Source organism: Spermophilus citellus (genome assembly GCF_964194105.1).
Source record: "Spermophilus citellus genome assembly, chromosome: 7".
Classification (NCBI taxonomy): domain Eukaryota; kingdom Metazoa; phylum Chordata; class Mammalia; order Rodentia; family Sciuridae; genus Spermophilus; species Spermophilus citellus.
In genome coordinates, this window is record NC_138188.1 from 156,136,484 (window position 1) to 156,208,572 (window position 72,089).

At 44.5% G+C, this 72,089-nt stretch overlaps 2 protein-coding genes across 2 annotated transcripts; both read right to left on the minus strand.

Moving 5' to 3' along the window:
• Window positions 1-411: 411 nt before the first annotated feature.
• SMIM34 (small integral membrane protein 34) lies at window positions 412-3,122 on the minus strand (the record flags this gene model as incomplete). The annotated part of the gene is made up of 1 exon (XM_081301989.1): window positions 412-3,122. Exon 1 carries the CDS (start codon window positions 943-945, stop codon window positions 412-414), a length of 534 nt encoding a protein of 177 aa, XP_081158115.1. The 5' UTR covers window positions 946-3,122.
• A 21,987-nt stretch (window positions 3,123-25,109) lies between these two features.
• On the minus strand, window positions 25,110-34,969 carry KCNE1 (potassium voltage-gated channel subfamily E regulatory subunit 1). Its single transcript, XM_081301853.1, has 2 exons — window positions 34,909-34,969; window positions 25,110-26,218 (listed from the first exon to the last, which is right to left on the minus strand). Exon 2 carries the CDS (start codon window positions 26,166-26,168, stop codon window positions 25,779-25,781), a length of 390 nt encoding a protein of 129 aa, XP_081157979.1. The 5' UTR covers window positions 26,169-26,218; window positions 34,909-34,969; the 3' UTR covers window positions 25,110-25,778.
• Window positions 34,970-72,089: the final 37,120 nt, after the last annotated feature.

Consider the following 72,089-nt stretch of genomic DNA (forward strand, 5'->3'; position numbering starts at 1 on the left):
CTCCCATATATTCCAGGTGTGTAACTAATCACTCAAAGTTTATGTGACTCCACAGAAGGTTAATCCTGCACATTTGTTCCAAATTCAGTCTTTTTCTCGTGACAAGAAACTATTGATTTGCATGTGCCCTGGAGTCTCCTGGATTTCTCTGGGAACACTGAAGCCCACACCCTTCCTTGGAGCACAGAATTTGCTAGCAAAGGGGCAAATGACCTTCTTCTGCCACTGCCTGTTCTCCAATCATCAGAAAGCCCGAGATGGACACAGGCTGCTGGTTTCCAGTCACAGAGCCATCATCCAGCAGGCTCAGCTCAGTGATGCCTTTCTTGGTCCCAAGAACAAGGGTGTGACCTCTCTGTTAAAGTTCCAGGTAAATCCAAAGCTGATGCCTTCAGTCTTCTGCCTTCTCTCTCAGTGGATTCCCTGGGTTCCAATTTGAGGTCCACTCTTTGCACACTTTGACCCTAGGCTGGCCTGGCCGGGCTGCAGGACATCTGTGTTGCTAAGGGTCAGCGAGGAACATTTGGCCACCTTGCTCTCGAATGTTTTCTTTTTGAGCTCATACGTCAAATTTGAATAATAAATATCTTCAAAGGACTTATCATTCTTCTTCAGGATGTTGCTGGCTAACCGGAAGAAGATGATCACTCCATAGATGCCGACGATGGTGAGGATGTACCAGGCAGCACTTGTCCCCTCCGGCAGCCGCAGGAACCTGGTGGAGTTGGTGCCATTCCTCTCCTCCATGGGGTCACTCAGGAGAGAGCTGGCCTGGGTCTGGGGTGTCCTCGTGATCACTGAGAAACAAAGAGGTCCAGATGAGATGCAGCATCCTGGGCTGAGGCCCACCTGGCCGAGCCACACCAGTGAGAGTGCTATTGTCCCCTGCAGCTGCTGAAAGGGGTGTTCTCTACGACATGGACGGGAGCCCAGAAACATGTGCATCAATAAAGTTTTAAAAATCAAGAGTTCTCAACACCAAGATCTTGAAAGGAGACATGAGATCATTTCTACTGTCCCCCAAAAAAGTGCAGTAAAAATATCAGTAGGATTTCTTTGTGAATAGGTAAACTATTTGTATGGAAAAAGTAATTGTCAAAACTAACTAGGAAAAATCTGGGAGAAAAAAGTGATGAGTGAGTTAACCTAACCAGAAACTTAAAACCAGCCAGCCAGAAAGTATAATGTATGTGTATAAGATCATGGCCCAGCTGCGCTTTGCACGGTGCAAAGCGGAGGGATCCAATTCTCCCTGCAAAATCTCCCAGTGAGACTACCATAGCTAAAACAAGGTGTTGTTGATACATAAGCAAAAGACCAATGGAGCAGAGTGAAGGCACCCCCCACAGGCGAGGAACTGGGCTGAGGTAGATAATCAAGGAGAGTTTCTGATCAGGAGGGGGAAAATGGGCTCTTCAATAAGTAGCATTGGTGCAATAAACTTTGGACCCACATCTCTCATCATGGGTACCAGGAAAGTCCAGATAAATCAAAGAATTTCACATAAAAAATGAAACAATGTAAAGTCTTAGGAAAAAAAAAAACACAACAGATTTTTTTTCTCCTTATCATCTCAGACTGGGATATCCTATCTAAGTATAACCGGAAAATGCAGAAGAGAGAAAGAAAAAGTTAAATTCAACTACATTTAAATTTTTTAAAATTATTGCATAACATAAACTAAAAGACAAATGACAAACCAGAGGAACGATGGAATTCATAGCACTAATTTTCTTAATGGTTCTCGGTTTGTAAGGAAAAGTCTGCAACCCTCTAGAAAAATGTGCAAAAGAGCGGACAAGGAGATCCTAGGGGAAAAGGAACCTTCAACACAATGAAAAGCTCGATATCATTCATCTACTAAAACTACAAGTTATTTTGTTAGCGGTCAGGTTTGTAACTAGTGATATTTCAAAATCCACCGTGTGGATGGATACATTGTGGGACAATGAGGCCCCTGTGTAACCGCTGGTCTCAGCATAAAATCATGGAGTATGCAAGGCCCACCAAGGTCTACTGATATTCAAATGCATTTACCTTTGACCCAGCAATTCCACCTCTAGCAATTAATCCTAAAGGTGCTCTGGAACATGGCTGATAGAGCAGAGGAGGCAGCCCACTGTACCCAGGGGTTCTGCATCCGGGGATTCAGAGGGTCACAGATCAAAAATATTCAGAAAGAAAAAACTGCACCAGTACTGAGCATGTATGGACGTTAAAAAAAATTCTCTAAACAATACAATATGACAATGATTTATATAGCATTCACACTGTATTAGGTATTATAATTAATTTAGAGAGGACTTAAATTATACTCAAATATTATGCCGTTAAAGGATTTGAGCATATGCAGATTTTGGTGTCTGTTGGGGCTCTGGAAAATTCCCCCATGGAGAGAGAGCAATGACTAGATGCTTAACATAAATCACTGCAGCCTGGTTTGTGATGACTAATGAATGATTGGGAACAGCCAGATTAGTATCAACTGAGAAATGGTTAAATGCATTTTGGAAACTCCATGCAATGGAACCCAATACATTCATAAAAAGGAAGATTTTAGGTATTAACTATTGATAAGTAAAAAAAATAAGCTAAAGCCCATATAGTAAGCAATCGAGAGGGGGAGGGGATGCTTATTTTTATTTGCCCGCGGTTTATGTGCTGTGTGTTTGCTTTCTGTTGCTGTAACAGATACCTGAGATAAGTAAACTTATAAAGAAGCAAAGTCGATGAAGGAGAAAGATTAGTTTTAGCTCACAGCTTCAGAGGTTTCCAGTCCATGGTCTCTTGGCCCCACTGTTTGGGGCCTGTGGCAAGCCACCACGTCATGATGGGGACGTGTGGAAGAGGAGGCTGCTCACAGCAAAGAAAGACAGGAAAGGCGGGACCCCAAAATCTCCTTTAGGGCTCACTTCCAATGACCCAAAGTCCTTCTGCAAGCCTGCACTTCCTAAATATTCCACACTCCCCAATAATACCACAGGCTGGCGACCAAGACTCTGGGGGTCCCTTACCTAAACCACAGCAGTACAGAGTATCTCATGGAGAAAACTCAAGAAGCCTGTACCTGTGGTTGCCTCCGGGGAAGAGAACTAACTGGAGGAAGAAGATGTACTTTTCACTGTCTGCTCTTCTGTACAGTTTGTACCATGTCCATTTATTTAAAAAAAATAAATAAATCTAAAAACGAGAAAGTACAAGTGGGTGCTTTTCTGGTCTCCTTGGTAAAGTGCCCCTGGGTAAAGACATCATGTGCCCTTGTCAGATGGGAAGATTAAGATCTCAATTGCTGTTTAATTCAAAACTGTGTTCTCTACTTGGGGAGCCAGTAAACAAAAGAGAACAATGAGAACCACAGAAAAAATCACACATGATCCTTGGCTCCCTGGCTCAGACCCCAATTCTTGCCCTCCACGAACACAGACATATTCAGAAATGTCGTAGGCTAAATCTCGACCTCTTGGGAGACCAAAGGTGCTCCATAAGTGCCTCCTAATTGGTATCTGTTGCTCATTCATTTTTCTAACGCAAGACTCAGAGATATCAGTATTTTTATGTATAGCTAGTTGTTGGCATGTGTCCATTTTCTACACAAAAGAAACTCATTATATTAATGATTGCAATATAATGAACGTGACCTTTTTCTTGTTAAAAGCCAGGAGGCATCTCAGGGGATGAACACATCCTGTAGAAGAGCTGTATTATTTTGCATTTGTAATTTAAGGAATTAGGAAGCAGTTCTGGAGCTGCCAGCCTTGCATTGTAACGGGACACTCACCTTCTCACACAGTCCTGCCCTTGACTCTCCCGGAGGTGAGTTCAAATGGCCACCGTGGGAAGCCAGAAGAAAGGCAGTCCTCCCTGCTAACCATCACAGTCCCCCGGGTGGGCAGCACGGGTTCCTGGGCAGGGAGTAGCATGGGGACCCAGGAGGCAGGGCAGTACTGCAGGAAATGAGCAAGGGCGTAGATTTTCTCTCTTTTCAATTAACCGAGGTTCCTGTCCGTCTGTCTTCTGTTGGCCCAGAAGGAAAAGCTCTTCCTGGCTTTGACTCATCAAAGAGGTCTAAGTCAGGATAATTTTCAAAAACTACCACAGAGGTCCTAGGTAGTCCCCGGCACTTCCAGGGCCCGTGGAGGCCTGCGGTGACAGGGAGCTGTCCTTGAGACTGGCTTGCCGCTCAGAGCCAGGGTGTCCCCTGAACCTCCCCGTCTGCACTGGCTGTAGGTGTGGCCTATGGCCTCATCACAGGCAGGAAACTCCAGGGCCCAGTCACCAGCTTTCTCTTGGACAGTCACCCAGTGGGAGGAAGCAGGCCCAGGGGACACGCTGAGGGGACAGAGGGCAGTGGGTTCATGGGCCAGACTGAGAGGCTCGCTGTCCTCTTCCTAGACCCCATAGTCTCAGGCCATGTTGGATTTGGGGTAGACTTGACTGGAAAGTGCTAGAACAGGAGTCCAGGGCGGAAGTTCCCAGGAAAGGGGGAGGTGACCTCAGAAGGCACAGTTGCAATGCAGCCATGGTGTCAGCCCCCTGTCCCCGAATCCTCACTTGAGGACCGTGCCCTGTCATAGCTGTGAGATTGTTGATTTTCTAAGATGTTATTTGATTAAATGAAAATTTAATCATCTTAAAGGTAATCCAAATGTCTATCAACTATAAACAGATAAATAAAATGTGGCATTTCCAACGCTATTATTCAGCAATTAAAAAGGGGCAGGTACTAACGCACACTACAAAGTGAACATACCTTGGCCACATGGGGAAAGAAGCTCATCAGGAAGGACCACATGTTATGTGATACCATTTATATATGAAATGTCCAGAATTGTCAAATCTACGCAGCAGAAAACACATCCATGGCTGCCTGGGGTATAGGGTTTAGGGAGTAATAACAACGGGGGACAGGATTTCTTTTGAGAGCTATGAAACTTCTAAAATTGTGATACTAGTTGCACAATTTTCATTATACTAAACACTTTTCAATCTTTATTTTAAATGTGTGAATATTACAGTATGTGAATTGTATCTCAATAAAACTGTTAAAAGTTATCATATAGTTATACAGTAGAATACTATGCAATTGTGGAAAAGAGTGGGACGCTGTTTGTGCACTGATGAGTAAAGACCTCCAGGGTAGATGGTTAAAAGAATAAGAGCAGAGAGGGATGTTGCCCCGTATGTTCAACACATGGAGAGAAAAGCACATATATCTAATTTTGCTTGTGTGGGCATTGAAAAACCATGGAGAGAAAGCCTAAGAAATGAAGTTCAGAGTTACCTGGGGGAGGAGAGAACAGTGGACAGACAGCAGGGGTGGGAGACAGTTCTCACTGTATATTCTTTATGCTTCAAAGAATTTTAAATGTGCTTGTGCATGCAAGCTCGTGTGTGTGTGTGTGTGTGTGTGTGTGTGTGTGTGTCCTATTCAATAGCAAATACACCCATTAACCAGATGTAAACTTTTCTTTCGCCTCCTGCTGTCTCTTGTTCTGGATGGACTTCTGACACTGCCAATGTGAGGTGGAAGGTTTAGAGCCCCGTGGCCCCGGATAATAAGGGGAAGATGGCAGTGACCAGGGCTGGGGGGGTCAGGGGTCTCACCCTGGCTGTGCCCTTGCTGTGTGACGCTGGGCAAGTCCCCACCTCTGTAAGCCACAGCTTCATAGAGTGGAGACTCGGCAGGATCCCACATCCTCCTGAGGAAGGCCTGGGGCTGTCTTGTGGAAAGGCCACTCCTTGAGTAGGTGTCTGAATCCACAGGTGGCGTGGGGTAAGGAGGGGGCATCCAAGCCTGGTGTGCAAGAGATGGAGGTGGAGAGAATGTCATTGGTGAGTCTTGGCTTTCAGCTCAGGACAAGGTTTTTGTGGGGATTGGGGAGTGGGGAGTTCCAGAAAAATGAGGACCCACTGGGAAAGCGGCCTTTGTGAAGCAACCGCTGGGCTGCGAGTCCTCCCAGCCCACACTGCGGGGACCACCAACGTTAAGGAATGTCCCGTGTCAGAATCCTGTGAAGCAGGGGTATTATCTCTGCTTAAAGAGGGGACCCGCAGGCTCAGGGAGGTGACTGGCCTAGTGTCACATACCTTATAGATGCCAGAGGCGGGTTTCCTGACACCAAAGTCCTCCTTCCACCTCCTGAATGTCACCTTCCAGACAGACCCAGAGCTTCGCGTTGTGGCCCTGCAGGATGAACTGTGGACTGTCTCTGGGGGTCATGCTGATACTGGTCTTGGAGACCAGAATCGGTCCTCCTCCCGGCGCCCCGTGTTGAAGAATAAACACTGCGAAACATTGCATCAAGTGTAGAAAGAAAGTTTTATTTAAGAAACGGACAGAAACACACTTCTCCAGAGAAAGTGGGGCCCCCGAGCTGGATGCCCATGGGAATGGGCATGTCTTGCTCTTTTGTAGACCCCCAGAATCTCACCACTTCCTCTTTCTTCTCTGTGTGTGCGCCCAAGGGCAAGAAGGCATGGCTGTGTTGGGAAATGCTGTCCCCGATCCCAGGAGGTCAGCTGTTAGCAACCCAGGTCCTCATCCTCTCAACCCCCACATTCATTAGCTACATGCACTGCCAGGCCTTCCGCCCCTGCCTCAGTTTGTTGAGGAATGTGGCATTTCCTGATCCCTCAGCCCAGATGGGCTGCAGGCAGATGGCTTTTGGGCAAAGAAAGCGTGTGGGGAGTCGGTACAGTGGGCTCATTTAATCCTCCTAGCCTCGTGAACCCACCATCTTCTATTTGTTCCCTTACAATACGCAGGACCTTAGATCTCTCCCTGTCAGCCAAAACTCACCTATGAGGTTAAAAGTACGGACAACGGACAGCCTTCAGGTGAGGGTGACGGTACGGGGGACTCAGCCCTGGTTAAGTTCTGCACAGGATCAAACCTCAGAGCTACTGTCTGTGCCGTGAGCACTTTCCTGTACCCATTTACGCTTCAGTGTGAACCTCTTCCCGCTGTCTGGAAAGCCCTGATTGTCGGTCCATAAGCTTAAGGTCCATAAGGAAAATGCAAATGTATTTTCAACTGGGACCTTCCATCTGGACAGGGCCACATGGTACCGTCTGATGAAGAGTGTCCGGGTCTGGGTGGGGGTGAAGATTCCAAATCATGGTCAGCGCAGGGGCTGGGCAGCCACCTGCTTCTCAGGCAGCACGGGTGACCCCAACTCCTTGTCCTTCACCAATGCTTACATAACAGTGAGTGGAGCCACCTGTACCCCCAGGAGGGCCAAGAATTTTCTTCTGACCTGTGTAGGCCTCCCTAGGCCTCTGGCTCAACACACTGAGGCAAAAAGTGAGCTAAACATAATTAAGCAGAGACACTCACCAGGAAATACTTGTCTGATTGCTGTTCTGGGAGAGAGAATTCCAGTGTCCCTTGTACTTTTGACATCAGAGACCAAATTCTCCCACAGGGCCTGGGGTTTTTTCCCTTCCCCTGTCTGCTGAAGATCCAGCCCCCTTACAAAATGCTTAAATTGGGAGTGAAGGTGGCAGTGATGTGGATTTGACTCTCCAAAAATTTTTAAAAAGAAAAGAAACAAGTGCTTTTGCATTTTGGGGTGTTGGAACTGAATTTTTTTTTTAAAGTCAACCAGTAGATCCTCATATGTACCCTGCGCTTTCTCAGGAGAATGTCATGGGAGGCAGAACCCACCAGCCAGGCCCAGTGTCCCCCAGTGCAAAAGGACGTTTGAAAAAGACAGTGGAGGAGCCCTATGGATTGCAACCAAGATGCTTCCCTACCCTCCTCCTCCAGAAAAAGGACTCCTGAAGGTTCCAGATGTTTCTGCCTGGGGTGAGGGTAGAACCTTCCAGAAGACGTTTTAGGACATGATTTGCAGATTCCTAAGATCTTTAGTTGATATGTGGCTTTTGCCTGTCCTTCCAACGCCACCCTTCTCTTCTCCAGCCTTTAGGGACACTGAGTGTCACTGTTCACCGCTGGCAAGGGCACAGGAAGGCCCAGGGTCTTCAGTACTGGAAGACCCACTGGCAGGCTGGCTTTCCACTGATTCTGTGGGACTCTGGTCAAGTCACTTCAGCTGTATAAAAAGGTGACAAGTTGTGACATGAATGATTCCACAGAGTCAACGGGGCAAACGCCATCACACCTCGCTTCTTCTCCTAGTTAATTACTTGCATTGCCCCCTGCCCGGTGGCAGAACCTCCTGTGCTTCCCTCCCTCTTAGGGCCTTCTGGCTGACCAGGCCTCCCAGGCTTCGTGCAGGGTGAGCAGGGTGGCTAGTCTGGCTGCCCAGCCAAGCCAAGTGGAGTAACCCTCTGCTGCTGTGGCTTCCAACTGCTCACCGGGGGCCTCTGCTGAACACTGGCCTCGTGTAGTTGGCCCAGATGCTGAACAGGTCTCCAGACTTCAGTGGTGTCCCCCAGGGACATTCTGGCTCGGGGGTACTGGCTGCAGCAAGCACACAGCAGAACAGGACGCCTCTGCTCCTCCCCCACTCGGCCCTGGGGAAAGAAAGGAGAACAGCCCTGGGGAAGGAAGGGCCACCAGGCCACCCCACTTCCCAGCTCCCTCCACCACTGCAGCTGCCACAGAGCAGAACCTCAACCAAAATCCAGTCCAGACTTTTGGTTGTGACACAAGATGGCACATTAAGACTGTTCCCAGCCTAAGATGGTAGGGGCAGGGAGAGATGACACCGCTCAGTGTGAAGGGCCCACAGAACAGGTGTAAGGAGCCGTGAGAGCAAAGATAAAGCTGTGTTGTTATCAAACCCACGGGTCTTGTCTGTAAGGATGTGGTCACCCCGGAGACGCCCTGGGATGCTGAGCGCCTTTTCAAGAGTGAGTCAAAAGAAAGTGTCTATTGGTTCCCATGAGCAAGAAGCAGGAAGGGCAGAGCCGACCTGAGGGGCAGATCCAGGAGCACCCGGGCTCTCCTTCTCCATCTCTGCCCTGATGGCCTCCTGCTGCAGGTGCCCAGACTCACCCTCAACAGTTCCACCACCAGCAGGGAGGGCACTTTGTTGTTTGTCCAGCCAGGGAAATTCCAGGGTGTGGCTCTCACAGGCCTGAGTCAGGAGACCGCTGCGATGACCACTATAGAACTGGGATGCTGGTCAGAGATCGAGCCTCTCTGAAGCCCACGCTCAAGACAAAAGCTAACCTGTCCTAAGCCACTGGCTGCACCATGGAGCACGGATTGAAAAGGGACAGAAATTGGGGGCATAAGCCAGGCAGGAGCTGAGGGCGTCTGAAAGACAGTAGAGGGAGAAGTCTGGAGAGGAGACGATGGACAAAGAGATTTTAGAAGACAGAATGTACAGAGCTTGGTTAGTTGGTGTGGTGGGTTGAATGGCAAGTCCCTAAGAGATACGTCCACTTGGGACCTGAGAATGTGACCTTATTTGGAACAAGGGCTCTTGCATAAGTAAGTTAAGGATTCTGACCATCCTGGATTAGGGTGAACCCTAAATCCAATGACAAGTATCCTTATCAGAGACAGAAAAGGAGGGGACACATGGGAAAGGAAACCCAGCCAAGACAAAGGCAGACTGGAGTGATAGGGACACTACCCAAGGAATCCTGAAATCACCTGAAGTTTCAAGAGGAAAGTTTCCCCCAGATTAAGTGTAGGCATTCTGGCACATGTAAGTGGACCCCAGGACTTCAGGAGAATAAGCTTCTGAAGGTTTAAGCCAACAACCATGTGCTAATTTATTACAGCAGCTCTTAAGAACTAATACATTTGGATCTAAATGTAAGCTATACACCATCATATAGGAGAGTCATTCTGAATAAAATCAGACTTGTATTGGTTCATTTATTCAAATATTCATTATAAATGATTTACTAAGCACCTATTATGTGCCCATAAGACATAGGTAAGTGCTGGGGATACAGAGGAGAGCAAGGTCGATTCCCTGCCTTCAGGGAGCTTCTCTCTAGTGGAAAGAGAGACAAAAAACCAAGTAAGTAAGCAAGGAAACAAACAAAAGTAATAAAAAAATGGACTTAAACCATAGGGAAACAAATGAGCTGCTAAAGTAGGGAATTAAGAGATGGAAGAGGAGATCTTTCTTTAGGAAGAATCATCAGAAAACCTGGTCAGTCTAAGCAGGAAAGCTAGTAGCTTTCTAATTTTATGTTCTCTTAGATTAGACAGCCAATAGGTATGGCCTGAGAAACAGAGAATTAACTACACCCAAAAAGGTACATTTAAAAATAACGACTGCAACAAAACCCCAGGAGAAGGTGACCAGCTTCATTATTAGTTAGGGAAACACAAATCGCACCACACTCAGGGAGGACTCAAGGAGAAGAGGAAACCAGCAAGTGTCAGGGAGGCCTGGGACAGGGTGCAGCTGCTCTGGTAAGGAATACGGAGGTTTCCCAGAAAGTCAGTCCTAGAAACCCTGAGTGGTTCTGCAAACGCTCTCCAGATACCACTTCTTGGAATCTACCCGAGAGAATTTGAAACAGCCATTCAAACAAGTACTTGCACACGAATTCTCTTCACAGAAGCATCATTCACAACAGCCAAGAGGTGGGAATAACACCTGCGTTTGGGTAAAGGGACAGATGTGAAGAGAACGTGGGGCCTGCGCACAGTGGATGGCTGTCCAGCCATAAGAAGGAATGAAGCCCTGACCGGCTGCCACATCCATCACGGAGTCACACAGGTGAAGGGAGCCAGAAGCAAAAGGCCACACGGAATGGCTCTATTTGCATGAAACATCCAGAACGGGTAGATCCACGGAGACAGGAAGCAGAGTCCAGTGGCTGGGGAAGGGGACGGGGGGGAGTAGCTGCTCCATAGCGGGAGCTTAGTTTCCTTTTGGTATGATGAAAACGTTTGGAACTAGACAGAGGTGATGGTTGCCCAACTTTGTGAATGTACCAAGTGTCACTAAATTACACACCCTAAAAAGGTAGATTTTATGTAATGTGACCTTCACTTAGTAAGAAGACAAACAGCCCAATAAAAAGTAGGGCAAAAATTTGAAATGATACCACCCAAGAAGATGCACCAGGAAGCACGTGAAAGGACCCTCAACCTCACAGTCATCAGGGAACCGCAATCCAAACCACAGTGACACATCACCCCACTCCCACTAACGTGTTTATCATCCTAACAATGGACAAGGGAGAGAGTCAGCCAGGCTGTAGGAAAACAGGAACTCTCACCTCTTGCTGGTGGGAATGTGAAATGCTATGGCTACCCTGCAAAATAATTTGGCCGTTTCTCAGGAGCTGAATAAATCCCTTATGACTGAGCAATTCCACTCCTGTTCATCTACCCAAGAAAAATGTACATCTACGTCCACACTTGTACATAATGTTCACATCAGTACTATTTATAATGTCCCCAACTCAGAAGGAATCCAGACGTCCACCCACTGGCAAATGGAAATCCAGAATGTGGCGGATCCTTAGGAAGAAATACTTTTCAGAAACGAACGTGCATCAGCCTTCAAAGCATTGCAAGGAGTGAGGAAAAAAAAAAAAAAAAAACAGACCCAAAGACCATACATCCCGTGGTGAAATTTACATGAGATTTCTAGAAAAGGCAGAATCATGGAGGCAGAAAACAGATAAGTAGGGAGCAAGGGCTAAGGTGGGAGCAGGGATTGATGTGAAGAGGCAGGAGGTAACTTTTGGGGTTGCTGGAAATATTCTAAAACTGGATTGTGCTGATGGTGCACAGTTGTATATATTTACTAAAAATCATCCACTGAATCCTTAAAATGTGTGGATTCTATGGTACGTATTATGTCTCAATAAAGGTGATTTAAGATTTTCCATTAAGCACTAATTCCAGATGTTTAGGAGAAAACAACAAAATAAATCTAAAGAAAGCAGGTCAAAAAATAATTAAAAAGGATATAGAGCAGGATTTAGAAGCCAAAAATAAAACAGTAGAACAAATAACACATCTAAGAGCTGATTCCTTGGGGGCAGGAAAATGAAATAAAATGGTAAACAATTAGCTGCCCTAATAAGAAATGAAGGAGAAAAACAAATACACAAAATGACAATCGCAAATGGAGTAGCCATAGATGTGAAGGGAACCAGATAAATGATTCTTCAATTCTTCTGTTAAGTTCTCTAAATAAATTTCAAAGTAGACCAAATGAGTGCATTTCCAGGAAAATATAAATGATCAAAAATGAACTCAAGAGATTTTTTTAAAAATCAGAAGATATTGGTGAAATGGAAAATTTAAAAAAAAAAAAAACTTTATCCCCCCCCCAAAAAAATTATTCTCCCAGAGAGCCAGAGCTTGTGGTTCCAATGGTGAGTCCTACAGAACCTTATTGGTTGGAGAGGTCTAGAGGTCTAAAGAGCATGGAGAAGGGAGAAATCTGGCCTACCAATGACAACCTGATATAGTCACCGTACTACAAGAAAACACAGGCCAACTTCACTGATGGATTAGATGTAAATATTCCAAATGCAGTATCGGCCAACTGATCAAACAGTGTAGAATTAGGGAAAGAATTAGGGAAGAGTTGGTCGACATTCAGAAACCCATTATTGTGATGTACCACAGAAAGACTTTTCCATAAAGTATGTTGGGAGATGCTATATAGTTATTAGTTAAATTACAATTCCTCCTGGTTTTTAAAATCTTGATAAATAGGAAGATGAATACTTCCCCAATATGCTTACTTAAACATATCTCAAGTCAGAAATCACACCTGCCCTTTTTCATAGTACTGGGGATTGAACCCAGGGCCTCACACATACTAGGAAAGTCCTCTACCACTAAGCTATATCCCTAGTCCTTTGTATAATTTTATTTTGAGACAGGGTCATGCTAAGATGCTGAAGCTGGCCTCAAATTTGTGATCCTCCTGCCTCTGCCTCCCAAGTTGCTAGGACTATAAGCTTGTGCCACAGAACCCAGCTTAGACTTAAGTTTACTGGGGAAAGATTGGAAACACCCCAGTAGAATCCAGAATAATACACAATTACCCACTGTTACCACTGTCGTCTAGAATTGCATTAAGGAATTATCTGACAGAAATAGACCAGAATGAGGGAAGAGGTATAAAAACTAGAAAGGAAGAGGCAACAATTATCATGGAAAAATGAAGAAGATCAGTTACAAAACTGCCAGCAAAGGTAGGATAATTCAGTAAACTCAGTAGGCACAGAAACATGTTTAGACACTAACGTGCAAGAATCTATATTAACAGCAATAACTGCGAGTATAATTGAAGATTCCATTCAACAGAAGAAAAAAGAGAAAACACCCAGGAGGCACAAATGTATGAGATTCATACAAAGAAAATCTGAAAAGCATGGATGTGAGGGAATATGGGCTAAAGGCAAATATTTCCTATTTTTGGATAAAGAGACTCACTTAGATAAAGATGACCGTTCTCCCCAAATTAACCTATAAATTTAGCCTAATCGCAATGAAAATGTCAAGAGAGGCTTTATTTGTTTGTTGTGTGTTTTTGGTTCCCAGAACTAAACCGAAGGTCAAATACATCTGAGCCCATGTGCCCCCTGTGAAGGGCCCCCACCCCTTGCTTTTCGATGATATATTTTATGTTTTCAGGTCCATCTTTCTCCAGTGCCAATGAACAGAATTCCAGCTTTTTTTTTTTTTGGTTGTTCAAAACATTACAAAACTCTTGACATATCATATTTCATACATTAGATTCAAGTGGGTTATGAACTCCCATTTTTACCCCAAATACAGATTGCAGAATCACATTGGTTACACATCCACATTTTTACATGATGCCATATTAGTGACTGTTGTATTCTGCTGCCTTTCCTATCCCCTACTATCCTCCTCCCCTCCCCTCCCATCTTCTCTCTCTACCCCATCTACTGTAATCCATTTCTCTCCTTGTTTATTTTCCCATTCCCCTCACAACCTCTTATATGTAATTTTGTATAACAATGAGGGTCTCCTTCCATTTCCATGCAATTTCCCTTTTCTCTCCCTTTCCCTCCCACCTCATGTCTCTGTTTAATGTTAATCTTTTCCTCCTGCTCTTCCTCCCTGCTCTGTTCTTAGTTGCTCTCATTATATCAAAGAAGACATTTGGCATTTGTTTTTTAGGGATTGGCTAGCTTCACTTAGCATAATCTGCTCTAATGCCATCCATTTCCCTGCAAATAAACTTGAAAAATTACAGCAATATTGCAACAAAATCAAAAGGAGAGGCTTCTTCCCCTGCCGCTGCAGGGGATCCTGCCTCATGAACACTCCTCCCCGTAGTCCTCCTAACAGAGAAAGGGGCAGCTCAGGGAATGCCAGAGGTTGCCTGCTGTGCCCTGGGAGAAGGAATCTTCACTTCCCCCATGGCCAGCTCCAGACTGCTCGGCCCCAGCAGAAATATTTAAATTGATTCCTCTGTTTTTTTCCAAATATAAGCATTAGTAACTTTGTGTAGGTTCCCTCTTTTCTCAAAGAATCGTGAAAAACAACCTGGATTTCTTATTTAAATGAAGCACTTGAGGACCTTGCCTCATTCAAATTATCAAAGACGAGTTGATGCTAAAATTTATATGGACAATCAAGTACAGGAGAATAGCAAAGAAAATTCCATGAAAAACAGCAACCAAAGAAAACATTGCTAGGAAATATGAAAACAATATTGTAAAACCACAGAAATTAAGAGTCATTGATTCTGGCAAATAGGTAGACACATCAATGGAACAGAATAAAGTCCAAAGATAGACCCAGGAAAATAATATAAAATAAAGGGAATGTTTGAAATCAGTAGAGAAAAGATGGGTTATCTCAGAAGTGCATGGGAAAGCAAGTAGATCACTACTCACACTAAAATAAATTCCAGATGGCACTAGACATGCAGAAGATCCAACAGTGCATACATAACAAAAGCCAAGGAAGAACTAAAACATGAAAGATTTATTTTTATAGTTCCGGAGTATGGTAATTTTCCAGAGCACGACACAAAAATCAAAAATCTTTTAAAAAGTGATAAACCCAACATAAAATGTCTCTATGAAAAAAACAAAATACTATCAAAAGAGTCAAGAAAGAAATGATACACTGAAGGAAAGCATTGACAACATGTGATAAACAATCTCAAATGTGTTAATATTCAAAAGGCTCTTAAAATTAAGAAATAGACTAGCCATTTAGAAGGTCTGTGTGCTACCGATTTTAATAATGCTAATTATCCTTGATAATGATAAGAATAGTAACTGACTCCTAGGAGTTGTGACAATGTGTCCAACAACATTCTGCTTTGGATGTTTGAAGGAACCTGTGGAGAATCAAGAGACAACTAAGTAAACAGTATTGGATTAAAAAAAGACCTTTTGAAATGCAGTAATTCAGTTTCCTTCTGATTCTAATCTCCCACACCATCAGTGACACTATCTCTGGAAACACTCTTTGTGGGGCTCCTCAAGTCAAAGATTGGGATCAGGGAGTTTCTTGCACCATAAGGGTATATAGTACCCATGGAAGCTCTGCCCCCATGTGGCGAGAGGCTGTTATAACAACCAGGACACGGCCACTGAGTTGACGCAAGGAATTCCCTGGGAGTCAGGCCCAGGGATTTTTTTTTATAGAGGGCGCTGCTGTAGGTGTTTCAGCATAAGAATGGTCAATGTGGAAGGGGGGGTGGGTGCTGGGATTGTGGCTCAGCAGCAAAAGCGCTCTCCTAGCATGTGTGAGGCCCTGGGTTGGATCTTCAGCACCACATATAAATAAATAAAATAAAGGTACTGTGTCCAAAAAAAGAATGGTTAATGTGGATTTTACACATGTACATACAAAAGCAATTACATAAAAGCAGTACAAAAATTGAGATGCATAATTCTGGGCTAATGATAGTTATTGGTTACCTTAAAAAAGAAAAATCCCAAATTCTGGAAAATTCCTTCAAACAATGGTGAGGTGTCAGCCAGAGCCTGTGTCTGTGAACAAATGAATTTCCACCTTGCTAATCATTCGTGGCTCCCAAGATTGCACAAGGCCACTATGGGTTCAAAAGTCCCAAGTTTGGTTAGGTAGTCCAAAAATCCAGGGAGGCTCCTGAACAGGGGTTACTATACTTATTGTCTAAAAGGGGCCAAATAGGAAATATTTTTACAATTTTTAGTTGATATGATTTTTGTTTGAAGGACTCAAATCTGCCTTTGTAGTATGAATGCAGCCTTAGACTCTATGTAAAAGATTAGGTGAGTCTGTGTCCCAATAAAATCTTATTTACAAAAATATGGGGCAGGACTAGGGTTTGTGGATCAGTGGTAGAGAGCTCAACTGGTGCGTGTGAGGCACTGAATTTGATCCTCAGCGCCACATAAAAATAAATAAATAAAATAAATGTACTGTGCCCATCTACAACTAAAACCAAAACAAAACAAAAAAATGGGGCAGGCTACATATCTATCTGATTAATCAAAATCCAGAATGCTGACAACACTAAATACTGGCAAAGCTGTGGAGCCACAGGAACTCCTATTCATTGCTGGTGGGAACACAAAAGGGTATAGCCTTGTAGGAAGACAGTGTGGCGGGTTCTTACAAATTTAAAGATCTTCTTTCCATATGATCCAGCATTTGGTATTTACCTAAAGGAGTTAAAAACAGGATTCATATGAAAACCTATATATGATGTTTATACAACTTTGTTCACAATTGTGGCAACTTAGAAGCAACCAAAATATCCTTCCAAGTAGGTGAACGGATAAATAAAGGGTGGCACATTCAACTGATGGAATATTATTCAGCTTTAAAAAAAGAAAAGAGCTTTCAAGAATGATGGGATATGGAGGAAATCTAAATGCACATCACTCAGAGAAATAAGCCAATCCATAAAACTGCATTCTGTGTGGTTCTGGCCACATGACATTCTGGAAAGGGGGAAACTTTTGAGATAGTAGAGATCTGCGGTTGAAAAGGTCAGGGGCAGTTTGGAGGGATGGATGGGTGGAGCACATGGTATTTTTAGGGCAGAGAAACTACTCCGTATGATATTGTAAAGGTGGAAACACATATTGTGCATTTGTCTAAACCCATACAATGTCCAACACCAAGAGTGAGCCCCAATGTAAACTATGCACGTTGGTGATCATGATGTCAGCTTAGCTTATCAGAGGTCACAAAGGTCCACTCTGGTGGCAGATGCTGATAAGGGCAGAAGTGATGTCTGTGGTGGGATGGGCCTATGGGGAATCTCTGTGCCTTCCTTTAAATTTCACTGTGAGCCTAAAACAGCTTTTTAAAAAGTATTTTAAAAGACAAGAAGAAAAACAAAACCAGTTTGTGAGCCAGATTTGATGTGCTGCTGGAGTCTGTCCGGCTCTGGTCAGGAATGTGCATCCTGCCTCCTCTATTCAGTGAGAGGGTGATTGTTGGCAGTGTCACGTTTGCAGCTTCTGTCCCTGAAGCTGAGGGCAGTTCATCCATGGGACGTGCACAGAGTCCAAGTTGCTGTTTGCTCAGTCCGTGTCCAGATACCTTGTGACATCAGCACATGTGTAACCTCCAGGAGTGTGTGTGTGTGTGTGTGTGTGTGTGTGTGTGTGTGTGTACATGTGCATGACCAGCATAAGGCCCCAAAGCCTTGACCCAAGGTATCTGCTCAGAAAGTTGTCATCAAATAATCCCATCTTCCTCCAGCCGCATTGAAACATGTTGCCCGCTACGTACTTACTAGAATGTGATATTTCAGTGCACGTACGTGAGGTACATGATACCTAAGAATCACATGAGATGCTGGTGATGAATGTCTAAAAACCAAAAACGTAACATAGACAAAAGGACCTCACTTCTTTCTCCCAAAGATCCCTTGAAGGCACACAGAGAAAACATCCCCCGCCTGGTTTCCTCGGTGGCTCTGTGGGGACCCCCCTCCTTCCCTTTGACTGGTCTCTGTGGTGATGCCCTTGCTGCTGGTTGAAAGTCTCTGCAGATTCCTGCCCTGAAGCCCCCTCCCCAGGAGGCAGCGTGAGCAGGTGATGAGGTCATCAAGGCGGAGGCTCCTGATGGGCATCAGTGCCAGAGAGAGGACTTCCACCTGGGGAGGACATGAAATGACGTGACCAGGGAGCAGCCTCTCCATCCCACTGGGGCAAAGCCTGCTAGGGCATTGACCCTGGGCCTCCAGCTCCCACAGCTCTGAGAAACACACGTGGGCTGTGACAGCAGAACAAGTGGAGAGGCAGCCTTCTTCCCCCCTCCCCGACTGTGTTTTCATGCAGGGTCAGATGGAGCCTGGCCTCAGCTCCTGCACCCATCCCCACTCTCCTGCCTGGGAGGGGTTCAGTTTCGCCAGCTCTGGGGACCTGCTTAACAGCAAAAACATCTGAGATTTTTTTTCTTTATCTTCACCTCCCCAACCGCCATCCCCCAGATATCAGAAAGGCCATCTTTTAAGGTAAGACAGACAGAAAGCTTTGGTCTAGAATGTGCTCAGTGGTCAGCCTCTGGCCTGCAGAGAAACCCCCAGGGTTGGCTCCAGAGTCCAGGCCCACATTCGCCGCTCAGGTGCCCGCCCTGCTGCAGGCAGTCCGCTTAAAGATTTCTGGGGCAGCCGGTGACAAGACCCCACTTTCCCCCCTCGGTTCTGTTAGCTGAATTCTCTGTGGTCAGCAGCTCTTCTTGGAGGTTCTTCAACACACCTGCTTAGCTAGTTCTTCCCCACTCACTTTTCTCTTACAATAAAGAGTGGAGCTTCTGGGGCCGGGGTTGTGGCTCAGCCGTAGAACACTTTGTCCAGCAAGAGCAAGGCACTGGGTTCCATCCTCAGACCACATAAAAATAAATAAATAAATGTGCAACTACAACTAAAAAAAAAAAAAAAATTGAGAGAAAGAGAAGAGCTTCTGTTTTCCTGATTCCACCCAGACATTCACAACCAAGTGACATGGCAGGTGTGTGGCAGGGGTGAGAATACACGTTGGCAACCTCACTTGAGAAAAGCTACAGTTGGGTTCATAGTAGCAACTTTCACTGGGTGAAAACAGCTCGTCTCAACACTTATTAAGTGATTATTTTGTGCCAAACACTGTCCTGATCCCTTGGCCTGTAATCACTGAAGTAATAGCAGGGAAATAATGTCACCCTTACCTCTAATTCATCTCATCCAGACCCTCAGGACGTGGCCTCATTTGGAAATAAGTTCATTTCAGATTGAATATGGGTAAGGATCAAGATGAGATGGCCCTGCATTATTGGACCTAAACTCAATGACAAGTATTATAAGAGATAGAAAATCACCCAGAAGCTAAGCATGGTGGCCCTCACCTGTGATCCCAGCTACTTGGAAGGCTCAGGCAGGAGGATAGCAAGTTCAAGGCCATCCTGGGCCACTGAGCAAGACTCCTTCGGAGTCACCGGAGGCAGCGTGGCCTGGCCTGTCGACAACTTGATTTTTTAATTTCTGGCCTCCAGAACTGGGAGAAAATAAATTTTTGTCGTTTCAAGTCATGGATTTTGTGGTAATTCATTATGGCAGCCTTAGGAAATGGGTATCATTTAATTCTTGTAGAAAAATCTGTGTTTAAAGAGGAGTTTGGAAGCCTGGGTTCTTCTCTCTGGGTCTTCCAAGTGTCCCTCACGTTGTGTGCACTGGCCCTGGGCTTCATGCTGCCTGAAGCCGTCCATTTTCAAGTGACCTCAGTCCCCTTCCCTGGTCCTGGGGAGCTGCCCGACCCATGGGGCATGGAACCGGGCCCCAGTTTGCTTGCCTGCCCTCACCTCCCTTGTGCTCTGTGTTTCAAATGCATCAACACATAACTCTGAGGATGAAGTCTCCTCGTGAGTTTTGGATAATAAGCACTGCACTTGCCAAGCCCCTGAAGGGAGCCCCAGGAGACATAGCCCCTGCTGCTCACACTCTGCCCTGTTCTCCCAACTCCTGGGGAGGCCCTGAGGCCACTGTGCTTGCTGGACAGTCCCATTGTGATTGGGTTGCTGAGCACGGCCCACACCCAGGTGGCTGTGTGAAGAAAGAGGAATAGGAGTCGGGGTAGGTGGAAGAGCTCTCCAAGTCCTCTGTACATGGTCATCTAAGCCTTTCTTACCATGGGACCAGGCACAGCTCTTGCCTGTCCTTGAGTGGTGGGCTTCAGTCCCTTGCCAATCAGTGGAATTATTCCAGTACCCTACTGTGGGGGCCAAGGATCCTCCTGTCATCATGAGGCCTGCCTCCCACCACCCTGCCACTCACTCTGCTCCCAGGTATTTTTGGAAATATCTGATATACTTTACCACTGCTTTACTGACCGCAGGTGAACATACCCAGTGAACTGAGGACCAATTGCTCTAAATCTGTGTTTTTTTGCATCTTCTCTTTACAAGGGAGGGAGGAGGGTTCTCCAGTTGGCCACAGCATGCCATATGCTCCTCCTGGGCTGTGAGTGTCTGTGACTTATCACCGTGGGTCTCCTCTGTCCAGTGTCGGGTGTCTTATACACTTGGCCAGTCCCAGAATCCTAGGCAAGGAATTGCTCCCTTGCTAATGGCGTGAATAGGAGGTGAAAAGAAAACTCCCCTGTCCTGCAGTTATTGGAGGAATGTGGAATTCAGTCCCCACTCACAGCATGAGTGTCACAGGCCTGGAAGTGCAGGGGATTTAGGTCTGGGTGGAATACTATTTTCCAGGGGCTGGGAAGGATGGTGAAGTCATTCCTGGAAAGGGGAGGAGTCTGAGCAGGTTCTAACACAGAAAGAGGGAGAAGGGGTCTCAGAAACCTTCCCAAAAATCTGCATTGTGACTCCAGGGCCCCTGCTCAGAGGTGGTGCTCCTGCTGATCTTGGAGAAGAGTTCTTCTCTCTGGGTCTCCATCCTCCCCTTTCATAGTAGTGTGAAAGGTTGCATGTCTCCTTGAACTTCATGGATGAACAGAAGTTCAGCCTCCAAGCCACTCAGCTCTTGGTCCAGCCCCTGGCTTGCACCTGCCTGATTACCACCTGCTCAGAGTTCACCGTGCGTTGAAAAATATCCTCAATGTGGCCACCAGGGGGCAGCCACACCCAGAAGTCCTCCTATATACAGGTACAGGGATATACAAAATCCAGCATTTTTGGAAATACTCTGATATATTTGGCTACTGCTTTACTGACATCAGATCTACACACTGACCAATGCATTGAGGGCCCAATTGCTCTAAATATTTCTCATATTTAGATTTGCTTTATATATCCAATGACTGCATACTTAAAGAATTTACCAGTCCTTTCCAATCTATTTGGCCAGTGTACTTTCCTTGGTTCTCAAGCCCTCTTAGATTTTGCTTATCTCCCTCAGCCTGATTTACGATTTATGCCTTATGTGTGCCCGAAGAGAAGCCACCCGCTGATGTGGGTTTAAGATAGCACTCACATGGCTTTGCCTAGTGATTCAAAGATTATGGAATCCGTAACATTCCTCTTGGCCAGCTGATCTCTAACTCTTATAGTGGTTCATATCGAATTGTGGGTGTTCTGAGGGGACCTAAGCCCAAAGGTAAGGCCAGAGGCAGCATTTCAAGTCACATTCTTTCCACTTGTAACTGCTTCTTTGTGGCTCCATCTGCTCCTCTTGTTTTTGAGTGACTTGGTTCACATGCTGGATTACTCTGTCTCTAAACAGACACCTGGATGTGCAGCATAGATGATTTTAGGATCATTTTTGAGAATAAACTGCCTGATATCTCATTTAAAATTTATTGGCTTGAATAAAGTCAACAAACTCGAGTCTTTTTCCCCCGTAACGTTCACAAGTCTTTGCTCTTGTGGCCAAGAGCGATTAGCTCTCCACGCACTGTCCTGCCGGTCCTTTCTGCACCTAGGAGTCCTTGGCTGATGAGGCACGTGGAGGAGGGTGAGGGCTGGAATTAAGGAAGCAGAGAGTAAGCCAGCTTTCTGCTTAAAGCAACCAGTGACCTTGGGTGTGTCCTTGAACCTTGTCCAGCATCTGTTTTCCCCACCAGTGTTTGGCTAACCTTCACAGAGCTCTTCAAAGCCAGCTCTCCAGGGAATTGCAGGCCACATATCTATTCTAGAGAAGTTTAAAGCCGTTCCTGCAATCAGGCCAAGGTGCCCCAGCAGAGGGGGGCGGGGTGTTCTTCTTGATGGCTAGTTCATGCCAATCCATGGCAGTCCTGGCTCCCACGGGAAGGCCAGAAACCTAATTCATCTGCATACAGACTGTTCCCACCTCTTCAGGACAGATTCCCAGATGAGACTCTACAGGAGCAAAATCAGAGTTGTAATGTCCTTGCCTATGGTGACAACGAGGGGCCTGATATCTGAATGAGAGACTCTCATGGTACCAGATGAGAACAACCTGATAAGGAATTTCATGAGGGGACTGTGACCAGAGGATCCCTGGCCAAAGACATGCTTGGGGAAGTGCCTACTCCTACCACCATGGCTGGGCAGGGTCCCTTCTCTGATTCTGCTCTTGCTTTCTGTATTAGTCTGTTTTCTGATACTATAACAAAATACCTGAAGTTGGGTAACATAAGAGACTTATGTAACTCAATTTTGGAGGCTGAAAGTCCCAAGATCAAGTGGCCTCCTCTGTGTGGCTTCTGGTGGAGGACCCCTTGTCTGTGTCACCTGGTGGGTGGCATTATGCCAGTAGTGCAGTACAGCAGGAGAGATCACCCCACCAATCTTGGTCCTTTATAACATGCCTTCTTGTGGGAACTAACTAGTTCCCCTGAGAACTACATCAGTCCTTCTGAAGACAGCGTCTCCAGTGAGCTAACCAACCCTCTTCTTCACCAACCACCACACCAAGGACACAGCTTCCAACACTCTAACACTTGGAGGAAACATCACCTCCAAACCACAGCACATTTTACCTGGAGGGCCCCAGGGCTGGCTGGGTGCTGTTCTTTCTCTTTGAAACACATCATTAATCAGTGATTTGGGGGGCAGAATTCAGGTTAAGATCATATATTTTTTTTGGCTCACATGGTTTTATAAACTAAATTAGTTGCCAATAGGTAAAAATCACATTTCATAGCCTCCCTTACAATATCCAAAAGTGGGTCCAGACTTTGCGGACGTGATCCCCTGGCTGGGAGCGCTGGAAGTTGAGCAGTGTGAGGGATGGGTACTCTCCCGTTGGCCATGGTCCCCTCTGGGCTTAACTTCTGCGCCTTCTATCTGCAGGCACAGCACGAGGGGGGACGTTTCTCTGACTGTGTGCCGTGGACAGAGTGTTCTACCCACAGGTGACCTCAAGTCTTTGGGGCAACTCTCTCAGAGCCCCCCAAGAACTGTTACCATCTTCTAAAAGCATCAGACAGTTATTAAAAGAACACTCAGAAGATCATGATGAAAGACTTTAATTTCTTTTTCAAAATCGTATTAATACAGCACAAAACCACGGTCATCCTATCCAATGGACACGTGAAATATTACATGCAAAATAGTCACTGAGATTTCATTAAAATCACTGAGAACAGCACCTGGCACACGGCAAGCACTTGATGTATGTGAATACAAAGTTAAAATGTAAGCATTTGAAATGTGGCTCAATTCACCCCTACACACCACACACACACACACACACACACACACACACACACACACACACACCTTTTCCCCTCCCTGTGTAAGCTCAGCAGGGAGAGGAGGGGGACAGAGATAAGGGGCGTGTGGTCAGGGGAGTGGGTGTGATGCCTTCAAGGGAGGAAGGACTAAAGCTCCCAGGTCTCCCCCGCGCCTTGAAAGGCCCAGGAATCCCAGTGGGGACGTGAACTGGTGACACGGAGCCAGTCTGTACGTCTGTACTATCAAGGGCTCACGCTGCCAGTCCCAAGTGTTCTGGGACCCTCTCCAAACTCCATTCCTTCTGTCTGGGCAACACGAATCCATCTGAACCAGGGTCTGGCTCACACAGGGGCCATGAGCTGCCAGCAGCCATAGCTGGGCTCCAGTGGCCCAGAGCCCCCAGAGGACAGCAGGCCAAATGTCGCATCGATGTGCGTTTAGGGGTGGGGAGGATCCTGGCTTCACTCAGGATTCTGAAAGACTCTGGGACCCAAAGATTCACACATCTCAAGGACAGTACTGACTCAGGCTGACCCAGGCCAGGGTTCTGCCCCGGGGGTGCCCCAGGTACTCACAGGGGAGTCCTGATGATTATGTGCCACAAGGACTGGAGCCAGGTGGGGCCACATTTGTCTGAGGATGGTCGCTCATGCTTATGTGCTGCTTCTCATTTGTTACATCCAGGTTTTTAAAAATTATGTTTTACTTAAATGTTCCATACTCTCCAGGAAAGCCGAGGCAGGGGAGACTTCAGGATGTCACAGGGCAGAGGACCCCATGCTACAGCTGGAGAAGGCTGACTCCCAGGACAGCTGCTTCCTCTGTGACTTTCTGAGGGAAGATGGCACTAGTAGAGGCCTAGCAGGTACACCCCCTCCATCCATCCCTACTCCAGCTCTTGTCTGCAAGGAAGGGTGTGAGGGTGGCCCTGTCCTTGGGGAGGGGAGGGAGGCTGCAGTAACCAAGTGCTCCAAGCTGGGGGCTGGACAGACAGGCAGGGTCTGCCTCAAGCTCTGGAAGACTGACATTGAAGTGTGGGCGGGGCTGGGCGTCCAGTGACACCTGTAGGGGGTGTTCTTCCTTGTCCCTCCCCAGCTCTGTCAAGGCCATCCATCCTTGGTGGTCCTTGGCCTTTAGCTGCACGGTTCCAATCTCCACCTCTGTCACCCCATGGCATTCTCCCTGGGTCTATCCAGGTTTCCCTCTTCTGAGAACTCCAGTCATATTGGATTAGGACCCACTCCAATGACCTCCTCTTTCCAAAGGTCCCCTTCACAGGTATGGGGGGGGTAGGACACCAGAATATCTTTTGGGAGGCCACAAGTCAGTTCATCACCAATGCTCCTGCCACCTCGGCCCACGTGTAGCAGTGCCCACACCCACCCCTCCCCACTGGGCTCCTGGGGTGGGGGACACCTCTCCACCCAACTGAGCACCTTCCCCTTGGTACATATTCTGAAGGGGGCATTTTTTCTCCTCTGTCTCAGTTTCCTTCCAGACTGAGACATGTGCATGGGAAATGTGTGTCTGCGTCTGTGACACTGTGTGTCTGCGTCTGTGTTTGGGGGAGGGGCACTTGGAGGGCGGATGGGTGGAGGGGAGGAGTGGGAGATGAGAGGGTCGGAGGAGAATAGAGCCACAGTCGTGAGCCCAAAAGTGACAGGAGCAGAAGGAAACTGAGCTGTGACAAACACAGGAACATCACGCCCTTGGCCGCAGCCCTGTGAGGTGGGGCATGAGGGGGACACGGCCTCTGTGCTTCAACAGAGGCCCACGTGGCCCTGGCTGAAGGGGGAGTAGATGATGAACACCGATTAGAGGGTGGCCCAGGAGGGTGCAAGCTCCTGCTTCAGGGCCAGGCCCAGGCCCAGACCCTTCTTCCGCCCTCTGGGAGTCGCCTGTTCTTCCCAAAGCTGCTCAACACCTGTCCGTGTCCCAGTTGCTGAGAAGGGGACAAGGACAGTGAAGGGCATGTCTTTCCTTTCCAAGAATTACCTGGAAACTGCACGCGTCACCTCCCCTTCTCCAGGCCAGACGGAGTCATGTGACCTTGCCAGCAGCCTGGGCCTGTGGGACAGGCTGCCCACACCCCTGGAAGGCCACTGTGTCAGGGATTCTGCAGGATTCGACAAGACAGCTAGGATTCTGGGGAATAATTGACGATCTATTTCGATTTTAGAAAAGGAGTGTCATTAATCCACCCTGCACCCCTAAAAGAGCAAAAGAAATCCAATGGCACCCAGACAAAAAGGAATATGAGAAAACTCGGATTGTCGTGGGGGCTTGTCCCGCGCTAGCGAGGCTGTGGGGCTCACGGGGAAGGCGGCAGCCCAGGCAGGTGTGCGTTGGGCTGCTCCACGGCCAGTTGGTTCTCGACGACGTAACACGCTCTGCAGCTCTCCAGAACCCGGGCCTGGAAGAGGGCCTTGTCCTTCTCCTGCCAGGAGTCCGACTCGATGTACACGTTGAACGGGTCGTGGGAGTGCTCCAGTTTCTTGGAGCGGATGTAGCTCAGCATGATGCCCAGGGTGAAGAAGCCAAAGAAGCCCAGCACCATGAGGATGTAGAGCGCGGCCAGCTGGCTGTCGTCGCGGGCGGGAGCCCTGCGGGCCAGGCTGGACGCGTTGATGCCCTGTTGAACTAGCTCCCGCCACAGCGTGGTCAGATAGGGCATCACCGCCGTGGAATTAGACAGGATCATCTGGGCTTCCAGGTTCCACTGCTGGACCGAGAACTTCCCAGGCAAACTTCCTGAAAGAAAGATGCAACCTGACATCAAAGATCCACCGGTCACACCCACGCCCGCGCACACATGGCACACGAGTCTCTAAAATCTCCGTGAGAGAGATGAGCAGACATGCTCCTCAGGCCACAGCGTGTGTCTCTTGGGTCTGCACTGTGCCCTTTGTTGATGGATCAGTTGGTAAGTGAATTCCCTTTATTTCCTTATCCCCCACACAGGTGACCACTGGCCTGCGTTCCATTAGTACATGTTGTCGTAGATTCCCGGATTGTGTTATAATTGTGCATTTTAGTTGGCATAAATAGTATTGGGTTCCGTGTCTCAGTGGGTCTCTCTTTTCCTTCACCATTGTGTTTGTATGCATGCTCACGTTGCTGTGTGTGAGTGTGCGTTCCCTTAAATACAGCTATTGCACACACCCTGTGAACACTCACTGCTCTGCCCACCACCCCCAGAGATGGACACCTCTGTGACCACAAACTCCATAAACAAAGGAAAGACAAATATCCTTACCCTTGACCTCTTATGGGCCTGAAAAAAGTCACATTTCATACAACGAGATCCTGGAGACTGAATGACTCGTCAGACTTTGAGTTACTGTCACGGCGCCCTAGGGAGCAACGAGCCATGGGTGGCTGATGAGGTTTGAAGGGTCACCCCAAATCCCTCCTTTGGAAATCTGCTCCCCACTGCAACAGTGTTGAGAGGCAGGACGTTTAGGAAGTGGATGTCATGAGGGCAGAGCCCAGAACTCATTTGTGGATTGAGAGGTCCTCTCTGGCAGGCTTGCTCTGTCCCACCAAGGGATGCCCTCCACCATGTTTAGGGGCAGCACGAGGCCCTCACCACATACTGAGCTCATGCTGGCACCAGAACCTTCCTAGCCTCCAGGATCATGAGCTAAATAAACCTCTATTCTTTATACATTACTCTGTATGCAGTTCTAGCCACAGGAAACAGACCACAGTGGTCTATGGCACCATGGACATCTCTCTAGGGACAGCCTCATTCATTTGAATGGAACCCTACCCCATCCCGTGGCAGCCTTTGGAATGAGCTGTCAGAGTCCACTGAAGCTCCTCCCCAAGAGGCCGGTGGAGCAGCCTGTGCTGTCTGCCCTTCTCTGTCCACTGTCCTCCACTGGAAGTCTTAGCATGGCTGTGTGAGCCTTCCATTGACGTGGCACACCAATATGCCCGGGGGATGGCTGTCAACCTCAGAAGCCCAGGTCTAGGTCTGCAGAGTAGACCTAGAGCTCCATTTTCATAAAACTGGCTAATTTAACAACAAACAGATCCAGCACCAGGTGAAGACATTTTGCCTCTTTCCAAGGCCCCTCTTGCTCTATCCATCCCTGAAATGTGAACGTACCTTAGAGTCCACTGGTCTTCTCAGTCCACTCCTTCCCTGGATGATCACATCTGACCTGACCTGGACCCTGGTCTCCCTTCTAGCCAAATCTCCAATGACCCACCAGGGGCCAACCCCATCCTGCCTCAGTAGGCCGAATGGCAATATTATCAGCCCCCAAGTCTGAGTCACCCTCATGGCAAATCTCATCATCTCAGTGCCCAGGTCGAAGGCCTTCCTCGGCTCTGCACCTTCAGAGGAATGCCTCCTTGTTTGTGTGGCCAGAGGCCTGAAATTCCAGGGGCTTCCCTTTGCTCTTCAGCTCCACTGTCACCATGGTGCCCAGACACCATGCTCTTGACCCCTGGTGCCTTGTGGACCCTGCAAACCTCCTTCATCTTTCTGTGCCTCAGCTCACATTGGCTCTCCTGAAATGGTGCTACTCACACTTGGCCTGTGAGACTCCGTCATGGTGCCCTCTCATGCTTTCCAAGTCAGCTCTCCTTCCGGAAGCCTCCTCTGATGTATGGGGCTAGCTCAGCACCACCCCCAGCACGCTCCTTCCCAACTTCATCACAAACAGGCTCTCTAAGCCCCTCACTCTGTCCCCGGCTAGATCTTTAGCCTGGTACCTGGCACATAGAACACAAGATCTGCCAGGAAAGTTGTTGAGTGGAAGCCACCGGAACCTAATACCTTTCCTGGAGTGGGGCCTGATTCCTTAAAACCCGCTTAAAATAGTTAATAGATGCCAAGTAGCTGGCTTCAGAGCATGAGCTAACTTTCTCCCACCCCAAACAACCCGAGAGCATGCACAGAGGAGCAGAAAGAGCTGAGGCTTTGGGATGGCCCCTCCAGCCCCAGGTTTGGATCCTGGCCCTGCTACCTCCCAGCCACAGGATCCTGGATGGGTTCCTCAGGTGTGCCTTTCCCCCTTAGTAAAAGAGGAAGAAACATCACAGGTATCTGTGGGCTGTTGGATCATTGATACAGCATGATGACCCTACATTGGGCACAAATGTGACACTTTGTGGTCCCCAGTATGGGACTGTTCGTTTTTCTACCTCGTTAAGAAATTACAGCCCAAGGATTTGGGGTTTGATGCTAGGCTTCTCCATGGCTGACCACTGCGGCTCTCTTCTTTACTTATGGAGAGACTGGTCTTGAATGATGGCTTGTGACTTCCTGACTGCTAGGCTTCTGAATTTGTGCACAGAGGCTTATTAGGGGTAGTAGAGCTGTGTGGGCTTAGGAGACACCAGTCACTGATTCTCACACAAAGTCGACATTTATCCCTCATCTGATAACAGATCCAAACTCGATGCTCAACAATTTCTTCTTAAATGACTTGGAGCCACATAAGACTGCATAGAACCCGACTCCAGAAAAGAACAGGCCTTGAACTGAATTGATGATATGTTATTTCCAAAAACCCAGAGTGACCACAATTGGCAAATAATTCTGCTACCAATTACTATTAGGGGGTTCTTATAGCTTAATGACCACATGGGAGTAGACTATGGCAGGGAACATTAAGAGTCCAAATGTTAATTGGTCTAGAACCAATAACTCCACACAGCAAATTAACTCAAGAGTAACTTCTGTATTTAATTCATACTGGTGGATTTACTGAGAAGACTCATTACTTAAAACCAGATGGAATTTTCTAGGGCCCAAGGAAGCAACCAGAAACATCTGCTTTGGAAACCTCCTGGACCTCAGCCTTATTCTAAGGTGGTAGGTTCAAGCTTCAGTATGCTTTAGAAGATGGGGTTAAAATGCAGATTACTGGACTCCTCTGCTTCCAGAGTGTCGGAGGTCCCTGACAGGGCCTGAGAATTTGCATTTCAAACACATTCACGGGCAGTGGTGATGTTGCTGGTCAGTGCTGGTTAGGAGACCATGCTTGGTATCCTACTGGAATCCCCTGTGGCACTCCAAGTGCTGCCTGGATCCCACCTGCAGAGACTTGAATGAGGTCCATCTGAATTCCTGCCAGGCAATGGGACTTTTAAAAAACATTCTGCTATGGTTTGAATGTGTCCCTTGAATTGGACACTTAATCCCTAAGACAACGGTCTTAGAGGTGGGATCTTTAAGAAGTGATTGATTAGCATGGATTCATGCCTTATCTTGGGGGCAGGTTTCTAATAAAATAATGAGCTTAAGACTCTCTCTCTCCCTATATCTATTTCTTTTTCTCATGCCCCACCACTTCCCTTCTGCCTCCCATCATCGGGTGCATAGAAAAAAGGCTCTCTGCCAAATGTGAATCCCTTGACCTTGGACTTCCCACTTCCAGAACTGAAAGAAACAATCCTCTATTCTTTATATATTACTCAGGCTCAGGTATTCTGTTATAAGAGCACAAAACAGACTGACATCCCTCCAAGTGATCCCTGTTTGCAGCCAAGATTAAGGGCCTCTGGGCTGTAGTGTGGCACCTTAGAAAATTGACCACTCAGTCTTTTGTGCTGCAGAGTACCTGGAAGAATCTTCTAAGAATGCAAAACGTGATTTCACTGCCTAATTTTTAAATCTCATTTGTTTTCCAGATCTTTCTTATTCTTGTGTACCTTTGATGTCTGGACTGAATTTTCCTGAGAGAAATTCTGGCCTTCACTGTACCCCCATCTGCCCTCATCCTAATGCACACTGGTACCGTAAGTGATTATTAACCTGTCAGAACTTTATGACAGACCAGAAACAACTATTTTTCAGAAAGCAACTCTGCAGTAAAAAATAAATAAATAAATAAATCTTTTTTTTTTCCTTACATTTAATTTATCACATTGCTTTTGCTAAATGCTCTCTGTACACCAAAGCCTGCAGCCTGGGTCACTGAGGTATTTGTGTAATGTGTCTTCAAATGAGCTGGGCAATGTCATCCTAACAGTCAGCATGGTGTAAATGACACAGAAGCCAATCTGCCTGCCATTAGGGAGCTTGTGTCTGATTCTCCAAGTTCACACTCCATATAATGTCAAAGCCATGGCCCTGGAATCAGACTGCTGCACTCAAATGAATCTGGAGAGCGACGAATCCAACAGTCTTATAAAGCAGGGCTCCATAGAGTAGAGAGCACTTGCCCAAGGTCATCTCTCTTATCAAAGATACGTGTGAAATCTAATATGTTGGGTCTTGATTCACATTTTATTTGTATAGAAAAAGGAGTACCTAAAACCTTGTAGAAAGGGGACAGACTAGTTAGGCTCAGAGTAACTGAGAAATCAGCCACTTTATCAGGTGAAATTGGATCTCACAAATGAGGATTCCCATGGGCAGACAGGGGAGGCCTGGATGTCAGAGCCAGATACTTAAATATGCCACCTGCAGTTGTCCCATGCCCACCCCTCCACACCCAGCCCCAGCCCCCAGAGAGAACCATGGCTTGTGTAACTTGCACAGTGAGTAAGGGGCTTCCCGCCCTTCCTGGTGGGAGGCAGTAGCAACAGGAGCCAGGGATGTCCAGCTCCATGCAAATCCAGCTGGATGCTCAGCCTGTGCTGAACATTCTCAAACTGGGTCTTGTTGGGTCCAGAAAGAGGCAAATTTCTACAAGTTTCTGCATCTGCCTAGATTGGAGGCATGGGCACAGCTCCAATCAAGCGAGTGCACTTTTGTTGTTATTGTTCCTTTTCTTAAAATCATGGGCCCAGAGCTGCCGGTATGCTTGAGATCACTCAGAACACAGGGCTCTGGGCAGCTGCACTGAACCAACAAGCTGCAACAGAGCCCACGTGGACACTCGGGGCAAAGGGGGCAGGGGTGTGGCCTTGCTGTTTCCAGCATGTATCACCTACATGCACACATTTCTCCCACACGCTCTGGCTCGGTCGCCTATCAGTACTGATAACAGCATAGAAGTTTCCAGAACAGAACTGGCAACTGTCCTTTTTTAAGCACATACTGCCTGGGTGGGGCTTCCACGGCTGATTCCCAGCCTTCCTCCAGGAGCGCTAGATTCTGTGGGCAGGCAGGGGAGGCCTGGATATCAGAGCCAGAGAGAACTCAGGGATCCGATTTCCAGCCCTGCTCAGTCCTGGGTGAAACACACAGTCTCTCCTAGGTGGAACAGGAACAGCATTCCTGAAGGGTTTCCTTGAAAGAGCAGTCTTAAGTAAGACTGAAAGACCCAGCTTTGAGATCATTTTGCTATGGGCCAGGCTATATGGGCAACGACAAACAGACTCCATTTTGCCCTGAGACTCCACATCATGTAACACATGCTTCTCCCATGGAAAACCCCACCTCTGTACCCATCCACAGTTCTTAGCATGTTTGGCAACACAAAATGATAATTCTTATACAATGTAAAAATATTCTCTCTTTGGTTCCCGTTTTTCTTGGATAAGGTACCCTGTCAGAGATGGATGGTCTAGATATTAGTAAAGAATTAAAGTACAAACTCTTTAACTTGTACACAACTAGGGACGTTGTGGCCCACTCCCTTTTCTGCTTCTGATTTTCTATCTCATGACATTTGTTTATGGTTTTGATTCATAGCAACAGCAACTTTTGTTTTTATATGGGTTTGGACTATAAAAGGTGTACTCAAACCCCAGGAGGGGGTTGAAGGGTGTAGACTTGCAGTCTACCCCTTGGCCTGCCAGCTGGTGGATTCGTACCACTGGCTGGTGAATAAAGTTTCTATCTCCTGCTTTAAGATTGACTTCGGTGATTTATTGCAATCTCGCCTTAACAATTTGGCCTTGGATTGAGGAAGCAGAATGAGGGTAAAAAGCAATTATGGATAAGCCTAATTTGTGTGAATATGATCTTATCTGAGTCAAGAATTTGGAGTCCACTTTTCTTGGAAGCAACTGTTCATTTTTTGTCTGTATCACAACCTTATGTCTGAATTCTAGAAACATGCTGTACTCATCTCCTCGTAGGAAAGAAGATACCCAGGGCCACCAGGGTCTTCCAGACAGTGACTGGTGTCTTTGTGTTCCAGCCTTCCCTTTTCCCTGGAGTCATAGGGTCTCTAGGGCGGCCAGGGTCTCTCAAGGGATTAGGAGTGAACCAGGCAGAGGCACAGGATCACACAATCAGTGTCCACATGGATGAGAAAGGTGTTTTCCGCCACCACCTGGCTGGGCATGGGCTGTGGCCCTTGAGTCTCTATTACCAGGAGCCTCCCAGACCTCTTCCTGGGTGATAGACAGGGAGCTTGGAGTTTGAGGAATGGAAAACAAGGAACGCCCAGGAAGTTCAGCCAGGGCACCAATGAGAGGCACCCAGGCAGCCTCCATGTGGGAAGAGAGTAAGCACTCTAGGCAGAGAATGGATGACAGCTAAAACCACTTATAAGGAGGACAGACAGAAATCTTATGTTCAGTTAAATAAATAAACCCAGGGAGCCCCACCTTCCTCATTTGAGAAGTGGGAATAATAAAATCTAACCTGATTGCATATGGCAGGTTTTGTGCAACATAAAAAAATTCCACCACCTCTTCCTTTTGCCCACCAAAATTCTAATCTGCTTGTTAGAATTCTGCTTGTCCTTGGAAAGCCTGCTTCTAAGTCAAACTATGAGTGAACCCCATTTAGACTCCCCTCCCCGCTTTGGCCCCTCATAGAGCCTGGTTTTCCCACAACACGGATCATATTCTAACTTGTATTGGAATAATTTATAGATGCGTTTGGGCATTTCCTTCTGGGAGCCCGAAGATCAGACTATCTTGTTCACCTATGCCCCCCACCCCAGCACCCAGAATATTTCAATAAGGGTTTGCTGAGTTAAATGGGAATGCAAAGTAGATTCAATATTGCTACAGTGGGAATGAGAGGGTGGATAATTTGTAAAGTACAGTATACTCTGGAAATAGACCATAGGGTAGTCACAAGAAAACTTCTCACAATGCATGTGAAAATGTATGATATTAAAATTTATAATATTTATTTTTTCATATTATTATTTATTTTGCATATTAAAATTTATATTATCCATATAGTCACATATATATCTGCAATCCACCTTATTCCTAAAGAAGTTTGAGGCAGTCAGAAATTGGTAATGGTAGAATACAATTTTCATCCCCGCCCCAGTAACTCTTACCCTACTTTCCTTTTCTTTTTTTCCGTAATATTTATCACCTGCTATATAAATATAATTTTCTTAATTATTGTGTCCGTTGTTTGATGTTTGTCTTTCTCACCAAAATATAAGCTTTTGAGGACACGGATCTTTGCAGGCATTGTTCCTCATTTTCTCCCCAGTGACTAGAACAGAGACTAGCATATGGTGGGGGTGCAATAAATATTCATCAAACGCAGGCATGCATGAATGCATACGGGTTCCTTTCAACTACCACAATGACCCAAACTGTGCAGGAACTGTCTCATCCTCAGAAACTTAAAGTGAATCATCCAGTCCCTCTGAGATCTTCAAAGTGTACCTTATTTTTTAAAAGGATTCCCTTTCTGGGCACCTGTCTTAGGCAAGCCACATCTATGATCTTAAGACTGTCATCTGGGGACACACAAAGGCCTTTCTCAGACAGACCTTGGGGCTGCTCTGATGGACAGCACCCAACACAGAAAGAAGGCTTTGACCCCGAGTCACAGCTGCCTAGAAACTTACTCGTGACACCGCCACATGTGAGCTCTACAAAGTTCCAATCACCCTAACCATAAATGACAGCTACAGTTACCTATAGGGTCTTCCTTAATGGAGCTGGGAGCTCTTAATCTAAATGTGGAATCAAGTGAGCTATCAACTCACATCCAGCAAACTGAAAAACCGAGAGGGCCATGGATCATGTTAATGCATCAGACACCTACATACATGGGGCTCTTTGGTCAGCTTTCTTCTAAAAAGTCTCAGTTGTCCCCATCACAACCATCAAGGTCAGCAGATATCAGTCATGCTCTCTGTTCCCAGTCCAATAAGTAAATAAATAAAGTAAATTAAAAAGTTTCTTCCTTTGAGGACGCTATGTATTCAAGTATTGCTGAGCTGGAGGTCTCTTTGAAACAAAGTGAGGATTGGGATGGTGGATGGTTTTAATTTTCTTTTGATGCTTTTAGGTATTTTCCAAATTTTCTACAAGAATGCCTATAACTTTATAATTATGGAAAAAAAAATGTTTGTTGCTCTATGGTGGTGAGATGTTTTCCTATGCCTTTGTTTTATAAGTAAGTGAAGACAGGCGGAGAGAAAGGAAGGGAGTGAGAGGCTGAACCGGGCATTGAATCTCCCACTGCAGAGATCCGGATGCCTCTGGCCTGGGGCACCAGCTGTGCGTCCCGGGACTGAGACGCAGTCCAGGGAGCCCCGGTGGGGTCCCCACTAAGACATCTGCGCACGGAGAGAAGTGCCGGGAGGCAGGAACCCCTGACTTACCCGGGTCTGAGGCGCCAGAGAGCTGGGCGTGAGCCGAGTCCGCGCTTGGACCGAGTGCCGGGTCCCGGACTGGCGAGCCTGGGGGTGGCTCCCAGTAGGGCCAGCGCGGCGGGCGGGCGGGGCTTCCCGAGCCGGAGGGCGTCCAGCGAGCTCCGCCCCAAAGAGTCAGGGATCCGCGGGCGACCCCAGCCTAGCCCCCCCACCAACCCAGCTTTCTGCACCCTACCTCCCAGCCCAACGCCGCGGTGCGCGGGGAAGCGCTTTGGATCGCACCGGGTAGGCTCAGGGCTGGCAGAAAGTCTGCAGAATCCAGAGATAGACGGAAAAATCTTCCTAGTGTCGGAGTTTGGGATTAGCAGGGAAGAAGCCGCCACAGCCAAGAAAAATGCCCCCTGGACGACCCCCATCCACACACCACCAGCCGCGCGCCCGGAAAAACACCTCTTTACGCGTCTCCGAACGGAATCGCTCAAAGAACGCTCAGAGCCCCGCCAGACTCCTTTAGCTTTATCCCGCACCCCAGTTGTGGCTTTGAACCCATTCAGCAAACATCCATTGAGCACCTACTTACTGGGTGCCTGGCTCTGAGCTGAGGATGGGCAGAGTCCCAGCGCGACAGCCAGTCGTGGAGGCGCCCAAGCCCGCGCTCCACACTAAGTCCTCGGGGAGGTGGGAACAGCCCTTATGTCAGCGAAGGGGCAAACCGTGCAATGGTGCAGGTGAGCTCCTGGCAATTTCAAGAGAGAAGCACAGGCTTGACAGGCCACAGTGAGAAGGCAGTCCCCCAATGATGCCCAATGCCCATTGCAGCGCTCCGGAATAAGGACCCGGCTCAAGGTCTGCAGGCGGGTATCGGAGGCAGGTTTCTGATGTCGAGCTGGAAGCCAGTCTAAGGTCTGCCCCAGGGTCTTCCTCAGCGAGTCACTTTTCCCAGGGCCTCCAGTCCTAGGAGGGCAATCGGAGGCTCTCCAGTTGGAGCAGCCTGCCAGTGTGGCGCCCTGGGACCCTACCTTCTGCAGATCTGGCAGTCTCCCCACGTGGGTGGGAATATAAACCCACGAGGCCACTTGGGAAGGTCCTAAAATGCACATAGCCTTGGACATGTAATTGTACTCTGGCAAAACGATTCCATGGAAAGAATTTTAGAAAAGAAAATTTTGGAACTACAGAAGAGCTTTATGTAAAGATTCTTTGCAGTTTTACTTATAATAACTAGAATCTAATGTCTAAAAAAAGAAAATGGTGAATTAAATTATGGTACATATGATAGAATGTTATTCTACATAGTGAAATATTATATGTAGTTATTAAGGTAATGTTTACCTATAATTGGTTACAACATGGGGATTTTTTTTATTTTTTTTTAAATTGTAGATGGACACAATATCTTTATTTATGTTTATGTGGTGCTGAGGATCTAACCCGGGTGAGGCAAGTGCTCTACCACTGAGCTACAGCCCCAGCCCCAACATGGGGATCTTTACATTACAACATTATAAGAAAAATACAAAGCCCTAAATTGTACATATGGGATCCTAGACACGGTTTCAAAAGAGAGTGAAGAAACACTTTTTTAATGTTATACGTTAGTGGTAGGCTCATTCAGGGTTTATTGTATTTATGCTGTTATGTTTTAATTTATTTATTTAATTATTTATTTGTTTGTTTATTTTGGTAGTGGGGATTGAACCCAAGAATGCTGAGCCACATCTGCAGCCCCTTTAAAAAAAATCTTATTCAGAGACAGGGTCTCCCTGAGTTGCTAGATAGGGCCTCATTAGGTTGCTGAGGTTGGCCTTGAACTTGTGATCCTCCTGCTTCACCCTCTCAAGCCACTGGGATAACAGGCATGAGCCACGAGGTTAGGCTGTTTTCACTTTTTAACAACTTTCTATACTTTTATGTTGGGAGAGAGAGAGGGGGAAAATGACCTTTATCTGAGAATTCCCTGGACTCTCTCCTCTCAAGGTCATATCGATGTATGCAGTGTCCTCCTGCCCACCTGTCCACAGAGGACTCCACCAGGAGGAAACATAGGAAGGGATGAAGTCAAGTGTTTGTCCTACCAAACATCTAGTGCAACCCTTTTACTCCCAGTCCAAGTTGACAGCCAGAGCACCCTGGCCAGCTGCCTCCATCGCCCTCATCCGGAGGCTGCTCACCGGCTGCTGTGAAGACAGTGCGAGAGGGCTGTGTTCGGGAGGTGAAGGGTGCGTCAGGGAGGTGCTCCTGTTTTTCTTCCTGGTTCTTTTCATCCCCGTAGGATGAATTATTTTGTTATTATGTCATTTCCTGTTTGTCATGGTGAGGCATGATTACAGATGACAGCATATATACCATGCCCTTGCTGAACTTGGAATGTCTTCCTCTCATCCCTTCTTCTTTCCTCGTTCTTCTCCCATTCCTCTTTCTTTCTCACCGCTTCCCATCATACAGGTATGATTGATCTTCACATTGTTGCTATTGACAGAATCACAGCCCGCAAAGTCCTTGAGGTGCTCTCTCTCTCTCTCTCTCTCTCTCTCTCTCTCTCCTTCCTTCTCTTTCTTCTTGGTGCCTTTACTAGAGGGGTGGAAAACACAGCCCCTGCTCCTCTTCGTGGGTTTCCATTCACCTCCCACCTCAGAGCACTTAACCCCAAAGCCTACCCGCCAACCATTTTTCAGTCTCTCTTAGGAAAATCTCAAATCTTAATTCAGATCTTGGACATCTTCCTTTGGCTCCTAACTTTGTTCTTTGCTACTGAGTAAGATAGGCTCAATCTATCACCAAAACAGTCGGGTCTTCAGTGTAACCCATGTGCAGTGCAGGATCATGCAGACTTTCTTGACTGCTCTCAACTCCAGACGTCCCTGTGTTGGGCTGGGGCAGGTCCTTACTCTCTGGCCCCTCTGGCTGCCTATATTGGGCAGCTTTCCATGACCTGAGATGATCAGCTTACAAAGATTGACACCTTATTTCATCTCAGTTTTAGAGGTTTTGGTCAAACGATTGGTTGACCCCATTGCTTTGGTCCTGTGGCAGTACATTACAGAGGGGACTCATGGCAGAGCAAAACTCACCTTGTGGTTAGTAAGCAAAACAGAGGGAAAAGGGAGCTCCATCCGCACTCCCTCCTCAAAGGCATGTTTGCAGTGACTCAAGAACCTCCTGCTACAGGCCCCACCTCTTAAAGTTTCTGCCACCGCCAAATAGTACCAAGGTGGGAACCAAGTCTTCAGTTCATGGCCTTTAGGGGACATCTAAGGTCCTAATCATAGCATTGCCTTTTGGCCCCTCTACCTATGGCTTCCACTATCCTCCCATGGACTACTCCCATTGCCCTGGGGTTTCTGGGTCTTCAAGGAGAAACACTTCCAAGGCAAAGACCTTTCTTTAGCACCCAGAATAAGCTGGTGCAGTAACACGCTTATATTATTGCTTCCCCAGAGGAAGACAAAGGGGAAGAAGGTCTGAAAGTCCCTGTCCTGCCCTCTGGTGACAAGTGATGGGTGAGAAAGAAGGGAGAGAGCCCCACCCGCCTCCTGGGCAGTCTCCCCACAGTTCCTTTGCCAGCCACGTGGAGGTCTTGACAAGTCTTCTCCGATGGCCACTGGGTGCTCTCTGGTCGCATCTGCCTCCCTTCTGTGACTGTCTTCCTGTATGAGTCCCTCAGTCACTGAAGACCTGCCTCAGTTTCCCGCGGGGCTCCTCTGGCTGGGATCCTACCTGTTAAAGGCATCCTTCCCCAACAAATGAGCAAGGTCAAAGCATTTCAAGTAGACGTGCATCCTCAGGTACAGAAAGGTCCTTTGTTGACAGTCTCCTAAGACCCCCAGGGGACTGCTCTGGCTCCAGAAAGAAACCACCTCCCCTTGCAGGGGCCTTGCTGTTCTGGTCACCATCACCAGGCTACCCCAGCAGAGCTGCTGGGTCAGCAGGACAGGTGCCTCTACAGACCCTTCGAGGGGGGTCTTCTCTCTGCTTACACCCTTCCGAGCCACAAGCTGATGATCTCCTCCAAACAGGGCCCAGCAGTCATGCAAACCTCAGCCCCACACAGGGGTCCGGGATGGAAACCTCTGAGCCATTAGGAATACAGTCTCTTTGCTTACTTAATTTTGAATTAATTTTAAGATTAAAAAATCAAAAGCTCTCATATGAAATGCCCAACTTTCTGGTTTCAATTACAAAAACTCAGGGGAGCTAGAAAGGCTATGCCTACCTTCGGCAGAACAACAAATAGGTGATGGGAATCTCTGCAGTGAAATGCACACGAGAGAGGTTACCAGAGACCCCGCACCTCGCATTCTCCCCAGCAAGGACCCTAACAGCCTCCAGTGGATGAATGTCCTGCCCGGATCTGTAGGTCCTGAATTTGTCACTCTGTTCCAGGCCCTTCCTTTTCTAGGACCTGCCTTCCCACATCTTCTTTTGGCTCCTTGCCACAGTCTTGGCTGGGCACAGAATCACGAGCCACCACACAGCTTTGTAGATTCAAACAGCAATTCTTTATTCCCAAACTCACACCGGCCTCCACACACGCTCTGGGGCAATCCCAGTTCTCCTCCGCCCAATTCACCTACTCCACGAGGCTTTTTTTCCAATATCCCATTTGAATCTCACGAGAACTCAACAGGAACAAGCAGCAGGAACACCCTAATCCCGGCAGCAATAATCTTCAACCTCCAACTTCCCTAAAACCCCTATTGTCTTAAACCAGGACGCCCTAAACCCAAGGAGCGGGATACTTCCTCAAACCTGATCAGCTCTAAACCCGGATCCACCTTGGTCCTTGAGCAAGGTCACCTTACATGCAATGTCAACAGCGAAATCCATTTAACATGGGGTACGCTAGCAAGGAAATTTTGATGTGTCATTCCTACTTGGCAATGGCCCTCAGCAGCTCCTAACTTTGCATGTGTTTGATTCTTCACTTTGTGTACCTGAGAGGTTGCATTTCCACTTGAAATGCTTTGACCTTGCTCATTTGTTGTGTTGCAAGTGCTTTGGGCTCTCTCAGATATGTATGCTCTGTTTATCATTTTAGAGCAGTGGTTATTAATTTTTTCAGATTCTTCTTGGGAATCTGAAAACTATAACTCTTCTTCTCTCCCTTCCCAAATGCATACACGTTCAACATTTCACCCACAATGCAAAGGATTTATAGATCCCTGGCACTCTAGGTGATTTGTAGCTGCCACATGAGAAATTGTTGATTTAGGGTAAGAACTACCTTTTCTATTAACCTATGGAGTCCCAAATTTTCAATTCTGTGAACATATTAATTATTTCACAGTTAACATTTATTGTTCAATTTATGTTTTTATAGAGATGATGGGACAAATTGGGTTAAAAGAACTTAACTGTTTACCATCAATTCTATGGGTCTTTACTGTGCACTGGGCTCAACAAATGCCACTGAATGTTGCCCAATTGATGGACATTAAGGCATCCATTAAAATAGTCACTTAATAGCCAATGAATATATGAAAAAATGCTCAGCATCTTTAGCAATCAGGGAAATGCAAATCAAAATTACACTGAGATTGCATCTTGCTCCAGTTAGATTGGCAATTATCAAGAGTACAAGTAATAATGATGGTGGTGAGGCTGTGGGGGAAACATACACTTACACACTGTTGGTGGGATTGCAAATTAGTACAACCACTATGGAAATCAGTATGGAGGTTCCTTCAAGAGACTAGGGATGGATCCACCATATGACCCTCTGTACAACTTAGTATTTTTCTAAAGGAACTAAAGTGCATACCCCTGGGTATAGCAGCACAATTCACAAAAACCAAGTTAGGGACCCAGCCTAAGTATCCATTAACAGATGACTGCAAAAAGAAAATGTGTCACGTAGACACAATGGAATTTTATTGGGCCATAAAGAAAAGTGAAATAATGTCATCAGCAAGAAAATGGATGGAATTGGAGACCATGGTGTTTAATGCTATAAGCCAGACTCAGAAAGTCAAGGGTTGTATCATATGTGGAAGCTAGAGACAGGGAAAAAATTTTTTAAGGGCTTTCACAAGAATAGAAAGAAGACTAGTAGGATTGAGGAAAGGGATCAGGAGATCAGAAGAGGGGAGGGGAAAAGAGGTCCTGGGGAATGAAATCGATCAAATTATGCTATGTACAGTATGTCACGACAACCCCACTATTACGTATGATCATAATGCACAAACAAAGAAGAGTTATTTAAGCTGCCTCTGCCCAGACGGGGGGCATGTGCACAGATTCACAGCACCCTCAAGCCGCAGGAGGAAGACAGCTGCCCTTGCGTTTGGTCAATAACCACAGTTATGTTACAAAAAACACACATTCAATTAATAGAATTTCTCCAAAAGAAATATCAGAGTTCCCACCCCCTCTGCCTGTTCCACCCCCTTTTGTCCCTGAATAATGTGCTGATAGGAACATGGATACATTTATTACAGTGTGGAATGTTATTCCTGGGTAGGAAAGAACACTAAATCTTCTCACATGATGTTTGACATTTGAATATAAATATTGTCTTTAAGGTTTTTTTTTTAAAAAAAAAAAAAAACCCTCAATCGATCCAGTTTGCACAGATATAGGTACAATCCTTTTCAACATTGTGGATTGAAAGTCAAAAAGGTAACCGTGCTGGGTGTTTTCCCCAGCCATGGAGTGAGGCAATGCAGGAGTGAGATTAGCATTTGGCTACTTCCTGGCCTGCCTGATGTTGCTTGGTGCACCTCCAACTCCTGAGGACACAGAAGCTCTTTTGTGGTTGAAGTCCCTGAAGTGGAAGGACATGGGCAACTCTGCATTTAAAACTGGTGTAGGAGGCCTTTCTGGGAAAGTGTGCCAAGGTCACTTTTTAGAAACAGAATTGTCCACCATCATTGTCATGATTTCTGTGTGATTTTGACCAGGACCTTAAACCCGGAAATCTGGATGGATGGATGTGGGTTGGTGTGTGGGCTTCCCACATCTCTTGAATGAGTAAGCACATAGAACAGGTGGAATCCAACATGACTGGGAGCAAGGGAGGGAATGAATTCAAATTTTAAAAACCATAGTATAGGATTTGTCTCAAGAGAAAATGTTTTAATCACAACCTTGATCTTCAAACTGAATCCTTATTCTAAGTAACATTCGGACCTGAACTCAAGAGTGCTTTGCTTAAAATTTTTCTCAAATAAATCTGTGCCTTAATCAGTTTAACTCACTATTTACTCAATTCCTGTATGGATGGTGTCTAGGGCATGGAATCAGGTTGGTTCAGATTTGCCCTCCTTGCAGGGTAGAGCTAAAACAGCCCTGTCCTCTCACCAACCTACCCATCAACCAATACCCATGGAGAATTCCTGGCAGAAGTGACCGTCTCTCCATGCAGGGAACCACTGTGCGCTCTACAACGGCACTGGGGTAGCCCATGCGACCACCTTCGGGCCCCGGGTGCCCTCAGAACTGTTTTCTCTTTTCATTTCTGAGGCCCCACCAAAGGCCAGCCTAGATCAGCTTCTGCCAGGAATCTAGAGCGTCTAAGCTGATCTGCTGCTCTAACCTGACCCTCTTCTTTCTGACCTTGGGGGTCCACACTTCATCTCCTGCCATGTGTCAGTCATCGACAGCCATGTCTGCTCCCCTCCCGACCTTCAGCCTCCCAAAGGTCAGTTTCTACCACCTGATTTACCTGAAGTCCTCTAGCATGACCAGCGAGGACCTTGGCATGTGGGAAGGCTTCACAGGCAATTCTAAAGTGGATGACTGGTTACTTGTCTACCCATGATTTTGGGACACCTCTTTCTAGAACAATCCTAGACCATTGTGTACTACCGAGTGGTGCCGGAGGACAAAAGAGCTTCAGTGAACTCTGTTGGGTCAAGTTGAATTCAGGAGACTGTTGGAGCATGGAAGTCTGGACTAGAAAGAAAAGCAGGAAGAATGTGAATGACGGTATCTAAATTAAAATCTGTTGTCATGACAGCAAATCAGACCCTTTCTCCTCTGATAGTGTTGTTTTGGAGGTCGCAAAATGCCCAAGGAATCATTTGCATTGAGTAACTGAACAAGGAAATTGTTCACTCTGTTTCTCTTGGCAGCAACAGTGACCCAAAGACGAAAATAAGAAGGGGTCTGGAGGCCCTCGTGGGGTTCTAGGCTCCGTGTCTAGCCATCCTTTTACCGAACCTGAGCCGAGGGACCCAATTTCTAGTTTTGTTGGCTTTTCCCTCACTCGGTGTGATAAGAATACCTGCTCTATTGGGCTCACACACAGTGTCTGGTAGACTGTGTGATGAAATAAAATAGCCTTTTAAAATCCCTGCACAATAAGGCAGCGAACTGTACATAAGAAAGACGGGGGAGAACATTCTGGACAAGAAAGCCCAATAAATTCATGCTTTGATCCATCTTTCAGCTCTGAAGGCAAAGCCATAACAAACAGATAAGGTACAAAACTAGACACGTCTAGTTCAAACAAGCAGAAAATAGACAACTGGAAGACTCTGCCCCACGGGGCTCTTTGTCTAAAGCTGGCAGGGAGCTTGGCCCTTGCAGGCCAAATTCAGGGTGCCCCCCCAGATGGCAGACAGGAGCCAAGCACATATTTAGGCACAGAGTCAGGAAGTGGGGTGGGGGCCCTGAAAAGAGAAATAGTGCCTCACCACTGCCTGGAGACCAAGATTTAGGAAGAATGAGGGTCTACAGGGTGGGGATGGAGACCCACCCCCAGCCAAGCCTCACCTGTGCATACTGAGCCAAGTTTTACTATGGGGCAGCTTCCCATGGGGCAGAAACCCCAAACTGCTGCTATAGAATCTGGTTCAGGACAGAATCTCAGAGTCCCAGTGGAAGCTATCACAAAATGATGGTCAGGCTGTCTGGGAGAGGCAGCTGGGTACTATAGGACAAGAAGAAAAAAACACACAAATCACTCAAAATGAGCCTAAAAAACCAAAATTCTAAAACATGACAACATCTAATACTAAGAGCAGCTGACAATGCTTTTCTCATTTTCTGAGGTTGGCATACACTAGTATCAAGTCATAGGAAGAGAGGAACAAAATGGAAATCAGAGGACAGCGTCGCTCCTGAAAGTAGAATAGAATTTTAGATAAAATATTAGGAAATTGAATCCAGTGATTCTAATATAAAAACTACATCATACTCTGAAAAATGGACGTTGATTCATAAAGGGGAGGGGGAGGCATGGGTAAAATGGAGGAGCTTTAATTGGGTAAAGGGGAGGGAGGGCTGGGGAGAGGACATGGGGGCAGGAAAGATGGGGGAATGAGAAGGACATCATTACCATAGGTACAGCATGACTGCACATGTGGTGTGATGCCGCGTTACGTACAACCACAGAGGTAAAAAGTTGTGCACAATGAATCAACATGCATTCTGCTGTCATACATATTTAATTAAAATAAATAAATTAATTTTAAAAACCCTACATCATAGCCAAGGTCGGTTTATTCCAGGAATGCCAGGTTGGTTTAAAACATTATAAGAACATCAATGAATGTAATTCACTTATTAGTAGTATTAATATTGCATTATGATTTGATGGTTAATTTTACGTGTCAACTTGACTGGGACAGCATATGTCCAGATATTTTGTTAAACATTATTCTGGAAGTTTTGGTGAGGATATTCTTGGATGAAATTAACATTTATATCTGAAGATGGAGTAAAGTGGATCACCCTCCCTGTGAATGGGCCTAGTTCATTCTTGAACAGAATCCAAGACTTGAATAGAATAAAGGCTGATCTCCCCTGAGTAAGAGAGTTCTCCCATCTGACAGTCCCAGAACTGGGACATTGGCTCTTCTTGGTTCTACAGACATTGGCTCTTCTTGGCCTTTGGGCTTGAACTGGGACACTGGCTTTGCAGATTTTGGACTTTCTAGACCTCTATAATTGCAGACAGGGATCAAAAGAACAGAAAAAAAAATTCCTTCTTTGATTTGGTTGGATTTGGTTGGAACGGTTGGGGTGGGGAGTAGGTAGAAGAAGGACCAACAACATAAACAAAAGAAGTGGTTAACATTTATGTGTGTTCAACATTTAGAAGCATTATTGAAAGAGGAGGGAAGGGTCCGTGCAGTGGCTTGGTATGGTTTGTCCCCCAAAGGTCAAGTGCTGGAGGCTTGGTCTTCAGTGTGGCTGTGTTGGGAGATGGAGCCCAATGGCAGGTGTCTGGGGCTATGGGGAACCACACTAGGGAGATCCCCTACACACACACACACACACACACACACACACACACACACACACATGCTGTCTCCTCTTTGCCTTCACTCACTTCCCTTTCTAGTTCTTCACCATGTTGTGTCATGAGACCTTCACCAGACAGTGCCATACTTAATGGACTTTCTACCCAGCAGAACTGTGAGCCAAAATAGACCTCTTTTCATTATAACTTACCCAGTCTTGGGTATTTTGTTATAATAACACAAAGTAGATCAAGACAGTTTGGTTCTAGGAAAAATAAATAGGCAAGTGTGATGAGAGAGATGGGATTATGGGGCAGAAGGAAAGGAAGAGAAACTTTTTCTGTTTCTTGGGTTTTTGTTTTTGTACTAGGGATTGAACCCAGAGTCACTTTACCACTGAGCCACAGCCCCAGCCCTTAATTATATTCTATTTTGAAACAGGGTCTCACTAAGATGATTAGGGCCTCAGTTTCTGAGGCTAGCCTCAACTTGTGATCCTCCTGCCTCAGCCTTCCAAGTAGCTGTGATTGCAGGTGTTTACCACTGGTTTTGAAAGAAGGAATGTGATGGTTTGACTGGCATTTTAATGAGCTCACTCTTGCTGTTATGTTAAAAATGACTGAGAAGGCTGAAAAGGGAGGACTAGTTAGGAGGCTTAAGAGTGGTGGCGGCAACATAGACCAAGAAAGTAGCAATGGACCTGGTGATGAGTGTTCATCTGCTGGACCCTATTCATACTTATACAGTTTTGTTTTTTGAACTATAACTTGCATTCAAGGTAAATTTTCTTTTTGAAGTATAAAATCTGTGGAATTTTGGCTAATGTATAGGCACATCCTCACCATCATTATGAGGATATAGACTATTTCCTACTCTGCAGAAAGTTCCACTGCACCCCTTAGCTACTCCTTCCCCAACCCTAGCTCCTATCACCTCTAACCTGGTGTTTGTCCCTATGGTTTCTCCTTTCCCAAAACAAAGTGTGAATGGAATCATACAATCTGCAGCCCTCTGTGTAGATGTGAATGGAGGCTCATCCACATCCTTCCAGGAGTCAGTGGGTTGTTCCCTGTTATTGCTCATTACTGTTTCATTATGGATTTGCTATATTTTATCCATCACCAGTCAACAGACATGCAGATTGTCTCAGCTTTGGGGTTCTTAAAAAGGAAGTTGGTAACAACCCTCTCTTGAAGGTATTGTTGGCTAGATACTTAGGACAACTAGGTGTATGTTTCACTTTAAAAGAAATTTCCAAACATTTTCTCATATTGATTAGTTCCGTTGTGCACACCTGCAGGATGTGCGTTCCACTTGCTCCTCACCCTCACCGACAGCTGGTGTGGTCAGTTGTAGGAATCAGTCATTCTAGGAGGTATGTGGCGACATCTCATGCAGTTACAGTTTCAGCTTTCGATGACTAGTGACAGCCATCTTTTCACATGTAGATTGGCCACCCATATTTTCCTCCACTGTGGGACTTGTCTTTCATTTTATTGACAGTTTTTCAAAGATCCTGGAATCTAATTTATTGCATCTATTTTTTGATTATGCTTTTTGTTTTAAAAGTCCAAGATAATAAGATTTTCAACTACCTTTTCTTTTAGAAGTGTTATAGTTTTGAGTTAAAATTTAAGTTATTTCCCAATTCAATTTATAGTCTGCATAAATGGTGAGGCAAAGGTTCATATTATGTTTTTGCATGAAACATCCAATTGTTTGACTACCCCTTGTTGAAAAGACTCATCTTTTCCATTAGAATATTTGGGCTTAAAATTATAAAGTCAGTTAAATTATCATTTCAGAATAAGAAAAACGGAAAAGATTTTCAGAATTCCAAAAAGATAAAGAGTATTCGTATTCGCCAAAAGAACTATTAATGGCTTTATGTCAGACAAAAAGAGGGAAAGTATGAAACTGTTCATTAACAGCAAAGTTTAAAAGGATGGCAATCATATGAGAAATCACCACTAAGGTTAATAAAGCGATGGTTAATTTGGGTATTTAAAAGGGATAAGATTAATTGAGTGAGAGTCTAGTAGACAGTAGTTTCCTGGAGTCCCTGATGTTTTCAGGAAAAAAGTAGAAATACCAAGTCCCTAGAGAGTTTGTTGCAATATTATTAAATTCATAGCTGATTAAATATGTTTAAAATGTATAGGCAGTTATGAAAAGCATAGGAAAAAAATCTTTAAGTGGCAAAGCAACAAAATATAAAATAAAAGTAGATAGAGAATGCTTTATCACTCCAGAAAAAAAAATAGGAAGGAAAATGTTTTAAGAAGAAGTAAAAAAAATACTGGTCCATACATGGTGCATGACTGTAATCTCAGCAAGTCGGGAGGCTGAGGCAAGGAGTCACAAATTTGAAGCTAGCCTCAGCAATTTAGTGAGGCCCTCAGCAACTTAGTGATACTCTGTATCAAAATAAAAAATTTAAAAGGGTTGGGAATGTGTGTGGCTCAGTGGTTAGGTGCTGCTGGGTTCAACAACAAACAAACAAACAAACAAAGACTGCTAAAGAGAAATTTTCAAATAAGACATTAGAAACATATCCAAACTATCAATAATCACAATATCTATAAACAGAATAAGCACATGTTAGACTAGAAATATCAAATTGAATAACAAAATAAAAGCTAAAAATATGCAGCATAAATACACATCTAAAATAAAAAATAAATCAAGAAGTTGAAAATTAAGTAATGAAAAAATATGCTAAGACTAAACCACAGAAATCTAAGGTAACAATACTAACACAAGAAAAAGTAAAAATTCAGTGGATTAATAGGATACAAAGGTCACCGCAATTTAATAAAGGAAGCAATTTTCTAGTCTTTCTCAATTTTTCTGATAGTTTTTATTTTTGTATTTTCCACCATTTTTCTCTTGTATTTTACTGATAGTTGTGTTTAAACAAAATACTATTCACAATAGCACCTTGACCAAGACATTCCACACCATCCCTTCCAAATCCCAGCAAGCTATTTTGTGCATATCAACAACCTGATTCTAAAGTTGATTCAAAAAGGCAAAAGACACAAAATAGCTAAAATAATATGGAGGAGTGAGGCCGCTGACTTCAAGATGACCCAGAGGGCTCCAGCGATCAAGATGGGCAACCCTGGTGACACATGCTCAGTCAGTAGAAAGAGCAGAGGCCAGAAGGGACAGAGTCAGCTGTCTCATTAGGAGCAGAGACAATTCGGAGGAGTAAGGTCAGCCTTTTCATCAAGTGGTGCTGGGACTATTGGGCAGCCATAGGGGAAAAAGTAAATCTAGACAAATCTTACCTTTTGCAAAAGTTACCCAAATGGATTCCATATCTAAATATAAAACACAAAGCTACAAAACTTCTAGGGTAAAATAAATCACAACAATCTAAGTGACCTTGGATTTGATGATGATGTTTTCAATATGATACCAAAAAGCATGATCCTTGAAGTTAAAAAAAATCTATAAATTATATTTTATTAAAATTAAAATCTTCTGTTCTGTGAAAAATACTGCTAGGAGAATCAAAAGACAAGGAGAAAATGTTTGTAAAACATTCATCTGATAAAGGGTTTATATCCAAAAAAAAAAAAAGAAAAGAGGGGGAAAACCCTTTTATTTATTTTTTTTTTATTTTATTTTTTTTTAATTTTTTATTGATTATTTAAAGCATTACATAGCTCATGATATATCATCTTTCATACATTAGACTCAAATTGTGTTTTGAACTCCCATTTTCACCCCAAATATAGATTGCAGAATCACATCTGTTACATATTCACATTTTTACATAATGCCATATTAGTGTCTGTTGTATTCTGCTACCTTTCCTAACCCCTACTATCACCCCTCCCCTCCCCTCCCCTCCCATCTTCCCTCTCTATCTCCCCTGCTGTTGTTCAATTCTCTCCCTTTTTTTCCCTCCCCCTTGCCCCTCATAGCCTCTTGTAATTTTATGTATCCTTGAAGGTCTCCTACCATTTCCATATGCGGGAAAACCCTTTTAAAACAAGATACTGATGTCACGTATAACTAAAAAGAATCAATAAAAAACAAAGGAAAAGAACCAAGAGGACAAGTAATGCAATTTAAAAAAATAGGCTAATGATCTGAGCAGACACATTGCCGAGGAACATATACAGACAGCACACACACAGATGAAGAGATGCCCATCTTATGGGTATCAAAGCATCCCAAATTAAAACTACAGTGAAACATCTCACGCACCTACCAGAATGGGTAAAATCCCAGAGCTGACGAAGCTAAATGCTGATAAAGATGCAGAGCAACCGTAAGTCTCCTTCTCTGACCATGGGAGGGCCAAAAGAAACAGCCACCTTGGAAGGCAGTTTGGTTACCTCTTATAAATCAAGTAGAGTCTTATTACAGGATCCATCCCTTGTGCTAGATACTGATTCAATCAATTTCAAAGTTTATCTTCACAAAAAAGTCTACATGTGAATTTTTAGAACAGATTTATTAAAAACTGCCCAAACTGGAAGCAACCAAGAAGGCCTTCAATAGTTGAATGACTAAAACTGGGTGTATCTATACAACGGAATTTTATTCAACAAAAAAGGAAATGAGTCTTGAGCCATGAAGAAACGTGGAGGAATCTCAAATGCACGTTGCTAAGTGAAAGAAGCCAATTATGGAAAGATCCATGTCGTGTGATTAGATCATACAACAGCCTGGAAAATGCGGACTGCAGAGACTGTGAAGAGATCCTTGGACGCCAGGGTTAGGATGGAAGAGGGAGGATGGATAAGGGAAGCACCAGGGACTTTTAGGGCAATAAGGTCACTGTAATGGCAGGTGCATGATGATAGGTACTTGTCAAAAACTAACCACAACTGAACCTTAACAGATCTAATTAAAAAATGGTTGGGATCTCAGGGAAGAATGCAAGCTACAACAAGAGACTCTAACTGTATTACAAATGCATGAAGCAAATTCACTGAAGGGGATGGTGGCAGGGAGACTCTGGCCTAAATCTCTCTGGATTTGAATGACATGTCTGTATGACTAAAGGCAAAAGGAACTGCTTGTGAGCTTCGAACCCTGCTTGATGAAATTGTTCCACTCCGGGTACTGGATGGCAGTTCTGGTGCTGCTGTATGTGAGCTGGAGTCAGGCAGTTATGGAATGGATGGCAGATGGTGGGAACCATGCTTCTCACCACTGACGGGAGTTTATAGGTGAGGGGGGGGGGAGCTAGGAGGGTTCTTGTAGTGACAGATTTGAGTTGGAGAGAGCAGTACGAACTCATGTTTAGCTTAACAGCGACCTGTAGAAGTACCTGTAGATGTGTGTAGATAGACAATTCAGTGCATGCCTGGACATTTTTTTCTGTTTCTGAGAGGGCCTAGAAGAAATGCCTCCCCAGTAATAACAAGCATGCTCAGTGCTCCGACCAGGGTTTCTATTTTCCAATAAATGAAAATAACTCTCCTTAGTCTGATTCTAGGACTGGGGCAGAAAATATACAAGATAAACCTAGAGCATTTAGCACTGCTGGAAAGTTAGCAAGGGCTTAAAGCAAAACAAACACCAACCGAAGTTATACCAGCACAGGACTAACCAATAGCACTGTCAGCGGCCAAAGCTGGAGCAATTTGAGGAATAAAATAAAGTAGGTTTGGATTATAACCCAAAATATAGAGTAAATATCCACAAACCTAAATGATACAAATAAATGATTGAATAAATTAACAAATGGGCAAGAAGAGACACACCTCCCTTGCAGAATTCCAATAACCTACAGCAATACTCTGGTTTAGGAGAGGGAACCGCTCCTGCTCCTCAAGAGCACCGTCAGTACCCAACAGGGAGAAGCAGGCTCTTTACAGTGGAGAAAGCGATCCACATGGACCTGGGCAGGCGACCAAGGCCACTGTCAGCACTCATAAACCATGCTGACAGCCGAGCCCTTCATACGATGTGATGAAATAGTACATCAGCTCTGTGGTCCCCTGTCAATAACTTAGGACCACGATCTTATCATAAGGACAACACGAGGCCAAGTCCAATAATGGGATATCCTATAAAACACCTGACCCGTCCTTGAAATTCTCAAGGGTATCCAAGAAGAGAGAGAGAGAGAGAGAGAGAGAGAGAGAGAGAGAGAGAGAGAGAGAGAGAGAGAAAGAAAGAAGGGGAAGGAAACCCGTGAAACTGCCACAGACAAGACCAGACCAAAGAAACATGACAGTTCCCCAAAACCAGAAATAAATGATGAACGCTTCTAAGCAATGCATCCTTAATGTGTTTCATTGTAACAAATGTAAAATAGTAACAATAGGGGAAAATGGGTACAAGGGGTATGGGAAGCCCCTGTACTACCTGCTCAATTTTTCTCCAAAACTATTGTTAAAAAAAAATTCTCTTAAACTTTTTTTTTAAACGAATACACCACTTTAATGTGGCACAAAGCAAAGATGAATCTCTTGAATGTGAAGTGGAGCAGGAACAGCCAGACACAGCCTACCCGCTCGGGGATCCCTTTGTGCAGTGCCTAAGCGGGCAGCTCTGGCGTGAGAGCTTGGGAACATGGTCCCTCTGGGGAAGCAGAGCAGATGGTGACAGCTAATGCAGGGGGGAGGGCTGCCAGGAGCCATTCATGTTCTAGTCCCCAATCCCCTTCATGGGTCCATGTGTGTGTTCACGTGCTGAAAATTAAAATTCAGCAGACATTCATTAATTTGTGCACTTTTCTGTATAATGGAAAGAAAACAGGGATGAATCAGAACTGTGTGTATACATATGGATAAAAAGCTATGCTGAAAAAAATAAGTGGTCATATAATTAATACCTAAAAGAGGCCAATTTAGAAAATTTACTCTCTGGGAAACAAACTATATCTTGCTTACGAACAAAATTAATTCTAAGTAGAAAAATATACTCAAGATTATAAACACAAAATTTATGTTAGCAGTTCCCTCTGCTGAGAGAGAAAATGGAATAGAAATGCAGGTTTTTTTCAAGTCTACCTATAATGTTTTATTTATGTCTATTTAAAAATGTGAAGCACATTATTGCAAAATGTTGTGAACAAGTTGTGAAGAGTTGGATGAGCTGCATGGGCAGTCATGATATTATTCTCAATGCTTGTTTCTAGTTTTGGGGAAAAAATGTGTGTAAAAAAGAGAGAGGAAGAGAACACACATTCTGTAAGAACACAGAACTAAGACTGAATAGAATAAAAACAGATTAGAATTAACGATTGATAAGTATTTTGCTGCAATTGCTTGTCCTTCTCTGATGCTGAGGATGAACACATCCATACATCTTCTGCAGATGGAAACTAGTTTTCTTTTACATCACAAGTACATCTAACTCCAAGACTGATGGCATTTGTATTTCACCACTCCCTCGTTACCCTCATATCTTTCATGAAATCCAATCCGAAGTTCCCTGGAAGATAATGGCATTCGCTGACAAGACTCTTTGGAACCACAGGAGCAGCTGGGAAGTTAATGAGAAGCCAACCCAGCTTCTCAGTCCTTTTCTCCACAGCATGAACTGAGTACCACACGGCCTTGGGAGATGGGATGGGGCTCGAACTTGGCTGAGTGCAGAGCAGAGAGAGACAGAAACAAAGAGTTCTGAGAAGGATATCGAGGCAGAGCCCTCAGAGGTCACCAAATGGATCTGAATACGCTGGCAGAATCCAGGGGGTGAGCGGAGGCATCCTGGACAGCTAGGAGTTGACATGAGCCTCTGTGTGGAGGTGGCACCATTAATAGGGACAGAGAGCAGGGTGGAGAAGCAGGCCTGGCTGGGCAAGGCTGGGGGCTGACCAACAGTTTTTCTTTTCAATGTGTGATGTTGGCGAGCCCTTAACAAGTCTGTCTAGAGATGGATGCTACACGTGGAATCTAAAGCTAAAAGAGGAGCTGGTCTGGAAATACGCATGTGGGTGTCATTGGTATACAGATGGTGCTTAATGCCATGGAGCTAGATGGGACCCCTCGCACTGGAGAAAGGGCAGGCAGGAGAGAGAAATCCAAGGGTCAAAGCCAAGGGCTCTGCAATGGTAACTTTCATAAAGGAGTCAGGAAATAAGTCCATGGAGAGCAACCGAATGAGAAAGGTAAAGGCTCTGTCTTCAGAGGTGGTGGTAGCAGGGGAATCGGCCACCATCACCTGCATTCTGGCAGAGACTCAAAGGCAAGGCAATCGGGGAGTGGGAAAGGTGTGCAATGGGAAAAAGCCCTGAGTCTGTTGGCATGGAGAAGCCGATTGGCCCTAGGTTGGAAGCTGGGAAAATCGTTGGGGAAATTATCAGTTATTAATCAATCCTGGCCATTTTGGTCCAGTTGTTACAGATGTTATCACTGAGCTTCCTGGATTGCTACCAGAGATAGCAATCTGGCCTCTAACGGGCCTGACCCCTAGCAGCCTGGCTTCCTGGGTTGTTCTGTAGATAAGGGGGTAGGTTTACTGGGCAGGCTGCTGGGTGGTGAGCCAGATTCTGTTTTACATGTGATGTGGCCATGGCCCATCTGTACACCGAGTCTCTCAAAAGAATTAAGCAGGAAAGGAAGCTGAGAAGAAGCAGCCAGAGAGGGGAGGAACCCAGAAGGGGTGTCCTCCAGGAAGCCAAGAAAATCATCTCAAAAAGGGGGGGTGCTTAACTGCAGCAAGTGTTGCTGGAATGTGGGATAAGATGGGGGTGCCAAAGCTGGGGAAGTTTTCCCAGATAAAAAGAGGCAAAACCAAGGTTCCTGAGGAATTCTCAAATGCAAGAAACCCATCATACTATGGCTTCAGGTGATGGTGAGAAAAGGAATGAATAGGGGGAGTTAGGAGGAGATAGACTTCCAGTCCCTCTAAAGGGTCTATCACATCCTGGCTCAGGACTAAGCCATAGATACTGTACTGCCTCACATCAGAGAGCCGTTAACCCAAATCTAGGCCCAGGCTAAAGTACTCTACGTTCCATTTTAGGGAATTCCTTTATCAACTAGACTGGGACATGAATCGTCCTCCTTAGATGACTGTTATGAACAGGAAGAAGAAATCTAAATATTCCCTGAGTTGGATCCCAAGAACTTCGAATTGGCCTCAAGAAAGTAACCATGAGCAGAAATTGTCTAATGATCATTTTTTTTAAAAATCCTAAATTGGGTTTCCTTATGCTAAATAATGGAACCATGTTACAAAAATTTGCGAAGTAGAACATAAATAAAAGTTAATCCAGAATCTCTCTATCCTAACATAGCCCTACTAGAATGACCTTGTACTTGCAACCATCTTTGATGAGTGATGTAAGCAGATGTTTCTGCCCTTTCCTGAGGGGATACTTTCCTCATTGCTAGAACACTAACTCTGTTCCTCTGGGAACTTTCTTAAAGACAGCAGATGCTAAAGAGCAGGGGGAAATGATCATTCATCTTTCTTCACGTTCCTCTTGCCCCCACCATAGCCCACAATCAGATGGTTCCCACTGGGATTAACCCTATGCTGTAATTTGGATAAGTGTCTCCAGAGGTTTTGTGTTAAATACTTGGTCCCAGCTGGTAGCACTGTTGGGAGGGTGAGAAAACTTCAAGAGGTGTGGCCCAGTGAGAGATCTTCCCGTCACCGGGAACATACTCTTGAAAGGGATTGTGGGACCCTGGCCCCTGCCTCACTCTCCTTTTCTTCCTGTCCAGGGTGAAAGCAGTTTTCCCCTGCCCACCATCTTGTGCTGACTTCCACGGGCACAATGGGACCAACTAATCGTGGACTGAAACCTCCAAAACTATGAGCTAAAATGATCCTTCTCCTCTTCTCCTCCCTCCCTCCCTCTCTCTCTCTCTCTCTCTCTCTGTGTGTGTGTGTGTGTGTGTGTGTGTGTGTGCTGGAGATTGAATCCAGGGCCTCACACATGCTAGACAAGTCCTCTACCACTTAGACCCTTTTCTCCTTATAAAAGTTTATTATACTGCATATTTGTTATAGTGCCAGCAATCTAACAGAAAATCGGTATCAAGAGGTTGGGTTTTTGCCATTACTATACATCCAATAATGTGGAAGAACCTTTGGAATTTGTATGTAAGAGAAGTTTGGAAGAATTTGGAAGAGCATACTAGAGAAAAATCTAAAATGTTGTAAGTAGAGCTTAACAACAGGAGAGTCTGGTAAGGGCTCAGAATACCAGAGTGCTAAAAGAATGTGGACCGTAAAGGCTACACTGAAGTGGTTTCAGATGGAAATGAGGACTCTATTAACTGTTCCACTAAAGGTCATCCTTGTTACACTGCAGCAAAGAATTGGGTGCATTTTGACCATTCTCTGATACTTTTTAGGAGGTTGAGCCTAAAGGTGAGGGATTCGTATATCTGTCAGAGGAAATTTCAAGATAGCATAGCACTTGGACTGTGCAATGAGTATTAATGGCTGATTTTAGTCAGATTTGAGCAAGAATCAGTAGCAAAAAAGAGTAGAGCAGAAATAGTTGAAAAATTCATAGCTTGCCCAGGAAAGAAGTACTTGTAATGGTGTATCCAAGAAGGGCAGAGTTGCTAAAGAGATTAACACCACTAAAAAGAAGTCAAGTACTTTGCACTAGGACATTAGGAAAGCTGCCTAAGGGCCTTTCAGAAATTGGCAAGGCCACAGTTATCACAGGCTCAGTGATACGGAAATGAAAATTTGTTTCAAAGACTTTCTAGGGCAGAGTCTTTTGAGAAGAGAAACCCTGCTGTGCCTAGGACTGCCCTAGCACCTTGAGCACCATGCTTGCCCAGGACTGCCTAAGCCAGCAAGACACTTGGAAGTTCCACAGCTGTTATTAAAGTGGTCTCAGGTACAGCTTGAGCTGGCAGCAGGCTTTGGCATCATCCATGTGATGCTCAATGAAGGTATGCTCAGTGAAGAGTCAGAGTCATGGAAGCTTACATTTAGGTCTCAGAGGAAAGACTGAGAGGCCAGATGGTGAATTGCAAGATCAGAGTCCTGGTAAGCATCCCCTGACAGGTCAATGTGGAGCTGCGAGAGTGAAACCAAAGCTGTAGTAGATGTCCCCAAAAGGTATAAGAGCCAGTAACAACTAATACCTGCCAAAGGAAGCTGTGGGCTTTAGGCAGAACCAGCCCAAGAGTGATCATGTGAGCTGCAACCAGACGGCTGATGGGAGGAGGTGTCCAAACCCTTGGGAGCCAATATCCCACCACAGTATGGCCTGGGTGTTGCACACAGAGACATAAGATTTGCTGCAGGTTTTCAGTCTTATTTCTATCTGATCCCTCCTTGTTACTTTCTTGTTCTTCCTTTTTGGAATAGGAATGTTTACCATGTGACTGTCCCATAATTGTGTGTTGGAAGTATGAACTTTCTTTTTGACTTTTACAGGAGCTAAAACCTGAGTTTGCTTTGAGTTTCAGAGGAGAATTTGATCTTGGACTTTTGAGCAGGGCTGGAATTGTTAAGACTTTGGAGAATCTTGGGCTGGACTGAATGCCTTTTCCATGGAGATGGTCATGAACCTTTTGGAGACTGGGACAGAATGCTATGGTTTGGAAAAGTGTCCCCTAAAGGTCCACATGTTAAAGTCTTGGTCCCAGCCTGTGACACTATTGGGAGTTTGTGAATTGAAGAAGTAGTGCCTAGTGGGAGGTCTTCAGGTCATTGGGGGTGTCAGATCAAAGGGGACAGCAGGACCCTGGCCCTCTCCTCACTCTTTTTCACTTCCTGGCCTTGAGGTGAGCATTTTCGCTCTGTCATGGGATCCTGCCATGATGTGTTGCCTTGCCACAGATACAAAGCAACAAGGCTGAATGGCCATGGACTAAAACCTTCAAATCTATGAGTCAACATAAACCTTTTTTTTTTGGGGGGGGGTTAAATATGGCAGAATAGAGGAACTTGCTTTCCTGGTTTCTCTGTGGCATGGAACCAGGAAATCAGACTTGCAGCTTCCCAGCAAGGTGGGTGAACAAAAGAGTGAGGGAGACATTAATAGAATTTAAAACTGGACGTTCAAAGCAGATTGGGGGCTCAAGAGGTTGGACATAATAAAATAAGGAAGAAATCCCCAGCTGCACAGTTGCTGCCTGGGCCAGGCTGGAAGAACCAACCAGAGTGGTCCCTCCACCTTGCTCGTGATAAGGGAATTAAATGACCCTGCATTTTTAGGAGGTCTGAGATACGTCTGGGCACAGAGCATTTAGAGATTGTGGACATTGCACAACTAAACTGCAAGTCACACTGCATGATGTCCTTGTATGGTAAAGAATCGGCCATCTCTCCAGACAGTTTGCAGAGGACAAAACAAGGAAACATTTTGCAGCCGAAGTGCAGGGGCTGGCAGCTGAGAGAACCAATTCTTGGCAAACCCAGGTTGTTCAGAAATACAGGCCCAGTAAACACACACTGCATGACATAGAACATACTTAGGTGACCAGGAGAAAATCAAACATAGAGAAGGGTTTACACAGGGGACAACTGGTCATAGAAAACATTGGTCTACCCCTTACCAATCCTGCTGCTTTCAAGAACAAGCTGGGAATTCAAGACAGTGGATGTAGCAGAGATCAAGACTAGGAAACATGGGTGATGCAGGGGACTAAGAATTGGCTCCCCCACCACATGAGTGGGACCCAGGGGAGACCCCTGTGGTAGTGTTCCAATTTCTGGCAATTACTAGGCCCTGGAGGTGGACTGATATAAAAAACTCCAGAAAAATTGGCATTTAGCAAAGAGCCTGGAGCCCACCTGAGTCTAAACCCTGACACCAGGAATTCTGCCTATGGGATTACCTCTCTCACTCCAACAATCCAGAGAGTGGAGCATCATGCTCCAGATGACCCCACCTAAAACTTCTGAGAAAAGAAGCTGAGAATCTTTTGAACTCCTGTGAAAAGAATTCTTCATCTTTTCATTGAGATTTTTTCCCCCTTCCTTTTTTCCCATTTTCTGTTTAAATGTGACCTTAAAGGTACATGGACATTTATCCATACTCGTATTTGTTTTTTTCTCATTTATAGCATTTTTGAAGCTAGTTATTTTTCATGAATCAGTTTTTTGAGGACTAGGGATATTTGATTAGTATATTTTAGTTTTAGTTTTGTTTTTATTTTTAAATTTTAAACATCTTTATATATATTGTTTTCTCTTACCTGTTTCCCTTGATTCTCTTTCTTTGTTCTCTTTCACTAACAACCAATTTCTATTGTTCTATATTTCAGTCTTCCTTTAATTTTTTACTTCTATCTTCTCTCCTTCCCCCTCACAATCATCACATCGTGTATCACTTCTGTTCTCTCCCTGGCCATCATTTGAAATTGTAAATACATTTGCAAATTTGCTATTTTTATTATAGGCAATAACTGATCATATCATTTCTATTTATTGTAATATTTAACATTGTAGATTTCATAGTAGGAACTATTTGGTTTAATGCTATTGTTTTAATTGGTTATTATTATTATTTGTCTCCCCGTAAACAATGAGGTACTGGAAACCTTCAGGAACACTATAATCCACAGGGTAGAAATTCTACTGCCTCAGATCCATACTGTAAGATGGGTAGGCACACAAACAAGATGAAAACTCAAGGGAAAAAATCACCCCAAACAAACAAAGATACTCCAATAATCCATCAACACCAGAGTTAAACTGATCTGCAAAGTAAAGGATGGTATAAGGAGTGAAATCAGAGAGAAAATACAGAAAATGAAAGAGCACTTCAATAAGGAGTTAGAGTTTCTGGGAAAAAAAAGAAATCCTCAAAATGAAGTAATCAATAAACCAAATTAAATATTCAATTGAAAGCATCATCAACATACTAGATCACTTGGAAGACAGAGTTTCAGACAATGAAGAAAAATAGATAATCTCAAAAACAAAGTTGACCATGGAGAAAAGATGTTAAAAGACCTTGAGCAGAACTTCCAACAAATATGAGATAACCTGAAAAGATCAAATTTAAGATTGTCAGGATAGATGAAGAAGGCACTGAGATATACAAATAAAAGGAATGCACAATCTTTTCAGTGAAATAATATCATAAAATTTCCCAAATCTACAAATAAAATGGAAAATCAAATACATAAGGCTTACAGGTCCCAAATGTTTAAAGTTATAACAGACCCACACCAAGGCACATTATTATGAAAATCCCAACCACAGAGAGTAAGTATAGAATTTTATAGGTGACCAGATAAAAATGACAGGTAACAGGGCTGGGATTGTGGCTCAGTGGTAGAGCACTTGTCTAGCATGTGGGAGGCCCTAGATTCAATCCTCAGCACCACATAAAAATAAATAAACAAAATAAAGTTATTGTGTCCAACTACTTCTAAAAAATAAAAATGACAGGTAACATTTAGAGGGAAACCAATCTGGATCTCAACTGATCTTTCCACCCAGACCCTCAAAGTTAGGAGGTCTTGGAAGAATACCTAATATTATTCCAAGGTCTTGGAATAATACAAAGCTCTGAGAGCAAATGGATGTCAACCAAGAATTTTATATCCAGCAATATTAAACATCAGAATTGACAATGAGATAAAAATCTTCCATGATAAACAAAAGTTAAAAGAATTCACAACTAGAAAGCCTAGGCTACAAAACATTCAATAAGATATTTCATGAAGAAGAAATGAAAAATAAAAGTGAAAACCAACAAAGAGAGGAACTACACAAAAAGAATAGTGACTCAGTGGAGAAACTAATTCAAATTAAAAACCAGAAACAAATCAAAATGGCAGGGAATAAAAATAATATCTCAATAGTAACATTGAATGTAAATAGCCTAAACTTATCCATTAAAAGACATAGACTGGCAGATTGGATTAAAAAACAAGACCCAACAATATGCTGTCTCCAAGAGACTTACCTCAAAGGCAAAGACATCCACAGGCTGAAGGTAAAAGGATGAGAAAAAAACATATCATTCACATGGATCTCATAAACAAACAGGGATTTCTACCCTCCTATCAGATAAAGTGGACGTTAAGCCAAAGTAAACCAGAAGGTACAAAGAAGAACATTTCATACTGCTTAATGGAGTTATATATCAACAAGACATAGCAATTGTAAATATTTATGCCCCAAACAATGGAGCATCCATATACATGAAGCAAACTTTCTCAATTTCAAGAAGCAAGTAGACCACAACAAAATAATACTGGATGACTCTAATATACCTCTATCACCACTGGGTAGATCCTCCAAAGAAAAACTAAATAAAAAAAACTATAGAACTAAAAAATAGAAATGATATTTAGACTTAATAGACATATATAGAATATTTCATTCATCGATGACTGAATACACTTTCTTCTCAGAAGCACATGGATCCTTCTCTAAAATAGACCACATATTATACCACAAAGCAACTCTTAGAGGAAAATACAAAAAAAAAAAAAGAAAAAGAAAAAAAAGAAAGTTAATACCTTACATCCTACCAGATCATAATGGAATGAAATTAGTAATCAACAAATAAAAAATAGAAGCTATTCTAAAACCTGAAGACTAAGTAATACTTTACTGAATGATGAATGGATAGAAGAAAAAAATCAGGGGTGAAATTAAAGAGTTAAATAAATTAATAAGAATAGCAATACAATATATCAAAATCTCTAGGCCACTTAGCAGTGCTAAGAGGAAAGTTCACTGAATTGAGCTCATTCATTAAAATAATACAAAGTCAACAAATAACTAACCTTATATTACATCTCAAAGCCCCATAAAAAAAGAAGAACAAATCAACACCCAAACAGTAGAAGACAGGAGATAAATCAGAGCTGAAATCAATGAAATTGGAACAAAAGAAACAATCCAAAAAATTGACAAAACAAAAAGTTTTTCCTCTGAAGAAAAATCAATAAAATTGATAAACCCTTAGCCAAGTTAACAAAGAGAAGGAGAGAGAAAACTCAAATTACTAAAATTCATGATGAAAAAGAAAATAGCACAATGGATTCTATTGAAATACAGATGATAATCAGAACCTATTTTGAAAATTTATACTCTAATAAAATAGAAAATCTTGAAGACATTGACAAACTTCTAGAAACATATGACCTACCCAAATTAAATCAGGAGGACTTAGAAAATTTAACAGATCAGTTTCAAGCAGTGAAATTGAAGATGGCATTAAAAGCCTATCAAGAAAGGAAAGTCCAGGAGCAGACAGATTCTCAGTCAGGTTCTACCAGATCTCAAAGAAGAACTAACACCAATCCCCCTCATTTATTCCATGAAATAGAAAAGAGGGAACCCTTCCAAACTCATTCTATGAAGTTAGTATCACCTGATACCAAAACCAAAGACACGTGAAGGAAAGAAAATTTCAGACCAATATTCCTGATGAAAATAGATGCAAAACTTTTTCATAAAATACTGGCAAATCACATAGAAGAATATTAAAAAGATATACACCATGACCAAGTGGGGTTCATCCCAGGGAATGCAAGTTTGATTCAACATATGGAAAACAATAAATGCAATTCATCACGCTGGTAGACTTAAAGACAAGAGTTACATGATTATTTCAATAGATGCAGAAAAAGCATTTGACAAAACACAACACCCATTCATGTTCAAAACACTAGAAAAACTAGGGATAGTAGGAACATGCCTCAACATTGTAAAAGCTACATATGTTAAAGGCCAACACCATTCTAAACGGAGAAAAAATTGAAAGCATTCACTCTAAAAACTGGAAAAAGACAGGGATTCCCTCTTTCACCACTTCTATTCAACATAGTTCTGGAAACCCTAGCCAGAGCCATAAGAGAGAAGAAAGAAATTAAAGGGATACAAATAGAGAAAGAAGAACTCAAAATGTCACTATTTGTTGACATGATTCTATATTTAGAAGACAGACCCAAAAAACTCCACCAGAAAACTTCTAGAACTCATGAATGAATTCTGCAAAGTAGCAGTATATAATATTAACACCCATAAGTCAATTGCATTTCTTTACATTAGTGATGAATCAGCTGAAAGAGAAATTAGAAAAACTATCCCATTCACAACAGCCTCAAAGAAAATAAAATATTTGGGAATCAATCTAACAAGAGAGGTGAAAGACCTCTACAATGAAAACTACAGAACACTAAAGAGAAATTGAAGAAAACCTCAGAAGATGGAAAGATCTCCCATGTTCTTCAATAGGCAGAATTAATATTGTCAAAATGGCCATACTCCTAAAAGCACTCCTCAGATTTAATGCAATTCCTATTAAGTTTCCAATGATGTTCTTCATAAAACTAGAAAAAGCAGTCATGAAATTCATTTAGAAAAATAACAGAGAGCCAAAGCAATCCTTAACAAGAAAAGTGAAGCAGGAGGCATTCACAAAACCAGACCTTAAATCATACTACAGAGCAATAGTAACAAAAATGGCATGGTATTGGCACCAAATCAGACATGAAGATCAATGGTACAGAACAGGAGACACAGAGACAAACCCGCATAAATTCAGTTGTCTCATACAAAGGCACCAAAAACATATTTTGGAAAAAAATAGACTCTTCATCAAATAGTGCTGGGAAAAATGGAAATTCATATGCAATAAAATGAAATTAGACCCCTATCTCTCACTCTGCATAAATTTCAGCTCTAAGTGGATCAAGGACTTAGGCACTAGACGAGAGATCCTGCACCTAACTAGAAGAAAAAGTAGTCTCAAATCTCCATCATGTCAACTGAATTCCTCAACAAGACTCCTAAAGCACAGAAAGTAAAATCAAGGATCAATTAATAGGATTGTATCAAACTAAAAAGCTTCTTCACAGCGAAGGAAATTATCAAGAATGTGAAGAAAGAGCCTACAGAATGGGAGAAAATCTGTACCACCTGCACCTTGAAAGAGCATTGATCTTCAGGATCTATAAAAGAATTCCAAAGCCTTAACAACAACAACAACAACAACAAAACCCTAAATAAAATCAGTAAATGGGCAAAGGAACTGAACAGACACTTCACGGAAGAAGAAATACAAATGGTCAACAAATATATGAAAAAATGTTTAACATCACCAGCAATTAGAGAAATGCAAATAAAAACTACACTGAGATTTCATCTCATTCCAGTCAGAATGGCAATTATCAAGAACACAAGTGGGCTGGGGATGTGGCTCAAGTGGTAGCACGCTCGCCTTGCATGCGTGCGGCCCGGGTTCGATCCTCAGCACCACATACAAACAAAGATGTTGTGTCCGCCGAGAACTAAGAAAAAATAAATAAATATTAAAATTCTCTCTCTCTCTCTCTCTGTCCCCCTCTCTCTCTCACTGTCTCTTTAAAAAAAAAAAAAAAGAACACAAGTAACAATAAATGTTGGAGAAGATGTGGAAGAAAAAGGTACACTCGTACATTACTAGTGGGACTGCAAATTGGTGCCACCACTCTGGAAAATTGTATGGAGACTCCTCAGAATACTTGGAATGGAACCACCATTTGACCCAGGTATCCCATTCCTTGTCATATACCCAAAGGACTTAAAATCAGTATACCATAGTGACACGACCACATCAGTGTTCATAGCAGCTCAATTCACAATAGCTAAGCTATGGACCCAAACTAGGTGCCCTTCAATAGATAAATGGATAAAGAAAATGTGGTGCGTATACATAATGGAATATTACTCAGCCATAAAGAAGAATAAATTATGGCATTTGACCATGAATGGATGGAACTGGAGAATATTATGCTAAATGAAATAAGCCAATTCCAAAAATCCAAAGGTCAAATGTTCTCTCTGATATGGGGATCCTGACTCACAACAGGCCAGGGGCAAGGGGGGAATGGAGGACCAATGGAGGATTGGACAGGGGGAAATGGGGGGGGGAAGTGAAGGGGGATGGGAATGGGAAAGACAGAAGAATCAGACATACCTTTTTGATGCGCTTATACGAATACACGACCAGTGTAACTCCACATCATGTACAAGCACAAGAATGGGAAGTATATTCCATGCATGTTTGATACATCAAATACATTCTACTTTCATGTATAACTAAAAAGAACAAATAAAAAATTTTAAAAGATGATTATTCTAAGGCAGTTGTTATAGTGATAGAAAGCTGTGTTAACACAGTCTCCTAACCTGCCCCTCTGCTTGTTTCTCTCCTACATCCATCTTCCACATGATCTTCAGAGGATCTTTCAAAGTCCTCTTGCTATCCGGTCCCCTACAAAGTCTCAAAGGCTTCTCTTTGCTCAGGAGTCTAGCTAGACTCCCTGCTAACCCATAAAATATCCCTCTGCATCATGCTTCCTCTAAAGGTATTTTTCAACCTTGGCTGCATTTCAGAATCCAGGGGAGCATTAAAATCTGCCCAGAAGTTATGATTTAATTAGCCTGGGCAGGGTCCCAAGTATCTGTTTTTTTATTCCATTTCCCACGACTTGATGACGCCTTCTTGAACTATTTGCAGATTCCTGCCTCTATCAGAGACCCAGCTGTTGTCTAATCTCAGATCTAAGGAGAGAGGTAGGAACTTGCCTTCACTCTTGATTTTTTTCCCCTTTCCATTCCCCATAGTTGGTAATTATTCTTCTGTATTTAAGGGTCAAAACTAAGTTCTTTGTGTTCCCAGATGGAGTCCCAGTGCGGTATGTAGTAGGTTTCAGACAGAAAGATGGGAGTGGAGAGAGGAAAGGAAATATGGGTCTCTGTGTCTGGGGAGTTGCCTGGAAAGGGTATATGCCACTCCAAAACACGCCTCTTTGTTATATGGAGTATTTGTTCTAAAGGAAGTTGAGAGATGTAGGGAAAACTCCCAACACAGGGAATGAGTTTTCCTCTTGCAAAGGATTATTGTTATGGTTTGAATGTGAGGTGTCCCCCAAAAGCTCATGTGTGAGACAATGCAAGAAGGTTTAGAGAGAAACAATTGGATTATGAAAGCCTTCATCCGATCATTGGATTAATCCCCATCAGAAGACTAACTGAGTGGTAACTGAAGGCAGGTAGGGTGTGGCTGGAGGAGGAGGGTCCCTGGGAGCATGGCCTCGTAGCGTAGAGTTTACATCTGGTGCGTGGTGTCTCTCTGCTTTCTGATCATCAAGTGAACTGCTCCCTCCACCACACTCTTCTGCCATGATGTTTAGCCTCACCTCCATCCCAGGGGGATGAAGCCGCTGTCTATGGGTTGAGACTCTGAAACTGTCAGCCCTCAGACCCTTCCTCCTCTGCGGTTGTTCTGGTCTGTCCTGCAGTCACAGCAGCAAAGGAGCTAAAGCCATTATAGAGGTGTCTGTTTCCTTCAGGAAGAAGAGGACTCTTAGCAATTCATCGATGGGGACGGCACAGACTTAACTCTGCCTCACGAAACTTACTAATGTTCACAAACTCTGTACGTTCCCTGGTCACCCTCCCAGAACTTGCCTTTCCTTCCTAGAAGCCCCCAGCCTCTTTTCCTTTTAGTCTAACATGATATTGAAGCTCAAGTCATATTCTGGGTCCCTCATCTCAGTGTTCCCATGCGTCCGTGGGTGATGCGCATGTTCATACACTTGGTTTTCCTTTGTCCGGTCTAATTCACATAGCCCCAGTTGGGGAACCTAAGAGGGACAGAGAAAAGGATGTTTTTCCCCTCCACGATACTTGTGAGAACTCATGAAAGAGCAGCTCCAGGCCAGGCCAGTAATTCAGGAGGTGGAGGGGTCAGTGGTCCAGCGTACCGGGGCCACGGGACTCCTTAGCCCTGGATTTGAGGAATATTCTCAATTCCACCCCTCATTGGGTCCTCTACTGCTCCTTAATTTTCTGGACCATGTAAAGGATGATTAAAAAATTATGCAATGTCCTAATAAGGCCCAGAGGACAGAGGAGAAGAAAAAAAGATAAGAAAATTTAATCAGTTAACAGAGACGGGAGAAACCAACCAAAGACTGTCTCAGATTCCTAGGGGACTTAAATCCCATCTCAGCAGACCACCAGAGCCACTGGGTCCTGTTTCCACATAAAATTCCTGGATTCTTAGCCCCAACCAACCAAACCATTAAATCTCTATGGACTTCCCGCATCCTGAAGGTTTCCCTGCCTGGTGGGATCCCACCCCGCCTAATTTGTACCCAATGCTGGTTCAACTTGTACTTTCCATCCCCCAAATTTTTGTTATAAAATCCTCTTAGCTCTAGGCCTTGTGGACATTTTTCCAACTGCTGTGTTGCTATGTTACCTGCAGAAACCTGTACCAGGATCTGGTTCTTTTTCTGGCTAGCATCTATGATGCCTCAGTAAACCTTATTATTTCAGAGAGCCCTCAAGTTTCAAGAGTTTGGGCTTAATGCAGGAAATACAAATGAGAAATAAGATCTTTCCCAACGCCAAAAGGAATGTAGAATGCCCTTTCTCGCCTTTCTTAGAGTTGGTAAGCAAATAAAACTGAATTGAGCAAGGAAAGATTCTAAACAGGGTAGACTCCAGGTCCAGAATAGGTTCAGAGTGGCTCTGAGGCTCTGCATGGCTGGAGAGCATTGATGGTCAGAGAAAAAGAAGTGAGATAGTAGGACCCGGCTACTTGTTAGAGCTTGGCTTTGGCTGTTGAAACCTGGTTTGAGTAGTCATCTGCCTGTGGTTGCCTGAAGCCCAGCTGCTGTGATTGGCTGAGCCTCAGCTGCCTGTTGTAAGAGTAGGTTACGGTCAATGGACACATCAAGTTAGGTTACAGTTTGCAATGTACGAGGACACCTTTAGGACAAATGTGTCTGGAGACAATTAAACTTAAGAGGGTCTTTCCTTTGGAATTCTGTCTCTATTTAGGATGCAGGTAAGTCAAGTCAAAATCTAAGTAAGCCTCTTGCCACTTTTGCTTCCTAGGATGTCTTTCTTGGGGCCTCGGGGACTTCTCCGTCTGTGAACATCAGCATTGATGGCGCAGTCTCTGGTCTCTGTGGGAGTTTGAGCTAGGAGCCTGGAGCCAAATTATAGTTTCCTGCTTATGGCAAAGATAGGAGAAAGGTTTCTTTTTTTCCTTTGATAAAGGTAATTAATTCACGTGTAGGTAATAAATTGTGTCTGTGTGACTATATGAGAAGGTGATCCATTTTTCTGTTTTTGCGTTCTATTTAGCGAATTGCCTTTGATAACATTTTGCAGTCTAATGCTTACATAATAATAAAACTCTTTTCCCCTTAGATTTTTTTGGTGGGGTTTTGCCAGACTCACTTGGTTGTGTCAGAGATTCTTTCCTTAGCAAATCTGTTGTAAAGGATCATAGCTGCCTAGCTCCAGGGAGGGAAATAAAGGGTTTTGGTATCATTGATACTACCTATCAAGCAGTTATTGGTTCTTTGGAAATCGTTGGTGACTAATCTTCCCAAACTTTGTTGCCCGTTTTGTGACACACGGTTCACCCTGGTTCCACCGTCCACACTGATCTGTGGGCTGAGTAATAATATCTTTCAATCTGCTCTTGATTTCCAGTGTCCTCAGGTGAGCCACAGGAATCCAACTTCTGTTTCATGTCACCTCTCGGCATGCGTATGTATAACTTTAGATTGTATTGGGACAGAAGTGTAGCCAAGTGGAAGACCTTGAGAAAAGTTTGCTGTAATATGTTGGACTCATACTTGGCCCAATTTACGTGGCATGATGGATCAGGAAATAGTATTTTCAATTCCTTTTAATTATCTGTATCGGAACAATTTCTGTTCATTAAATAATGTTTTGACTAATATGATGTTTCTTTTTACTGTATATCAATGTCCAAGGACAAATTCTTCAATTGAATACATCTGAGAGACAAATTGATGGATGGATCCTTTTTTCCTTTTCTATATTTTTGAACAAGTCTTCTGGAATAGCGTATTTTAATTATTTCCCCTCGAGGCAGCTGGTCTTAGTACATCCTTGCAGCACCCCAGGTCCCTGATGAGTATGTATGCCTGAGAGCCCCAGGGCCACTTCTAAGTGTCTGTCTGGAGGGAGACCCCAGTCTCTAGAAATGGACTGCAGCACGCTGGTGCCCTCAGCCCTGGGGCAGAGACGATAGTGCTTGTCCAAGTTGTCAATTTTGGCACAGGTTGCCTCCCCAAAATATAAGCCCCTCTAGACCAGAACCAGTGGTTTCTGTTGAGACCTTCCTACCTTTCAAGAGGACTAACTTTCCTGGTGAGAACTGGGAAGAAGACTGGAGATCTTGGTCTTTGGGACCGAGAGAGCTGTGCAACATGGTAAGCCTTTCTGGTGACCGGAGAGTACTGGGCTCAACTAACACAGAACAGAGACTCCGCTGCAGCTGAAGGTGAGTTCCTCCATCCAGTGAGCCTCGCAGAAGTCTTCCATTGTCGTGAATTTGTGGTCATCTCTGGAGTTGGGCTTCTTGCCTTGCTATGAATGTCCCACATCCTGGCTTTGTCAGGCGGCCTTGCCGGGGTCTCGTTGGCTTGTTCTGCTGTCCCCTGTATTTCCTGAACTGGATGTGGGTCTGGAGGCTGGAGTGGACTTGGGTTAAGGATCCCTCATGGTGGTCCTATTGGATCACATGGGGCTGGGGACACAAAATGCCAGGCTGTCCCTGCAGGCACCGCTCTCTGGTCCCTCCATGGAGGTGATGATCGCCCATCTCTCATAGGGAAGGTACGTTCACTCCCCTTGAAATGAGTAGATAATCTGTTGCATGACACTTTGTCCTTCTGTTTTCCAACAGCCTTGGACCCAGTGGTTCTGGAGACCACAGAAGGTCCTGGCATGAACCTATCTCTGCTTGGGGTTGCTGTGAAGGTGTCATCCTTTCTGCACTTCCTAGGGACATGTCCCCTTTGTCTCTCTTCCCGCGGTGGACTCCTGCATTTCTGTGTAACACAGTGCCAATTGTCATCATTGCCATTTCTGATACTCATATTGTCTCAACTTGGCCATTGGCGCCCTTTTAACCCAGAGTGCCTATGACATAATCCCATGAGTCTTTGAGCACGTCCCTGGTTCTGGTACTATGGGGCATCCTGCCTGGGCTCTTCCTGTGCATCCCCCACTTCTGGCTTGGAATCAGCATCACCCTCAGAGGCCTCGTTCTTGTTCTTGGGACTCTTTGGCTTGGGGACTGGTGCTTAAACATAAGTTTGGGAATGAGGCTTGCACACACATGTGTACCTATACTTATAAAGTCACACTGTTTCTAACTCAAATGTGACATTACCAATTTTGGGGGGTACCAAGGATTGAACCCACTTAACCACTGAGTTACATCCCCAGCCCCCGCCCTTGTTAAAATTTTGAGACAGGATCTCACTAAAGTTGCTTACAGCTTCTCTAAGTTGCTGAGGCTGGCTTAGAATTTGTGATCCTCCAGGCTCAGCCTCCCAAGAGTCTAGTGGGCACCACCATGCCTGGCTCCAAATTTTTATTGTCACTATATGTTATTTAAAACTTGTATCTGTTTGTTCTTTCAGAGAAAATTATGGTTCTTTGAACCTTCAAATATATATATACTTGGTGCTCTGGACCTTTGAGTTCCATATCCATGGATTCAACCAGCCGCAATTGGAAAATATTAGAGAAAAAAAAAACATGTATAGACATTCTTCTTATCCATATTCTCTAAACAGTACACTATAGCAACTATTTACAAATAATTTATGTTAGGTGTCACAAGTATTTAAAGTATACGGGAGAATGGGAGAAGGTAAGATGCAGATACTGTGCTGTTTTATGTAAAAATCCACAGATTTTGGTATCCTTGAGAGGTCCTGGAGCCCAGTCCCCATGAATACTGGGGGTCAACTGTATGTACTTTTTTGTTTTATCCAACAGTATTCACACAGAAGTCTCAAAGGGGCAACAATAACTTTATTAACAAAAAGCCCAATAAGTGCAAAGTTTCCTTGTAATACTCTTTGGCACAGACGGTGCTCTACTAAGATGAACAGCCTGAGTACCATGTTCAACAGTTCCCTTTTGCCATGTGATTGTGTTATGAATTTGATGTGTAGTTGGGTTAATTTATTTGGATGTGCAATGTGGAGATGATGTATCTCATCTTTTAAAATTTCATTTATTTTCTCAAATGTAAAACGTTTACATGGTTCAAAAGCCAAAACTTTCTTTGTAGATAAAGTCTCACTATATTGCCCAGACTGGCCTCTAACTCCTGGGTTCAAGCAGTCCTTCTGCCTCAGCCTCCAAAATAGCTACAGGTGCAAGCTACCATGCTTGGCTTCAAAGCTATTTTTGAAAAGTATAGTCAGAGAACTCTTGCATTCAGTACTATCTTATACCATTCCCACCCACCTTATAGTTTGCAGGGGTTTTTTTTTGGGGGGGGCTACCTTGTTATATTTCTTTAAAGTAAAAAAGCAAATGTGTATTTGCACACACAAATATATATTTTTATTTTTCACAATTCAGCATTGCATATACCCTGTCCATATCTGTTTTTTTCCCATACTAACAATATATCATGAATATCACTCCATATCCATTAGTGGAGAATATTCTGTCTTCTTTTCATGGCTGCCTAGCACTTCATTATGTGGATATACCAGGATTCATGCAACCAGTCCTAATTGATGGACACCTGATAAACTCCTGTCTCTTGTGTGGGCTGCCAACCACTGATTTGTAGTAGATGAGGGAGGCAAGACTTTGGGGAACATCATGCAAGACTCATCCACTCTTGGCCCAGAGCTATAGGACTTGTCCTGGCTGCCAGAACCAACTCCTGCTTCAGCAAAGGTGGGCTCAGGTATGTATGATGTCAAGTCTGGAGTGCGCAAGTTGAACTGTCAATAAGTAAAAAAAAAGTGGGCCCTGGAGCCATCCTGCATCTCATGGAAGGGGAACCAGGGACTCTACTTATATACTCAGTATAGAAGAGGGACCAGGAAATAACCAAATAACTTTGAGTTATTGCCCAAAGGAAAACTTAGCCACACAGGACCTCCACATCCTCCAACACAGAGGCCGTCTGCTCCAGGCAGAAGATGAGAGCAACTCCCAAGAAGAACTTGAGGAATGCTGCCCAAGCTGCACTGGGAATGGAGAGCGGGTTTCAGGCAGACATGGGAACAGGGACCCATTGATATAGGAACACACGTCCATCCCCAGTCTCAACCCTTGTTATTTTCCTAGAAGTGAATGCTCAATTGTCTGAGAAAGAGGATGAGGTCATTCCTATTGGTTTCAGGGCCTAGGGATAGAGTTTCAGGACCCCAAGGGCCAGAATGGAGGTGGAGGAGAAGGTGTGTAGTCTCTGGGTCCAAGAGGGGGTGGCTGGTGAGTCTATGGGAGTACTAAAGAACCAGAGAGCCTTGGGGTGTAAGAGTCGGTAGACAGAAAAAGGCTCTAAGTCCACGGGCCCCATGCCAGCACCCAGGAAACATCCCAGTCGCGAGAACCCATTGTTGAACTGTGACCTCAGCCCTAATAGGCCCCTGCTCTGTAGTTGGATGGTCTATGACTTCTGCAAATGAGGATGGCATCTGCCACTCTCTGGTCAGGGTCCACCTCAGCTGGGTTCTGGACTGCAGAAACAATGTGCTCCATAATAGCCCAGAGCATCTGTAAGCCCTGGGCCATCCCCACATTTTTAATTGGGTTTTGAACCTGATGTTGTCACCAGCCTATGGATGTGGACTGGAAGAGGCAAATCTTAAGAGTAGGAATCAATATTCCTACGGATGCCATGGAAATGGGAGACAGAGGACTTGAAAACCATTTCCACAAGCCTTTGCTCTGAGGCCAACAGCTTTTCCTTTTTGGTTGCTGTGGGCAGACCCCTGCCTTTCCGTGAGAATCACCTTGCTAATGGAGCCTTGCTTGAGTGCTCTCGGGAAGAATGGCCCAGTCTTTCCCTTTGGCTCCTCTTTTATTCAGTGCTGGCTGCATCATAAAGACTAATCAACCTCATCCCAGGACTGCAGACAATTTCAATGTCGGTAACTGCTCAGAGAACAAATGGGTGAGTGGGGGAACGAATTCAGGAGTCCAACAAACAGGTCTGAAGATTATTAGCCCATCTGCCAGTTACCCAGCTTGTTAGTTTCTTGTCTCTTGGCACCAAAATTCAGGAAAAAAATGATCTTTCATCCCAGGACACACGACGTCCTTCCCTGGGGTGTGGAC

What these genes read in the sequence shown, in the direction of transcription:
- KCNE1 (XM_081301853.1), bottom strand. Translation starts at nt 26,168, where the DNA reads ATGATCCTGTCTAATTCCACGGCGGTGATGCCCTATCTGACCACGCTG.